We start from the raw sequence: 72089 nt of genomic DNA, 5'->3' as shown, positions 1-72089 counted from the left end.
TTTAGAAAATAATTAGATATGCAAAAGAAAATCCTGGTAATTCCAAAAAAAACCTGCAAATTATGTTGGTTTGAATGCCCAGGAAGAGTGGCGTGTAATGGCGGAATGGTAAGCATTCACACAATTATGAATGTGTCATTTAAAAATGTATTTTAAATGTGCTTTGGTCATATAACTGAGAAACAACTGTGCTTTTGTCAATTGAAGACCTTGAAGAAATTGTCACAAAACTGCAAAGCCAAGCAAGGCCAAGCAGCCAGTAGTCACGACCACCCATCATCCTTGTGTGGCCTTCAAAAAAACCGCAAGGTGGTTTTAAACGAAGGCCTCCTCATGAAAATGTCTCTAAATTACAATAAGCAATGTGGGTTTATCAACAATATACAAATTGCCAAGGCTCACTGAGTGACAATGGCTGTGAGTCTGTACAAAAATGATTAAATAGCACTAAATACAGCTGGGGTGTCAAACGTACGGCATGTGAGCCGGATCAGGCCCACGAACAGGTTTTATCCGGTTCGCGGGATGAGTTTGCTAAGTATAAAAATAAAGCTGCTGTTCTAATTGTGTCCACTAGATGTCGCAATAGCAATTCTTTGTGTCTGTAGATGTTTCTGTGGAAGTTGCCTCCGAGCAGTTCCACTGTAAATACGGCACAGAAGCCAAGTGTGCAGTTTTTAACAAGGTTTTTAATGCTCATAGATTTTACAAAAGTCTTTCTCCCGCAGGCGGTGACTGAAAAGTCACGTCCGTATCCTCTCTCCCCCCCTGCTCTCGGCCGCTCACTGTTAAAGACAACAGATGATTGGATTAACACGTACCACCTGGGAAATCTAATCACCTGTCAGCTGTGTCTCGCCGTCAGCACATGCCCCGCTCCCATCCGATGGTGCTCGTCCTCAGCACCATAGACAGAGGCGGTGACCTTTGCTCCTGCAGGCGCGCTGGCCACACCTCCCTCCCACAGTTACATATGTAAAATAAAACAAAAAAAACTTCATGTTAGTGGACCAGTCGAGGAAAAGGAGCAAACTACATAAATAACATCCTGTATATTTTGAAATTGATATTTTTTTATCATGATAAATTGAAAATTAACACCAATGAGTTGACTGATGAACATTATCACATCATTTATTCAGAAAGTATAAAGAATGGCAAATAAAGATAAAATATTATTAACCGCAACATGTAAGTGTAAAATAAAAAAACAACATTATTATGATTTGTACATTTTCAGAATGTGCTTGTTATATTTTTTTAAAAAGACAACAATCTAAAGTTGTCTTTATTTTTAAGTTATAGTGCCATGATTTTACCAGTCCGGCCCACTCAGGGGGTAGATTTTTCTCTATGTGGCCCCCGAACTAAAATGAGTTTGACCACCCTGACATACAATATGTGGGAATATGATTATTAGTCCGATTATTTTGCATTGCCATTAAAACAGCCAACATCAATCAATCAATCAATGTTTATTCATATAGCCCTAAATCACAAGTGTCTCAAAGGACTGCACACGCCACAACGACATCCTCTGTTCAGATCCCACATCAGGGCAAGGAAAAACTCAACCCAAGGATGATAATGAGAAACCTTGGAGAGGACCAACATATTATGCTACTTGATGGGTGTTTTCAATAGTTGGTGCAATGTGCTTTTCTTCTTCTTTTTGAAGTATGACGATGAGGATAAAATGACCACAAGACTTATTATTTTTGCCCTGTGCACAAATTTGTGTGTTTATATGTTTGTTTTTCCAGAAAAACTGTTTTTTGTATAAAGTTCAGATGCATCAACCTTTTCAACACAAATGTTGACAATCATATTAAATTATTATTATTTTTTAGTATTCTGTTTTTGTATGTTTAAATACATGCATTTTTGCCTCTGTCCAGACTTTATGGATGCCCTTCACACAGGTAACCTCAATCTTTTTTATAATGCCGTATTCATACTGAACTATTATTTTATTTGTATATTTATTTGCAGTGTATTGCTAAAATGGGTGACTATCTGGCTTAAAATTCACAAGTGAAAACTCATTTATTAACAAAAAGGTGGATGGCCTCCGAATCTTAATTCTGTCGCATTATAATTTCATTTTCCATTTAAAATACTTCCTTGTGGTCTTAATAACATGTAATGGTGCATAGATTATATATTACAGACACTAGTAAAGTCACTTTCTGACTCTTTAGGATGCCCTGTTCTGTGGGCGGTCTTATTTACGTGCCTCCACTTCGACTGAGTCTTCTCTACGTCAGCCATGTTGTAGTTTTAAGCACTTCCTTATGTAGTCTATTGGCAGATATAAGTTAAAACTATACGCTACTTTGTATTAGAAATGGTAGCAGTGGAGGATGCATGTGCATGTACGAGCCAGTCTGCCCCACAACAAGGTGATGGAGAAAAAGAAGGAACAAACACTGAGCAGCGTAGCCACAAAATTAAGACGCGAAGCAGAGGACAGGGCTGGCATTTAGAGCATCCTGATTGGCAACCAGGAACAGGTGTGCGCTGATTGCCAATCACAAACAGGTGAGGAAGTCAGTGCCCAGACTGAAGAATAGTGGAAAAGAGAGGCAAATGGGAAATGGAAAACAAAATAAGAGCATGGACAAAGATGAGACCTTCTGGAGGAATGCTCTGTGGTCAGATTAAACAAAAATTGAGCTGTTTGGTCACAATACCCAGCAATATGTTTGGAGGAGAAAAGGTGAGGCCTTTAATCCCAGGAACATCAGGCCAACCGTCGAACATTTTGGTGGTTGTATTATGCTGTGGGCCTGCTTTGCTGTCAATGGAACTGGTGCTTTAAATGGGACAATGAAAAAGGAGGATTACCTCCAAATTCTTCAGTCTTCAGGACAACCTGGGTCTCATGCGCAGTCGGGCGTTCCAACAGGACAATGACCCCAAAGACACGTCAAAAGTGGTAAAGAAATGACTAAATCAGGCTAGAGTTAAGGTTTTAGAATGGCCTTCCTAAAGTCCTGACTTAAACCTGTTGACAATGCTGAAGAAACAAGTCGGTGTCAGAAAACCAACACATTTTGCTGAAATGACCAATTTTGTTCAAAAATTCAACCAGAAGCTTGTGGAAGGCTACCAAAAGTGCCTTATTGCAGTGAAACCTGCCAAAGGACATGTAACCAAATATTAACATTGCTGTACTTTTGACTCAGCAGATTTGGTCACTGTGGTGGGCGTGGCCTGAGCACCTACAGCGAAGCGGGGTGTGGCAGAACGGCTTCGAGATTAGCGACAGGTGAGTGGATGACACAGCTGAGAGTGTTTGTCTAATCACCTGTCGCTCTGTTAAAGGCAGCAGTTGGTGGATGGCAGAGCACGCCGAGAGAAAGAGAGCGACATTGACGGACAGATCCAAAAGACCTTTACTGAAACGCAGAAGGAAAAACCATTTGTTTGCTCAGATGGAGAAAGAGCGAGCGACGACATGGAGATGGCTGAAATGGACAAAACAGACATTTTATTGAAAAATAAAACATTGTACAAAACCCTGAATGCAGCTGTCATGTCCGTGGTGGGTGATCGAGAGAACCCGGAAGCAAGAGACTTCCACAGTCAGGTTTTTAGTAGACCCAAAAAAAAAAATTCATCAAAGAACCAAACTCCATGAATCTTTTTGTGACCAACAAGTGCTCCAATCACAAAAACATATGAGTTGTGGAAAACTCAGGACAGCCAGGACACTATGTTCTTTACAAGTGTATGTAAACTTTTAATTGCGACTGTGTATATATATATATATATATATATATATATATATATATATATGTATATATGATAAATGCGTTGTACTTGTATAGCGCTTTTCTACCTTCAAGGTACTCAAAGCGCTTTGACACTACTTCCACATTTACCCATTCACACACACATTCACACACTGATGGAGGGAGCTGCCATGCAAGGCGCTAACCAGCACCCATCAGGAGCAAGGGTGAAGTGTCTTGCTCAGGACACAACGGACGTGATGAGGTTGGTACTAGGTGGGGATTGAACCAGGGGAACCTAGTCGGGTGGTTGACATGACAAAAAAATAGATTTTAATTAGATTCGGGCGGGTGGCGGTTGAACCATCCGGAAATATTTGATATACATGGTTCTGGGATCGGTATCCTTTACCATTCAAAGAGCCATTTAAGACCCATGTCACAAAACGAAGAAGACAAAAGGACACGCTAATATTCTCTAGAATGACTGCCGGCAGTCACCCAGTTAATAAGTATTAGGGCGTGCTATGAAGCCATTGGCTTTGTCGCCTTCTACAACATGTACGATCTGCATGTCAGTCCAGCATCATGTTGTGTGTGGCTTCCGCAGCAACATGCACACGACTGCAAGGCATACTGGGTGACACAGTACACTAATGGTTGTGATATAAACAATTTTAACACTCTTAGTAATATGCGCCGCGCTGTGAAGCCACACCAAACAAGATTGACAAACACATTTCGGGAGAACATCCCCACAGTAACACAACATAAATGCAACACAACAAATACCCAGAATCCTTTGTATCCATGATAATTCCTGACGACCCCCCCCCCCCTGTGCGTCGGTCAGGTGGGCGGGGTTGGGGGGGCGGGGGTGTAAAATATATTCAGGAATTGTCACGGATACAAAGGATTCTGGGTATTTGTTGTGTTGCGTTTATGTTGTGTTACTGTGAGGATGTTCTCCCGAAATGTGTTTGTCAATCTTGTTTGGTGTGGCTTCACAGCGTGGCGCATATTAGTAAGAGTGTTAAAGTTGTTTATATCACAACCATCAGTGTACTCTGTATCACCCAGTATGCCTTTCAATCTTGTACGTGTGATTGCGGAAACTGCACACAACATGTTTCCTGACAAACAATCGATTTGTACATGTTGTTGAAGGTGTCAAAGGCAATGGTTTTACAGCACGCCCATATTATTGTCACCAGGATGAACGCCATTGGATATTCGCGAGAACGTTAGCGGCTCCCATTGTCTTCTTTACTCTGTGAAATGGGTTTAAATAGCTCTGTGAGTGGTAAAGGTGCCCGGCGTCTGATGTATTTCAGCGGGCGGGTGGCGGGCGGGTGGCGGGCGGTTGCGGTTCTGATAAAATGTTGGTTCGGGTGAATGACGACTTTGGTGATGCGGTTGCGGATGATATAATCGCCTATCCGCGCATCTCTAATATATATATATATATATATATATATATATATATATATATGTATATATATATATGTGTATATATATATATATATATATATATATATATATATATATATATATATATATATATATATATATATATATATATCCATGGACTTCGCTGGACAAACCCAAACAGATCACACATAACCAATAATCAAAACCGGTTTTATTCCTGCACAGTGTTTTTTTTATTCAAATTAAGATTCTGTACCACCTATACAAACAGTATATACAGTATATACCCCTGCAGGCCAAAGCCAACAACCACCAACAAGCATCAGGACGTCTACCGCCTGCCAGACTGTACTCCACCATGATAAGTCACCTCGCCAACCAATATTGATTGGGGGGTCTTCAAGCTTACACAAAGGCAAGAAAGGAAGTGACTAATTGTGTTTTACAGAAAGCATTATCACTCTACTCAGCCGACAGAATTTGTTCGTCGAAGAAATAGAGATGACCACCCAGGCTGGGAGTATATAACGTGACTCCCTGAAGTGCAATTTGAAAGGCCAAATGGAAAACAAGTATTGTCAGACTTTATTTCCTTATTTTTCTATGAAGAATATTCCCTTTTTTTGTTATCAATCACACTTATCAATATGAACGTGATAACGCGTGTTAATGCATCATCATTGTTAATCAATTATTTTGTATCACGCACAATGACCCAAAAAATTCGTAAGACGTCTGTGGCTACGCATTACAGGCAGTTTGTCCAAGTGTACTGTCGCACTTGCACAAATGTAGTTGATCCTGTAGTGACAGGCAGCAGAAGCAAACAAATCGATATGGCAAAATGCGAAAAAAAACATGACGGAACAGACAACCGGCAAAATGATTTATGCACACTGCAGGAAGGAGTTTTCTCATTTTAAAATAGCACATTAATTACACAAAATAAGTAACAGGACCACATTGGTGTGGATAAATGTTTGAGTAGAAAAAAACACTTTTTGTTCAAATGAACATGATATTAAAGAAGCTTTATAAACACGTTAGGTTCATATATATATATATATATAACCAAAATGGATACATGGATGATACAGCAGAGGATTGGGAGAATGTCATGTGGTCAGATGGAACCAAAATATAACTTTTTGGTATAAACTCAACTCGTCGTGTTTGGAGGAAGAAGAATACTGAGTTGCATCCCAAGAACACCACACCTACTGTGAACCATGGGGGTGGAAACATCATGCTTTGGGGCTGTTTTTCTGCTAAGGGGACAGGGCGATTGATCCGTGTTAATGAATGGGGCCATGTATCGTGAGATTTTGAGCCAAAACCTCCTTCCATCAGTGAGAGCTTTGAGTGGTTGACCAAAAACATATTTTCCACCATAATTTACAAATAAATTCTTTAAAATTCCTACAATGTGAATTCATGGATTTTTTTTCACATTCTGTCTCTCACAGTTGAAGTGTACCTATGATGAAAATTACAGACATCTGTCATCATTTTAAGTGGGAGAACATGCACAACCGGTGGCTGACTAAATGCTTTTTTGCTCCACTGTAGATTTTAGGCCACATTGCCTTATTCCTTATCTCGGAATGTGTTTTTCCAACTTAAAAGCCTGTTACATGTGTTTTGGGGGGCTTGCATGGATGAACTTGATTTATTTGTGGGATCTGAGCTGAGGATGTCGTTGTGGCTTGTGCAACCCTTTGAGAGACTTGTGATTTAGGGATACATGAATGGACTTTAATTGATTGATTGATTGATTAACTGTATTTCAATAAAAACAATATACTTAGCATTCTAGATGATGAGTTCCAACGCCATACAAGGAAGGGGGAAAAAAAGCTACATCTGCCCCCTTTTGGTTGATTTTCTTCTCATCTTCCTCCCGCCTCTCCTGATTGTTTTCTGTCTCCATAAAGCTTGTTTTCATCCCAAGTAATCAGGCAAGAATCTGAGGATCTAATAGACTCACAAAAGCTCCCTTATCAACCAGGTGCAATCTGAGGCTGCCGCCGCTTAACAAGGACTTAAACGTGGTTCCATGTTGCTGCCAGCACTTTAATTGATTGATGCCGAAAGTTTAGAAAAGAAAAAGCCTGCTTCGTCACATTATTCCGGGCCTTGATGGGCGCCAACGGAGAAGAGGGTATAGTCTTGGATTAAAAGTGGCAGCTCGCATTTTGGGGCATGAGCCTCTGCTGTCATCTTGACCCACCATGGACGTGTGAGCGGGGTGGGTGTGTGTGTGTGTGTGTGTGTGTGTGTGTGTGTGTGTGTGTGTGTGTGTGTGTGTGTGTGTGTGTGTGTGTGTGTGTGTGTGTGTGGCTGAAAGACACATGTACTCGAAATAAGGGAATCAATAGAACACTTAATGGACAATTACGAGAACAGCTGTAGGCCTGTCAGACGTAAACAGATCTGCTGAGAGCGAGGGAGAGCCTTGCAGCTCTGAGGCTATCGCTTCAGGACATGTGCAACCCCTCCCTTTTCGTCTATCTCCATCCATCCTCCACAGCCCTGCGAGCCGGGCCTAAATTAACCAAAGCAGACCTCCATCCCTCACCTCACATACGCAGCAGAGACCGCTTAAGATATGGAAATGGCTCCGGACATCCTTCAGGCTGGAGAGCAAGGAAATCGATAAATTTGACAATCCATGGCATTTAATTAAAATGTCCGCCAGAAGCTAGGCAGTTTGTTTTTTTGTGGGGGGCCCCAGCCCGGTGTTTATTGCTCAAATGAATATGTAAGTGTATTCATAAGCATCCCATGCATTAAAATCCACCTCGGTCATCACAATGAGTCGAGGAGGACCTTTTTGTGTTCCGCACAAATTTACACCTCATCTTTTCTCCACCCTGTGACTTTCTACACATTCTTAAAAAGACGTTCTCTGACAAATGTCGCCGCTCCTGATTGGCTTGTCGGTGACGGCGGTGACCTTCTCTGCCACTCAAAGCCAAAAACAGTCAACAGAAAAGCTGAATGTTGGATAAATAATCTTCTTTTTAATGCATAGAACTGACAGCTTTTATCCAAAAACTCTGATCATTGACCTCTTTATTAAAACTTCATTTAAAGAACAACCCCGGGTGGCGACTGCCAAAAACTCTTTATCTCTCCTCCGCTACCGTAATTGATTACACGGGGATCCATTATGCATTTTGCCCAAGAAAGGAATAGGGCCCGAGACATGCTTAAAAATATATTTTTAGTACTGAAAATGAATGTGCTCACACAAGCCACTGAATCATTTTAAATGTTCTTTTTTAGTACATTAGGTATATGTGTTGAAAAGACCTATATTTCAACCAGGCTGCGAGTAATGGGCTTTTTAATTTATTCATGGCGTATTGTTTTTTTTTTCTTATGGTTTTAAACTGTATTGTTTAACTGCATGTACTATGTAATGTGCAAAACCCAAAACCAGTGAAGTTGGTACGTTGTGTAAATCGTAAATAAAAACAGAATACAATGATTAGCAAATCTTTTTCCACTTATATTCGATTGAATAGACTGCAAAGACAAGATACTTAATGTTCGAACGAGTAAACTTTTGCTATTTTTTGCAAATATTATCTCTTTGGAAGTTGATGCCTGCAAGATGTTTCAAAAAAGACTGATAAAGTTAAAGGCCTACTGAAACCCACTACTACCCACCACGCAGTCTGATAGTTTCTATATCAATGATGAAATATTAACATCGCAACACATGCCAATACGGCCTTTTTAGTTTTCTAAATTGCAATTTTAAATTTCCCGGGACTTTTTTCTTTAAAACGTTGCGTAATGATGACGTGTATGCGTGCCGTCACGGGCTGTTATGAATATGAGCGCTGCACACACACACAGCTAAAAGTCGTCTGCTTTAACGACATAATTACACAGTATTTTGGAGATATGTGTTGCTGAATCTTTTGCAATTTGTTCAATTAATATTGGATGAGGCAAATTAGAAAGAGGGAGTTGGGAAGCTTTAGCCTTTAGCCACACAAACACACGGTGATTCCTTGTTTAAAATTCACAGAGGTGAAACTTTCCTATGGATCGGAGCAAACATGGATCCCGACTACATGTCAACCAGCAGGTTTCGGTGAGAAAATTGTGGTTACAAAGTCGCTTCTTACCGGAGATCAGCTGAGCTTGTGCCTCCCGTACAGCTGCCATCGACTCCCCTGAGACACTGCGCGTCAACACCCGTCCGTGGACGTACACTTCCGACTATCAGGTACTGTTGAACTCACTAAAACACTAGCAACACAAGAGAAAGATAAAGGATTTACCAGAATTATCCTAGTAAATGTCTCTGAAAACATAAGAATCCGTCTCAATGTAACGCGATTGCATCGCGTTTTTTTTCTTTTTTTTTTCTAGTCCGTCGCTATCAATATCGTCAAACACAAATCTTTCATCCTCGCTCAAATTGGTGGGGAAATTGTCGTTTTCTCGGTCGGAATTGCTGTTTTTCTTGGAGGCTCCCATTAAAAACAATGTGAATATATGAGGAGAACATCAACATGTGACGTCATCGTCAACTGGCTTTTCTCCAGTTGCGAATTTTATCGTGGATGTTCTCTACCAAATCCTTTCAGCAGAAATATGGCAATATCGCGAAATGATCAAGTATGACACATAGAATGGGCCTGCTATCCCCGTTTAAATAAGAAAATCTCATTTCAGTAGGCCTTTAAGGAATGCTCATCAAACACTTATTTTGGAACATACCACAGGTGTGCAGGCTAATTGGGAACAGGTGGGTGCCATGATTGGGTATAAAAGCAGCTTCCATGAAATGCTCAGTCATTCACAAACAAGGATTGGGTGAGGGTCACCACTTTGTGAACAATGCGTGAGCAAATTGTCAAACAGTTCATGAACAACTTTTCTCAACGAGCTATTGCAAGGAATTTAGGGATTTCACTATCTAGTAGTTTGTAGTTTGTAGTTTAGTCTTTATTTGAAGGGACAATGCACAGAAACATTTGTCCAGGGTGTACACCGCCTTCCGCCCGATTGTAGCTTTGATAGGCACCAGCGCCCCCCGCGACCACAAAGGGAATAAGCGGTAGGAAATGGATGGATGGATGGATTAAGCTCAAAGACAGATACAAGTATGTTCTGTAGCAGATTATAGGTAAATAACTAATTTTCATCTGCAGTCCCTGGCTATCTAAATTAAAGGGATACAAAAATTATACAATAAAATTACAACAATAAAACCATACTATAGCATGTAATCAAATTAAGAAAAGTCCTAAAATGCCCTTTCATTGACACATACTTAGTATACAATACAACCACATCTCATTTACATCATCACACAAAGACAATGCATGCTCTTGTTCTCATCCGTCATCATTTGTAAAAACAACAATGATTTCAACAGACACCTTACAGTTCACAATAAAATGCTCTCATGGATAAATATAATACATATTAAGTTAATGTGTCAAACACAGTGCCCACCTTAGTGACCGTGTGAGCAGCTTTGATTGCTCTACAGCCACTTTTTAACTTCAATTGTGAATGAAGAGTAATGTGTTAAGCGTTTCAAGTTTGTTGTGATGTCATTCCATTCCATTATCGCTTTATATGAAAAGGCTGATTGTGCAAAAGATGTTTTACATCTGGGTAAGCTACACTGCCCCCTGGTGGAGGCTTTTGTGTTTCTAGTTGACACAGCAGATAGAAACTGGACAAAGTGCTTAAGTGGCGCTGGTGCAGTATTATTTAGGATTCCATGGGCCATTCGTATAGATGCTAATCTTTGAATGTTAGCTAAATTTAACAGTCTATATTTTTGGAGAACTTAACAGTGATGGTGTTGTGGTTTTCGGTCAAGGATTTTGAGCAATTGTCTGTGCAAAGTTTCTAATGGCCTTGGTGTCATTTTGCTTGCCTGGGACCAATATGTTATACAATAATAAAAACGAGACATAATCATTGCATTAAAATAAATTTTGGGCTGCCTCCATTGTTAGAGGGGAACATTATCGCCAGACCTATGTAAGCGTCAATATATACCTTGATGTTGCAGAAAAAAGACCATATGGTTTTTTTTACCGATTTCCGAACTCTAAAAGGGTGAATTTGGCGATTTAAACACCTTTCAATTGTTCGCTGTGGGAGCGATGACCTTTCACCCGTGACGTCACAACAGGAAGCAATCCACCATTTTGTCAAACAAATTACACACACAAGTCATATCAGCTCTGTTATTTTCAGTTTTTTCGACTGTTTTCCGTACCTTGGAGACATCATGTCTCGTCGGTGTGTTGTAACAACACGATCAGGGACAGATTCAAGTTGACGTACGTGGAATGTGCATCGATTAGCACGGCATGCTAATCGAGGCTAACATGCTATTTAGGCTAGCTGTATGTACATATTGCATCGTAATGCCTCATTTATAGCTATATTTGCATCCAGCCTTTCCCTCCACCCACATTTAATGCCAAACAAACACATACCAATCGACGGATTCATGTTGCACCAGTGTCAAAAGATGCAAAAGTCCCTCGTTTGTTCTGCACATTTTACCGTCGATAGCGATGTGTCAGAGATGTGTGGATATCCTGCGACACTCAAAGCAGATGCATTTCCAACGATAAAGTCAACAAAATCACAAAGGTGAGTTTTGTTGATGTTATTGACTTATGTGCTAATCAGACATATTTGCTCACGGCATGACTGCCAGCTAATCGATGCTAACATCTATTTAGGCTAGCTGTATGTACATTTGTAGCTATATTTGCATCCAGCCTTTCCCTCCATCCACATTTAATGCCAAACAAACACTTACCAATCGACGGATTTACGTTGCTCCAGTGGTCAAAAGATGCAATCGTTGGTTAGAAGGCGATCGCCGAATAGCTTCAATAGCTATAGCTATAGCTATAGCTATTGAGTGAATAGCTTCAATAGCTATTCGCTCAATAGCTTCAGTTTCTTCTTCAATTTCGTTTTCGCTATCTGCCTTCACACTCCAACCATCCGTTTCAATAATTGCGTAATCTGTTGATTCGCTTAAGCCGCTGAAATCCGAGTCTGAATCCGAGCTAATGTCGCTATATCTTTCTGTTCTATCCGCCATGTTTGTTTGTGTTGGCGTCACGCAGTGACGTCACAGGACAATGGACGGGTGGATTTACAGATAGCGAGAATCAGGCACTTTAAAGCCTTTTTTAGGGATATTCCATGATGTCTAAAATTTTGAAAAAAACTTCGATAAATAAAATAAGCCAATGGGAACTGATTTGTATTGGTTTTAACCCTTCTGAAATTGTGATAATGTTCCCCTTTAACAAATTCCTGATACATTTGAACATTTTTATGTTGTATTTAAGACTCTGGCACATCTGTTTGATATGTTGTTTAAAGCCAAGTGTTGGGTCTAAAATGATCTACGGTCTGTAATGTCATCAAAAGATTCGTAGAGTCTGAAAGGTACATACAGGTTTTGGAGCAACATATGTTGCCATCCAAGCAATGTCTTTTTGCTTATTTCAGCAACAAAATTATGTAAAGATGTGTGTTTCATAAAAAATAATAATAATAATCACAGATAAACATAAACAAACAAATTGACGAACAGGATTCAGTTTAATCTAATAAATGTAGTAGTTACATGTTTAACTAGTATAATTAGATTGTGCAGGTGTACCTAATAATGTGACTACATTTGTCTCAGACAGGGATGCTTGTCCGTCATGTTGTTCCCGAAATACAAAGGGATAAATCGATAATTTTGTCCCTCATTTCTGTGCTATGAAAAGGTTAGATTGCACCGTTACGTCGACTCTGAGCGCAGGTGCTGATTAAGTTGATTCACTGCAGCAATTACAGCCAGATCCGCTTTAATTACTGTGGGTTTTATTGCAACTGGATTATAATGGTGGTTGGTGGAGCTCTTTTCACACGTGTGACACTGACACACACTCTTATGTACACATTGAGGAAAAACTCAACTTGTTAAGTTCAGCATGAACCTCTCTCTCAACCACACTTTTAAATACTGATATGTCGGCGATGGAGGACACACACCTGAATCCGCGCCAACTTAAGAGAGGCTGACATTCACACACACACACACGAACTAAACTCGCCACCGTGATCAACGCAGGAATGCAATAAGAAACAAGTCGACAGTTACACAGCAGGCAATATCCCTCCCTTCAGCCTCAGTGCGCATTTCGGAAGTATCTGCTTAGTCAAAGCTGACAGAGGGTCGGCCATGCATGCCTCAGAGGGTTGGAGAATGAGGAAATTCAATGTACCTCTGCATCACCTCTGTGATGTACACAGTGCACGGTGTTCACACACACACACACACACACACACACACACACACACCAACGCTCCTTAGTTTCCTTGTCACCACAAATGGAAATTGAAAGCGGCGCACACATCCGTTATCCAAACGTTAACTCCAGTGGCCTTCATGTTGTCACAGCTTGCAGGTGAAGTTAGCCAACACAATGAGAGGAACTTTGGACCTCTGTTGTTCAAGCCCTAAAACCAGTGAAGTTGTGTAAATAGTAAATAAAAACAAAATACAATGATTTGCAAATCCTTTTCAACCAATTGAATAGACTGCAAAGACAAGATACTTAACATTCAAACTGGAAAACTTTCCAAATATTAGCTCATTTGGAATTTGATGCCTGCAACAAGTTTCAAAAAAGCTGCCACGAGTGGCAAAAAAGACTGAGAAAGTTGAGGAATGCTCATCAAACACTCATTTGGAACATCCCACAGGTGAACAGGCTAATTGGGAACATGTGGGTGACATTATTGAGTATAAAAGCAGCTCCAAAAAATGCTCAGTCATTCACAAACAAAGACAAATTGTCGAACAGTTGAACAACATTTCTCAACGAGCTATTGCTATTGCTCTGTGCTGCTGATCCGCCTCCGCTTGGGATGGTTTCATGCTGGCTCCACTTAGGATGGGACTCTCGCTACTATATTGGATCCACTTTGGACTTGATTCCCACAGTTACGTTGGATCAACTATGGATTGGACTCTCACAATATCATGTTAGATCCGCTCGACATCCATTGATTTCGGTCCCCTGGTTCGGGGGGGTTGCCCACATATGTGGTCCTCTCCAAGGTTTCTCATAGTCATCATGGTCGACGTCCCACTGGGGTGATTTTTTTCATTGCCCTTATGTGGGCCCTCCCGAGGATGTTGTTGTGGTTTGTGCAGCCCTTTGAGGCACTTGTGATTTAGGGCTATATAAATAAACATTGATAGATTGATATTGGAATTTAAGGATTTCGCCATCAACGCTCCGTAATATCCTCAAAAAGTTCAGAGAATCCCGACCAATCACTGCACGTAAGCGATGATATTACGGACCTTCGATCCCACATCGGTGTGTAAAGGATATCACCACATGGGCTCAGGAACACTTCAGAAAACCACTGTCAGTAACTACAGTTTGTCGCTACATCTGTAAGTGCATGTTCAAATTCTACTATGCGGCAAGATAATGCCTTAGCCACGTGTTACAACAGCGTGGCTTCATAGAAAAAAATGCGGGTACGAGACTGGCCTGCCTGTAGTCCAGACCGGTCTTCGATTGAAAATGTGTGGCGCAATATGAAACCTAAATAACACAACGGAGACCCCGGACTGTTGAACAACGTAAGCTGTACATACATTTTTCTTATGTGTTGCTACCATTAAATTCCAAGTTAATGATTATTTGCACAAAAAAATGTTTCTCAGTTCGAACATTAAATATCTTGTCTTTGCAGTCTATTCAATTGAATATAGGTTGAAAAGGATTAGCAAATCATTGTATTCTGTTTTGATTTACATATCACCCAACATGCCAACTTTACTGGTTTTGGGTTTTGTAACTTGTAATGTTGTCTTCCAGGAGTGATGTCCTTTAAATTTGGAACATACACAAACACCGTCATGAATGTTTATACAATGTTTATAGCCGTGGAAGTTAAGTAATAATGCAAATTAAGAACACCGCTCTAATAAAAATGAAAATCGGTTCGTTCCATCTGAATAGTGGCATACCTAGCATCAACACAGACGTCATAAGGTCATACAAGCTCGCCTTGAAGCATTCGCACACAGCACTAGCATTTTAGAACAAGTATGTGGATGGGTAAAAGAAGATTATTACAGTTGAATATTCGTAACATTCAGCCCACAGTCGAATACCAAAAATTGCATTATTTTTTCAGAGAGAGAAAAGAACAATTATTTATTTAAATGAGGAGTTTTGCATGTAATATACAGAGCATCGCCACAGAGACACTCATTTACAGCACATACAGTGGGGCAAAAAAGTATTTAGTCAGCCACCGGTTGTGCAAGTACTCCCACTTAAAATGATGACAGAGGTCTGTAATTGTCATCATAGGTACACTTCAACTGTGAGAGACAGAATGTGAAAAAAAAATCCAGGAATTAATATTGTAGGAATTTTAAAGTATTTATTTGTAAATTATGGTGGAATATAAGTATTTGGTCAATTTCAAACAAGGAAGATCGCTGGCTCTCACAGACCTGTAACTTCTTTTTTAAGAAGCTCTTCTGTCCTCCAATCTTTACCTGTATTAATGGCACTTGTTTGAACTCGTTATCTGTGTAAAAGACACCTGTCCACAGCCTCAAATAGTCAGACTCCAAACTCCACTATGACCAAGACTAAAGAGCTGTCAAAGGACACCAGGAAAAGAATTGTAGACCTGCACCAGACTGGGAAGAGTGAATCTACAATAGGAAAGCAGCTTGGTGTGAAAAAATCTACTGTGGGAGCAATTATCCACTGATAACCTCCCTCGATTTGGGGCTCCACGCAAGATCTCATCCCGTGGGGTCAAAATGATCATGAGAACGGTGAGCAAAAATCCCAGAACCACACGGGGGGACCTGGTGAATGACCTGCAGAGAGCTGGGACCAAAGTAACAAAGGTTACCATCAGTAACACACTACGCTGACAGGGAATCAAATCCAGCATTGCCAGACGTGTCCCCCTGCTTAAGCCAGTGCATGTCCAGGCCCGTCTGAAGTTTGCCAGAGATACAGCAGAAGATTGGGAGAAAGTCATGTGGTCAGATGAAACCAAAATAGAACTTTTTAGTATAAACTCAACTCGTCGTGTTTGGAGGAAGAAAAATACTGAGTGGCATGCCAAGAACACCGTACCTACTGTGCAGCATGGGGGTGGAAACATCATGCTTTGGGGCCGTTTTTCTGCTAAGGGGACAGGACGATTGATCCGTGTTAAGGAAAGAGTGAATGGGGCCGTGTATCGTAAGATTTTTAGCCAAAACCTCCTTCCATCAGTGAGAGCTTTGAATGGTTGACCAAATACATATTTTCCACCATAATTTACAAATAAATTCTTTAAAATTCCTACAATGTGAATTCCTGGATTTTTTTTTTTACATTGTCTCTCACAGTTGAAGTGTACCTATGATGAAAAGTACAGACCTCTGTCATCATTTTAAGTGGGAGAACTTGCACAATACTTTTTTGCCCCACTGTACATGTTATCATGCCTCTACCTCTGGCAGCCATTTACCACTTTTTATGGGCATTTTAGAAGCAGTTGTGTAGTGCATATACTTTGATACAATTTATTTTACCTTTTCTTTTTTTAATCGCTGAAGGTGCATCAGAGAGAGGCCGCACTTACTCTGCTCAATACGCAAAAATGCATGCTTCATTTGAGAAATATTTTAATGTTTAATGTTTTAATGAGAATTGTTGTCTGTCTATTGTGTCTGTGCAGCATGAGTATTGATCCTGCAGCCGTGTGTGAAAGTGTCAGTTTGCAAAAATTCTAAATCAAACTCAAAACGGTGATGATTGTTAAGTCACATTGCGCGTGACAAATAATTATATTTGCATTTTCTCCTGCAGGATTTTGGCTGTTTTGACGATCAGCATATAGTTTGCTTGTTAGTTCAGACATAGACACAAACTGGGTTCCACGCCTTATTCTGTTCACTTCACAAACACAATCCACTTTGTACACGTTTTGTGGATCAGCTTTTTGTGTGCTATCAAGTTTGTACGTGTTTTAGAAGATGCAAACCTTTAGTAAACCAGGACCTCCAGTATGTGTCCAACTCCAACCTGGAGAAGAGGATTTGACTGTCAGCCCTCTACCTTCACACCTGTGCAACTTGGGTGTCCCACCTGAAGACTAAGTTAACCACTATAAGGCATACTTGCCAACCTTGAGAACTGCGATTTCAGGAGGTGGGGGGTGGGGCGGAGGCATGGTTGGGGGTGTGGTTGGGGCGGGGGGCGGGGTTAAGACATGTAGCGTATAATTCACCAACTCGAGTATTTCATATATACATATATATATATATATATATATATATATATATATATATATATATATATATATATGTATGAAATACTTGACTTTCCGTCAATTCTAGCTATATATATTTATTTGATTATATATATAAATAAACACAGAGGCACCTATCAAATACACAGTATTAAAAGCACAGTTGTTCTACTAACTGTACTGTGCTTGCTGGTTACTAAAAAAAAAAAAACACATAACTTTCACTATTTGAGGAACCTTTCTTCTGCCATTTGCGTATTGGCGAGCGATCTCCGAATCCGGGAACATCCTTCACGGATTTGTTGTAGACATCCGCAAATGAGAAAAGATGTTGCTTTCAGCTATCAGCATAGCCATCTTTGTCTCAGCATAAGTTACACCATCGGGTCTCCATTTTGCGAGGTGGGTTGGTGAACGATGCTGCGCTGCGGACGCTTTGTGCTTCGCTGACTGACCGTTCATGGCTGAGTATATCCGTTCGGCCGCCGTGTTCAATGGAGAAGTCTGTTCTACAAAATTTACAGGCAACATACCCCTTCCCCTTCGAACTTTCCTGGATAAACTGAAATTCTTGTTTCCAATCGATCTGGAACTTTCAAGCGTATTTCTTCATTTTGCTCATCGACGGTGTAATATATTGTGTTGGAGTCAATAACCAGGCGATGTGATGAAGTTACGTCTCTTTACTGTGGGCTTCAGAAAAGACTCCCATATTTTTAACAGTGTTAAAGTTGTTTATACGGCCACCCTCAGTGTGACCTGTATGGCTGTTGACCAAGTACGCTTTGCATTCAGTTGTGTGTGTGAAAAGCTGTAGATATTATGTGAGTGGGCCGGCACACAAAGGCAGTGCCTTTAAGGTTTATTGGCGCTCTGTACTTCTCCCTACCTCCGTATACACAGCGGCGTTTTAAAAAGTCATACATTTTACTTTTTGCAACCGATACTGATAACTTCCGATACTACATTTTAGAGCATTTATCAGCCGATAATAACGGCAGTCCAATATTACCGAACATCTCTATTGTATGTATTATATAAAAAGTATAATATAAAAATATAATACATCAGTATATATTATATACTGTATATAAAATATGTAAATATTACATATATGTTATATTTGATATTGCTACTATGGTATATTTTTAGTCTACTTAATACCTGCATTATCCTTTCCATCCTTACCCTTTCCATCCTTTCTAACTGAGCTACTGTGTGAAACAATTTCTCTTGTGGATCAATAAAGTTTGCCTAAGTCTTAGTCTATTTACAAAACAAAAATGTTTTTCTCAAACTAGTGTGTCGTCAGGTCAGCTGCACATTGCCTCAAAGTGTCTGCATTCTCCACCTATTTACACAGAGAAACTCAACAAAACTGCCTACATTCAAGACCAGGGGTGCCCATTACGTCCATCGCGAGCTACCGGTCGATCGCGGAGGGTGTGTCAGTCGACCATCAGCCAAGCATTAAAAAAATAGACCCTAAAAATTGGTGATCATAAATCTTCACTACGACGTCACTTTCGTCACTTGATTGACATTCAAGTAACCGGGGGATCTTGTGAAATGATGCTGGCCGCTGCCAGCTCAGTGTGAAGGAAAAAAAGACCGTCAGGAAGGTGAGAAACAGTTTTTATATCAACCGTACCTCCCGTCAAAAGCCTAAAGACTGACTGCACAGTTCCTGTCTTCACAATAGAAGTGCTGCTCCATCCTGCCTGCGCTAACAAAATAGGAGTCTCTGAAAGGTAGCGCAAGCACGTTAGCAAGCCACGTCAATGTATTTCTTGTAAAGTGTATAAAAAAAGAGTATGGAAGTTGGACAAACAAGATGCCAAAACCAACCACTTCAGTGTGGTATTGGCTAAAGAGTGTGATTCCACAAGAATTGGAACACACCCTCCGGTTCCCCTTCTTAAAGAGAGGAACCACAACCCCGCTACCACCAGTAGTGGGGGTGGATAATGTAGCCCGGAAGAGTTAGGGATGCATGGGATTTGGGGTATTTGTTCTGTTGTGTTTATGTTGTGTTACAGTGCGGATGTTCTCCCGAAATGTGTTTGTCATTCTTGTTTGGTGTGGGTTCAGAGTGTGGCGCATATTAGTAAGAGTGTTAAAGTTGTTTATATCACAACCCTCAGTGTAACCTGTATGGCTGTTGAACAAGTATGCCTTGCAGTCGCTTGAGCATTGAGTCAGCAGCCGCACACTAGATGTGGCCGGCTGGCACTCAGATAGCATAGTATTAAAAAGCGGATGCGACGACCTGGTCGAGAGGACGATTAAGGCATTGCCATCACGGCAAGCCCTCAATATTGTTGTCCGGGTGAAAATCTGAGAATGTTATCCTCGGGAGATTTCTGGGAGAGACACTGAAATCCGGAAAACCTCCCGGAAAAATGGGGGGGTCGGCAAGTATGCAGCTGAGCCACATCAGAGTGATCCAAGAGCCGCATGTGGCTCCATAGCCGCGTGTTGCCGACCCCTGGTATATACAATATAGGCCAAAAGTTTGGACATGTCAAGACGTGGACTATGGTGCGGTTTGTTTTCCCGTGGTGCAAAGCGACTGGATCAGACATGGCGGGAAGGTAAAAACATGATTTTAATCTTAACTCGAACAAAAGGAACAAACGAAAGGCGCTCTCAGCAGAGGTTCAAAACTTGGCTAAGAAAACAAAACAACCACAAAGGCAAAACTATGGACATAAAACAAAACATGCAAACTATGGCATAAATAAAGAAAACGTACTTGGAACGAGAAAAGAGCATGAAAAAGAGCAGCATGGATCATCAGCATGAATAACAAGGGTGTGTAGAGGGTGATGTCTACAGGCCTAGATAGAGGTGACATGATTAACAACAGGTGTGCGAGTCCAAATGACTCAGGTGCTTAACATGAGGACATGTGAAAACTAATGGGTTGTCATGGAAACAAAGCAGGGAGTGAAAAAAAACGTGCATAAACAAAACTAAACATGATCACCAAGAAATGACAGGACAAACCTTGTCCTCATTCAATGCATTTTCTTTATTTTCATGACTATTGTAGATTGTCACTGAAGGCATCAAAACTATGAATGAAATGTGGAGTTATGTACTGAACACAAATAATGGGAAATAACTGAAAACATGTTTTATATTCTAGTTTCTTCAAAATAGCCACCCTTTGCTCTTATTACTGCTTTGTACACTCTTGGCATTCTCTCGACGAGCTTCAAGCACACCTATGAAGTGAAAACAATTTCAGATGACTACCTTTTGAAGGTCTATTCAATTGAATAGACCTTACGGGGAAGGCTAAAATGTGTGATCCCACAAGAGTTGGAACACACCCTCCGGTTCCCCTTCTTAAAGAGAGGAACCACAACGCCGGTCTGCCAATCCAGAGGCACCTCTCCTGATGTCCACGCAATGCTGCAGAGTCTTGTCAACCAAGACAGCTCCACAGCATCCAGAGCCTTAAAGAACTCCGGGCGGATCTCGTCCACCCCCGGTACCCTGCCACCAAGGAGTTCTTTAACTACCTCATCACCAGAAACAGGAGAGTCCACCAAAGATTCCCCAGGCACTGCTTCCTCATAGGAAGACTTGTAAGTGGGATTGAGGAGGTCTTCGAAGTATTCCATCCACCGATCCACAACGTCCTGAGTCGAGGTCATCAGCACACCATCAACTAACCAGTAAGACAAATAAGAAATCCAAACAAAAGGAGTGTAGTGCTCCATTCAGATATAGTTATGATGTTGTCTAAGACTTACGCCAAGTGAATAGGAATGCAAATTGCAGCCCAGGTGTTCGTGATTAATTATTGGTCTTTTATTCCAGTGGACATGGTTTGATTCCCAGCCAGGACATACAAGGTAAACATTAAGCTAAATCATAAAGCAATCTTGAAAAAACATATTAAAGTTATTTATTTCATTCTGTTGACTAGGTTATTTTGTAGAAAACATAAATCATTGAACAATTTGGTTTCCATTCATATAATTCCAATAATCCAATCCAATCCAATCCACTTTATTTATATAGCACATTTAAACAACAATAATGTTTCCAAAGTGCTGCACAGCCATGTTAAAGACAATATTACAAGAACAATATTATTCTCCACCAATGACTGAATTAAAACAAAAATAAATAAATATAAAACCAATATAAAAAAAACAATATAAAAAAAAAATATGATTTAAAAACTATTTTAAAGGGTAAAATCAATTAAAACAGTAAAATAGAAATCAAAGTGTATAAAAAACACAGAGGACAACAGAGAACAGAGGACCACACAACTCACATAGTGTTAAAAGCCAAAGAATAAAAGTGGGTCTTAAGACGAGACTTAAAACACTCCACTGTGGAAGCAGTTTGAACATGGAGGGGCAGAGTGTTCCAGAGTTTAGGGCCGACCACAGAGAAGGCCCTGTCTCCCCTGGTCTTAAGTCTGGTCTTGGGCACCACGAGCTGGAGCTGGCTCTCGGACCTCAGAGCGCCCGCAGGAATGTAAATTTGGATGAGATCCGAGATATATTGAGGTGCCAGTCCATGTAAAGATTTAAAAACAAACAGCAGTGTTTTAAAATCAATTCTAAAATAACAGGGAGCCAGTGCAAACTCTCAAGGATTGGGTTTATATGCTGGCGTTTCCTGGCCCCTGTTAAAAGTGGTGCTGCCGCGTTCTGGACTAACTGCAACCGGGAGAGAGCTTTTTGGCTAATGCCAGCATAAAGTGCATTGCAGTAGTCCAGGCGACTTGAAATAAAAGCATGCACGATTTGTTCAAAAAGGTTAAAAGATAAAAACGGTTTAACCTTTACTAAAAGACGAAGGTGATGAAAACACAATCTTAAAACGCCATTGACTTGTTTGTCTAGTTTAAAATCGCTGTCTATAGTGACGCCAAGGCTGGTGACTTTGGGACGCACATCATTTTGAAATGGTCCCAAGTCAGTGAGGGCCGGACCATATACATGCATCTAATTCCCTCAAGCCACTCCCACTGTACGCAAGACAGTTGAGTCGGTGTCCCACTCCATCCATCTATTCATTTTCTACTGCTTGTCCCTTTCGAGGTCGCGGGGGGTGCTGAAGCCTATCTCAGCTGCCTTCGGGCGAAAGGCGGGTTACAGCCTGGAAAAGTCGCCACCTCATCACACTCCTGAAATCCAAATGTCGATCCCTAATGGCAACCCTGCTCCTGACATTCAGCATTGTACTGTGCATAGACCACCCAAGTGGTCATCCAGATACAGACCAGTTGTTTATCCCATTGAGGCAATCAACCAATCATTGATAGAAACATTTTATAATCAAATTTTAAGATGACTTCACACATAAAAAACAATTATTAAGTTGAAAAAAAATTAAAAATTCTATAATTGCGTTTGAATTCTTCCAAATATGTTGCCTTGATGTTCTAAAACTCATTCAAATGATAAATTGATGAATGCAGGGCAGTAAAAGTTTGCCCCATCTACTTAATGTTTTTTTTTTTTTTAAAGTTGAAGAACGTGACCTCATGTGTGTTTTTGAGCATGTTCACCTAGTCAAACACATTGCAATGTTCTTGCCCTGCACGGTGCTGAATAATCACAGCTTGATGACATTTGTCTGGCTTCAACCCAGAAGAGATGTGTGTGGCATGCAATGCCTCAGCACTTCTCCAGAAGCGCCTGCGAGCAGCATAGACGGGCGGAGACAGTTGCGTGGACAGACTTGAGACTCTGAATGCAGTCTAATGCACTACAGCCGGTATTTACGCTCTCCGGCGGCCGGATATATTTAGCAGCCTAGAGATATCACGCTGAGATGAGATTTCAAAGTACCTGTTTGAAGATGCATGGCATTCCACAAGGGTGGGCAAAGGCTACTGAGTATAAATCTAGCGCCCCTGCACCTGGTGTGAAGACAGAGAAGGAGTGTGACACCTTTTGATTTAGAATGACTTACACACAATTCATACTAATATAAACTACACACTCTGTATAAATCTACACACTGCTTTCAGAATGAATGGAAAAGACCACTTTTACTTTCAGCCCTGAAAACACACATATAAAGTCTGATCTATTAATGGTTCACGTGCAATAAAACAAATGCAAATTTGATAGCGCACGCAAATCTGATCTGAATTCAGTTTGTGTACAGGATTGTGTCTTTTAAATGAGCAAAATAGAGAAGGCAATCTGTTTAGTCCGTCTTTATGTACCGATATATATATATATATATATATATATATATATATATATATATATATACATACATATATATATACACATATATACAGTACATACATACAGTATGTATGTATGTATGTATATTCAGTCGTGAAATTTCCTCGCTCCTAAATATTCCAAACTCAACTTTATTATAGCAAAAGTGAAGAGTTTGGGAACAACAGCAAGTCAGCCACCAAGTGGTAGGCCATGTAAACTGACAGAGAGGGGTCAGCGGATGTTGAAGCGTATAGTGCAAAGATGTTCTACACAGTCATTAGCTACACAGCTTTAAACGTCATGTGACCTTCCAATTAGCCCACGTACAGTAGGCAGATAGCTTTTTGGAATGGGTTTTCATGGCCGAGCAGCTGCATCTAAGCCATACATCACCAAGTCCAATGCAAAGCGTGGGATGCAGTGGTGTAAAGCACGTTGTCACTGGACTCAAGAGCAGTGGAGACACATTGTCTGGAGTGATAAATCACACTTTTCCATGGACGAGTCTGGCTTTGGAGGTTGCCAGGAGAATGTTACATTTCGGACTGCATTGTGCTGAGTGTGAAATATGGTGGAGGAGGAATTATGGTGTAGGTTTGTTTCTCAGGAGTTGGGCTTGGCCCCTTAGTTCCAATTAAAGGAATTTTGAATGCTCCAGGATACCAAAACATTTTGGACATTTCCATGGGATGGCACCTAAGTTCATATGTGAGTAAAGGCAGGTGACAACATAGTGTATCGTCACTCTTTCAAAAAGCTAATGTAGGCTTCAAGTGAGCCACAAATGTCAAGTATTGTAAATGTATACACTTTCAATCACAGCGTTCAAGTGTTGCATTCTAAGAAAGTCACATTTGCTTGGTTTAGAGCAGAGGTCACCAACGCGGTGCCCGCAGGTAGCCCGTAAGGACCAGATGAGTAGCCCGCTGGCCTGTTCTAAAAATAGCTCAAATAGCAGCACTTACCAGTGAGCTGCCTCTATTCTTTAAACTTTGTTTATTTACTAGCAAGCTGGTCTCGCTTTGCTCGACATTTTTAATTCCAAGAGAGACAAAACTCAAACAGAAATTGAAAATCCAAGAAAATATTTTAAAGACTTGGTCTTCACTTCTTTAAATAAATTCATTTATTTTTTTTACTTTGATTCTTATAACTTTCAGAAAGACAATTTTAGAGAAAAAATACAACCCTAAAAATGATTTTAGGATTTTTAAACACATATACCTTTTTACCTTTTAAATTCCTTCCTCTTCTTTCCTGACAATTTAAATCAATGTTCAAGTAAATGTATATTTTTTTATTGTAAAGATTAATGAATACATTTATATTTAATTCTTGATTTTAGCTTCTGTTTTTTCGACGAAGAATATTTGTGAAATATTTCTTCAAACCTATTATGATTAAAAACTTTTTTTAAAATTCTGGCAAATCTGTAGAATCAAATTTGATACTTATTTCAAAGTCTTTTGAATTTCTTTTAAAATTGTTGTTCTGGAAAATCTAGAAGAAATAATGATTTGTCTTTGTTAGAAATATAGCTTGGTCCAATTTGTTATATATTCTAACAAAGTGCAGATTGGATTTTAATCTATTTAAAAAATGTCATCAAAAATATATATTTATTGTGAGAAATCATTAAGATGATCAGTGTTTCCACAAAGATAAATATCATTAATTATTAATAATAACATAGAGTTAAAGGTAAATTGAGCAAATTGGCTATTTCTGGCAATTTATTTAAGTGTGTATCAAACTGGTAGCCCTTCGCATTAATCAGTACCCAAGAAGTAGCTCTTGGTTTCAAAAAGGTTGGTGACCCCTGGTTTAGAGGGAGTAGACGGGCCTCGGCAATAATAAGTACTGGATCATCAATTCATTCTGTGCAGGATCATAAGATCATCCTTTCATTTTTTTACATTAGGACATTAAGTACTTTTCACAGTTCAAAAAGGTACACAGCAAGTTTCTACAGGACATCTCAGTTCCTCCTGAGAGCACTGACAGACCAGGACTGACATGAGCATGTCTCTTTGTTGCCTTCTTCTTGTGATTGTGTTCCTCTTTTTGTGCTGGCTGCAAAACAGTTTTTAACGGAGTCGGGACCCATTAACTCAGTGCTTTTCAATTATTGTCTGTTGCGGGCCCCACCCAGGAAGAAGAGAACATTTTGCGCCCCCCCCCCACTACGCCTATAAATAGTATACTTTGTCAAAAAAGTTGTTATAAGTACACCTCTGCATAACATAGCATCCCTATTAACATTGTTTTTTAGTCTGAAACAGAAAAAATTTAAAGTACATCAATTTGCCTGATTTAAACTATTTTTAGACCAACGTGAATCATTTGATACTGAAAAATAGACTCAATAAATAATAATACTTTCAAATTGATCAGCAACATTAACTCATAACCACAATATATAAAACACTCTAACCTACTAAACAAAAATTAATAAGACAATTTTTAATCATCAAAATGAGGAAGTTAGAATTAATGTCTTTTTCTTTGTGGCACTCATCGAGGGTGGACGCTCCCCTTTCCTCTCCCTTATGTCTCCTGCTTGCTTCTTTGTCTTGTCTTGTCGTAACTTTTTTGTTACCTCATTTTTGCACTGCTCTCCAAATCAACTTTGGAACTATTTAACTGGCCTCAACAAAATTGACAAGATCTTGGGTTTAGGGAAACGTACTTGTCAGGACGGAGCGGTTGTTACTGGACACACGATGGACTCTTGGGAGAAGAAGAAGTGCCGCGTGCCTGGCAAACTTTTTCTGTCGAGGACGTGCAGATATCTACCTATTCGGAATTATGACACCAGGACATCTGCTGTTTGGAGTAAGTGTTTCTATTGTTTATCGACAAATTGGAAGTTGCTGGCAGTCTTCAAAGTACCCCAAAGCTTCCACAAATGATTGGAGGATGCGGGAAGAACTGTGGACACTCTTGTGATTTGCATCACATCGGACTGTCTGCCCTGCAGGTTTGAGGATCAGTCATAGACAATTTAGAGTGAAAAGCAAATTGTATTTTCACCCATATACAAAACATTCTAATTTGAATTGTTTCCCTGGCTTTGAGACTCTCCCGAAGGACAGTGCAGCGAAGACACAACAAACTCCCTTCTTGTCTCTCATGGACACACACCTGTTGTTGTTGACTTTGGACTAGCGACTGCATAATACATCAAGGCCGTGTAACAGAGACACACTGCAGGCTTACACACAAGCATGCATCCACAAAAATATACGCCACACACATGCAGCCCCCCACCCCCAATCCAATGCCCTCGACGCAAATCCCCTAGGGGTGATGAAAGGATGGTCGGTGCCTGAGAGCTGCGGCCTAGCACCATGACCCCGCACTCCCTTACCTCTGTTGCTAGATATCACGAGATGCATGCTGTAATATGTATATGTGCTTTGTTATGGAGGTTTTTTCCCACTCCAGATTGGGCCCCCTTAGGAGCCCAGTCTAGGTTGTATTTTTCTTACTCATCCTTCCCCAGCGTTAACCTTTTTCCCATCGTTTACGGGGCGCTTTGTGGCAACCCATCAGAGTTCCTGTTCTGTAACTTTGTACACTGTTTGTCTAATCTTAAACGGGTTTCTGCTGAAAACAAAGTTTTGTTATACTTGTGCAATGACAATAAAGACCTATCCTATCCTACAATGAGTATGTTTGATGGTGCACAGCTTATTAAAGCGGGTTTGAAGCATGATACTGAGAAAGCATGGTGCACTGGGTCACATTCGTGCCCTCTGCATTGCAAGACAACCCCCAGGGGGCGCCAACCACACTAACTATAAGTTTAATAAATGACATGACATGAAAATGAAATGTAAAACCAGTAAGTACTTCTAAGTTACATGGTTGTAACCCAGCAATTCCCGCTAAATTTGGCGTCCCACTGGGTTTGAGTTCTCCTTGCCCACTGGGTGTGAGTTTTCCTTGCCCTTATGTGGGTTCTTCCGAGGATGTTGTAGTCGTAGTGGTTTGTACAGTCCTTTGAGACATTTGTGATTTAGGGCTTTATAAATAAACATTGATTGATTGATTGAAATTTGGGTACAAAATAAACTACACCGGGATGGTGTGTCAAACTTTAGTGTAAGTGCAGCCCGCAAATTAGGGCAATGTTTTCATCTAAAATTAAGTATTTAGGTCGTATTGGTATTTCTCGACTCCTAGTTTATGATTCCTGTGCTAAGTGGTTATCTTAGCTTCCCGTGCGATCGGCACCTTTTGCTTGTTTTCTGTTTTTTGGTACGTTTGATTGACAAAGATTTAAATCATGTTCCTACCTGCAAGTCCTGTCCAGAGTCGTCCGTTGGCATCCCAGGGGAACGAATCTTGCAGTAAGCTGCAACCCCGCCGTAACAACCATTACAATTACATTAAGTTTAAACACCTAATTTATCATTTTACAAGACAATTGTTGCAAGGCATTCTGGGAAATGCAATGGGGGTAATGCCGATGTTCTGGCAAGACATGCTCCCCATTTGTGCATGTGTGTGATTTAAAGGAATTGTGCAAGTGAGTACAATTGTTAAACTAAACTATATTCTTTTTCTTTTGTAATTTAATATACATGTTTCACATTAGAAACGATCAAATGCATAGTTTATTAGGTTATCCTTTTTTTTGCTGGAATGTTGAAAGTGCTCTCACCGTACCTTGTTTTACTAGTTTGTAGTATAAAACCTCTACCGTATTCTGGGGACTATAAGGTGCACTTAAAATCCTTTAATGTTCTCAAAAATCCTGAGTGTGCCTTATAACCCGGTGCGCCTAATGTATGGAATTATTCTGGTTGTGCTTACCGGCCTCGAAGCAATTTTATTTTGTACATGAAGTTGATAAGTGTGACCAGTAGGTGGTGGACACACAAAAGAGATGTGTGTAGACTGCAATATGATGCCAGTAAACAACAACAAAACGTTAAATGTACCATTGAAAATAAAGAATATTACACACGGCAGTCAAAAATCTGGCAAAATGTTATAGTATGACTTTGAAACCGCACCGTTTGATGGATTGTTGGCGCATTAAACATACGAGTGTTATCATGGAGTGTGTATAAGGACCGCAAAATGGCACCCATTAGCAGACATATTTCCTTGTGTTTTGTTTCACAGTATTATGCAAAACCAACTTTTCTTACCCTCCGGTACCTGCTGATCCTGAACAATTTGCCCACTTCTGCCACTGTAGTCCATGACGATCCCGTAGTCGATTAGCTACTACTTTTTCACTATTTTCTTGTTACAGGGCATTCATCCTTCGCTGTTGCCATTTCTAATATAGATTAGTGTAAGGTTCAAACTTATATTTCGCTATGGAAGTGCTAAAAATTACCAGTGTAGTGGGTTTACATTATTCACCCACGGAACTTCAGTTTCTAGAGATTTCCGGATGATGCCACGGATGAGGAGATGCTGCTCCGTTGTTGATTTGAGTAAAGTCTGAATGTCTTTAAAACAGTTAGCTCCATCTTTTGACACTCCTTGCACGCTACACCGCTACAACAAAGATGACCGGGAGAACACGCTGTCGAAGGTGAGCCACGTAAATAAGACCGCCCACAAAACGGCGTATTCTGAAGCGACTGTCAGAAAGTGGCTTGAAGATGATCTGTAAGAAATCTATGCAACATTTTTGACCAAATAACCACCGTTACATTTTATGTAGACCACAAGGAAATATTTAAATTTAGAAAAGAATCATGATATGACCCCTTTGATGTGCCTTATAATCCAGTGCACCTTTTGTATGAAAAAAGACCTGAATACACCCACTGATTGGCAGTGCGCCTTATAATCCGATGCGCCCTATGGTCCAGAAAATATAGTATATTTAATGACAAAATAAATTGAGTTGTTTAGAACTACGCATGTACTCATGTGAAAGAGTCATTTCTTGATTACAGTCCGGCGCGCGCTCTGAGGTCCGAGAGCCAGCTCCAGCTCGTGGTGCCCAAGACCAGACTTAAAACCAGGGGAGACAGGGCCTTCTCTGTGGTCGGCCCTAAGCTCTGGAACACTCTGCCCCTCCATGTTCAAACTGCTTCCACAGTGGAATGTTTTAAGTCTCGTCTAAAAGACCCACTTTTATTCTTTGGCTTTTAACACTACGTGAGTTGTGTGGTCCTCTGTCCTCTGTTGTCCTCTGTGTTTTTTATACATTTTGATTTCTATTTTACTGTTTTAATTGCTTTTACCCTTTAAAATTGTTTTTAATCCTATTTATTTTTGTATTGTTTTTATATTGGTTTTATACTTATTTATTTTTTGTTTTTATTCCTAAAGTCCAAAAAAAGTCTGCGGGCTATAGAGCGTTTTCCGTTCGGGCTCCAGTACTCTGGAATGCCCTCCCGGTAACAGTTCGAGATGCTACCTCAGGAGAAGCATTTAAGTCTCACCTTAAAACTTGTTTGTATACTTTGTTTACCTTTTTAGACAAGTTGATCTGACGCTTCTTTTCTTTTTCTCCTCTGTCCCCCCCTCCCTTGTGGAGGGGGTCCGGTCCGATGACCATGGATGAAGTACTGGCTGTCCAGAGTCGGGACCCAGGATGGACCGCTCGCCTGTGTATCGGTTGGGGACATCTCTACGCTGCTGATCCGACTCCGCTTGGGATGGTTTCCTCTGGACGGGACTCTCGCTGCTGTCTTGGATCCGCTTAGAACTGAACTCTCGCGGCTGTGTTGGATTGAACTTTCACAGTATCATGTTAGACCCGCTCGACATCCATTGCTTTCGGTGCCCCTAGAGGGGGGTGGTCCTCTCCAAGGTTTTTCATAGTCATCATTGTCACTGGCGTCCCACTAAGTGTGAGTTTTCTTTGCCCTTATGTGGGTTCTTCCGAGGATGTCGTAGTGGTTTGTACAGTCCTTTGAGACATTTGTGATTTAGGGCTATATAAATAAACATTGATTGATTGATTGATTGATTGATATTCAGTGATTAGTGGAGCATAATATTGTTTTTAACATGGCTGTGCAGCACTTTGGAAACGTTCTTGTTGTTTAAATGTGCTATATAAATAAAGTGGATTGGATTGGATTGATTCATATACATGCACACATACAGGGGGTGCATGAATTTCTTTAGGGAGCACATCCCACCAGAACAGCGGCTCCCAACATGCCTTGTGACACTTTTTTCTAAATAGATGCTCAAAGTACATGTATAGGGTTAAGGTAGTTGTTGTTTATAATCTTTCACTAATTACAGTGCAACAGCTGGGATAGGCTCCAGCAGGGACAAGCGGTAGAACATGGATGTACAATTACAGTGCTTCTCAATATTTTTCTGTTACACCTCACAAGGAAAAAGAAAAGTATTTGCAACCCAATCCCCACCGCTACTATACATAGTATATTTTGTCTATAACATTTCTATAAGTAACTCTGGGTTATCCGTGACATTACCCTCCCGCTATAGTCACAGTGATGCCAGGCGCTACATATGCAACATGCACATCTTTTCCTGGGCATTTTAGAAGCAGTTCTGCAGTGTGATATACAATGGAACCCACTTTTTGAGAAGCGCTCTGGGAAACACTGGCACTAACTATGCAAGGAAATGCATATTGGAAGATTTGTATGTTATTTTACGATACATTTCCTGTATGGAAAAATTAAGGCCAACAAAAAACACCAGCAGACACCAAAATACATTAAGTTAATTTTAGCAGTTTTAAAATTATAAAATGATATTGCTGAAGAGACAATGTTCATAGGGCTGGGCGATATATCGATATACTCGATATATCGCGGGTTTGTCTCTGTGCGATACTGTAAATGACTACAGTATATCTTGATATTTGGGTATACGTTCTCACGCAGTTGCTTTTAGCTGCGGGCATTACACAACAGGCTCTTCTCACTCTCTGTTGGCTCTCCTTCTCACAGACAACAAGCGCACCTTTTTACATACGTCACATACGTATACGCCCTCGCGGAGCAGAGAGGTAGCAGCATGGGTAACGTTAGCTGTGGTGTGAGAAAAAGAAGGTGCAAATCTGGTAACAAATGAAGGAAGAATTAATTTCCAAGAAAAACAGCACAAGGTAATCGTCTGGCATTGGTTTAGCTTCAAATGAGAATATGTTGAACAAACCACCATAATTTGTCAAGTGTGGGGCAAAAGCATTGCTACAAAAAGTAACATTATTGCTAATATGTAGCATCATTTGAAAAGTCACCTGCTAGGGAATAAAGAGTGATTACTCTGCATGTCAACAACTGCATTCGGTGACACACAAACAAAATGCAGAGGCAACCATTTCCACATCAACACCGTATAATAAAAATAGTCAAAAACCGTAAGGAGATAATGTCCACAGTAACCTACCACATAGCGATTTGATTTCCTATTAAGCGGCTCATTTTTATTTGACAGTTATTGAAATATCTTGTGTGACATCATGCACAAAAGTTCACTTTATTTGTTTTAAACTATTGTAGTGGCGTTCTGTACAAAAAGTGCACTTTAATTTAGTGTTCTTTTGATATGTCATCTTAGTGACATCATGCACAAAAGTGCACCAATAGCTTGTTTTAAAATGTCTCTAACAGTCTTGCACTTTCTGTTTTGGAAATGACATGAATGTTTGTGCCACTGCTTAATAACTGTTTAATAAATACAGTTTTGGTCAATTGACTTAGTTGTGATTTCCCTCCCTGCATGAAAGTTTAAAATGAGCATATATTATTAATGCAGTATGAACAAGAATGTTTTAATGTAGACACATAGAATCATCATACTGCTGTAATTATATGCATCAAGTGTTCATTCAAGGCTAAGGCAAAATATCGAGATATATATTGTGTAACGTGATATGGCCTAAAAATATTGAGATATTAAAAAAAAGGCCATATCGCCCAGCCCTAAATGTTTGTATTATTATTAATTTCTGGCAGTGGAAATATGTTGATACACACGCAGTATAGAAGGTTCTCTGCCCATTTTTTGTCTTTGTGGCGCAATCACCTCCTTTCTCACAGCCGCATAACTGCCATTTTGCATGTAGATTTTAAATGTGCTAAATTTAGATAATAATTCCAAGTACATCCTTAATGTATTAGAAGAATTCTCTTTTTAATTTTGTGCGGACGGCTTTATTTGGTGTCTTGTCCTTGGCAGACAGACTCCCTATGTGACTGTAGAACATGGTGATGACTCTCTGGGAGTTCCTACTTGGGAGGAATTTCCTTGGCTGCAGATTAGATTTTCAGGAATCTGCGATGTCAATGACATGTTAGGCAGCAGCTTTGAATAGCCCGATCTGTGTGTCTGTGATGGGATGCTTTGTGAAGCCATATTCCATTTCCCTTGTGACTCATTAATCAAATATTCATACATCCCCTGTAAATACATGGAGAACACAGCCGACCCTCACAGTGTTCCGTGCCCCCCAGCACAAGTGCTCTTTCATGTTTCTGTCAGAAATCCCATAATGTCTCATCCCCTCCTGACACCACCCTGCTTTCAACCCGTGCTCTTTATGTCTATCTGCAAAAAGAATGTTCTCTGGCTCCTGCATACTTGATGTTCTGGCCCGGTCCACGCAGCCGGACGGTCGTCGGCTAAAAACAACCGGGGAGGAACACACAAGATCTGACGGGCGGTTTAAATGATGCCTTTATGTGCTGTGGTAAAGCGGAGGACAGATGAGGGATTCTACTGTTCCTCCATCCTCACCCTTGCCCTGGCGTTCCGCGCTTAAGGGGCATTTCCCGCCTTTTAAAAAGCAAGCCTCATCACAATACAAGAATTGGTATTGTACAGCAAAACAGTCTGGCATAGCTCAAACAGAGAGGGCAACAGACAATACCGGCCATAGTAACAGAACACAAGGATATTTTCTTTTCCTCCAAAGAGGAACACAGTTGCTGTCGGTGTCAGCGGGTCACATATTTTCCGGTCCCTGGTTAATGGCCTGGAGAGATGGTTAGCACATACGATTAGTTTTAATCTACTACATTTGACTTGCTGAGAAAGAGATTGAATGGACCTTGGCAAAAATACAGGCCAGTACCGAATGAAGTAAACAGTTTATATTCCAGCAGCTTCTTTAAAGGCCTACTGAAACCCACTACTACCGACCACGCAGTCTGATAGTTTATATATCAATGATGAAATATTAACATTGCAACACATGCCAATACGGCCTTTTTAGTTGACTAAATTACAATTTTAAATTTCCCGCGGAGTTTCTTGCTGAAAACGTCGCGGAATGATGACGCGTATGATGACGCCTGCGCGTGACGTCTCGAGTTGGAGGGGACATATTAGCGCAGCACCACTAGCGGCTAAATGTCGTCTCTTTTCATCGCGCAATTACACAGTATTCTGGACATCTGTGTTGCTGAATCTTTTGCAATTTGTTCAATTAATAATAGAGAAGTCAAAGTAGAAAGATGGAGGTGGGAAGCTTTAGCCTTTCGCCACACAAACACACGGTGTTTCCTTGTTTAAAATTCCCGGAGGTGAAGCTTTACTCTGGATCAGAGCGGTCAAGCGAACATGGATCCCGACCACTTGTCAACCGGCAAAAAATATATGATAATACGTGCAAACCAATGAAAAAATAAGATTATGCACGAAAGGCACATGCAAAGGGAAACATTCATTGTACTGCTCACAGTATATATAGTGCATACACCAGGGGTCACCAACCTTTTTGAAACCAAGAGCTACTTTTTGGGTACTGATTAATGCAAAGGGGTACCAGTTTGATACACACTTAAATACATTGCCAGAAATAGCCAATTTGCTCAATTTACCTTTAACTCTATGTTATTATTAATAATTAATGATATTTATCTTTGTGGAAACACTGACCATCTTAATGATTTCTCACAATAAATATATATTTTTGATGACATGGTTTAAATAGGTTAAAATCCAATCCGCACTTTGTTAGAATATATAACAAATTGGACCAAGCTATATTTCTAACAAAGACGAATCATTATTTCTTCTAGATTTTCCAGAACAAAATTATTTTAAGAAATTCAAAAGACTTTGAAATAAGATTTAAATTTGTTTCTACAGAATTTCTAGATTTGCCAAAATAATTTTTATGAATTTTAATCACAGTAAGTTAGAAGAAATATTTAACAAATATTTTTCGTCGAAAAAACAGGAGCTAAAATGAAGAATTTATTATTCCTTACAATAAAAAAAATCAATTTACTTGAACATTGATTTAAATTGTCAGGAAAGAAGAGGAAGGAATGTAAAAGTCCAAAAGGTATGTGTTTAAAAATCCTAAAATAATTTTTAAGGTTGTATTTTTTCTCTAAAATTGTCTTTCTGAAAGTTATAAGAATCTAAGTAAAAATAATAATAAATGAATTTATTTAAACAAGTGAAAACCAAGTCTTTAAAAGATTTTCTTGGATTTTCAAATTCTATTCGAGTTTTGTCTCTCTTAGAATTAAAAATGTCGAGCAAAGCGAGACCAGCTTGCTAGTAAATAAATTAAAAAAAATAAAAATAGAGGCAGCTCACTGGTAAATGCTGCTATATGAGCTATTTTTACAACAGGCCAGCGGGCAACTCATCTGGTCCTTACGGGCTACGTGGTGCCCGCGGGCACCGCGTTGATGACCCCTGGCATACACTATATTGCCAAAAGTATTTGGCCACCTGCCTTGACTCACATATGAACCTGAAGCCATCCCATTCTTAACCCATAGGGTTCAATATGATGTCGGTCCACCTTTTGCAGCTATTACAGCTTCAACTCTTCTGACAGGCTGTCCACAATGTTGCAAAATGTGTTTATAGGAATTTTCGACCATTTTTCCAAAAGCACATTGGTGAGGTCACACACTGTCGTTGGTCAAGAAGGCCTGGCTCTCAGTCTCCGTTCTAATTCATCCCAAAGGTATTCTACCGGGTTCAGGTCAGGACTCTGTGCAAGCCAGTCAAGTTTATTCCCACCAGACTCTGTCATCCATGTCTTTAAGGACCTTGCTTTGTGCACTGGTGCACAGTCATGTTGGAAGAGGAAGGGGCCCGCTCCAGACTGTTCCCACAAGGTTGGGAGCATGGAAGTGTTCAAAATGTTTATGTTTCCTGGAGCATTTAAAGTTCCTTCCACTGGAACTAAGCGGCCAAGCCCAACTCCTGAAAAACAACCACACACCATAATTCCTCCTCCACCAAATTTCACACTCGGCACAATGCAGTCCGAAATGTGCCGTTCTCCTGGCAACCTCCAAACTCAGACTCGTCCATCAGATTACCAGATGGAAAAGCATGATTCATCACTCCAGACAACGCCTCTCCACTGCTCTAGAGTCCAGTGGCGACGTGCTTTACGCCACTGCATCCCACACTTCGCATTGGACTTGTTGATGTATGGCTTAGATGCAGCTGGTCGGCCATGGAAACCCATTCCATGAAGCTCTCTGCGTACTGAAAGGGGGCTAATTGTAAGGTCAAATGAAGGTTAGACCTCTGTAGCAACTGACTGTGCAGAAAGTCTTAGCACTATGCGCTTCAGCATCCACTGACCCCTCTTTGTCAGTTTACATGGCCTACCACTTCGTGGCTGAGTTGATTTTTTCCCAAACACTTCTGGATTTGTTGCACAGGTGGCATCCTATGAAAGTTCCACTCTGGAAATCAATGAGCTCCTGAGAGCGGCCCATTCTTTCATAAATGTTTGTAAAAACAGTCTCCATGCCTAAGTGTTGCGCCAGAAAACAATATTAAAATATCTAAACGGCAAACATTTACAGTATGCATGAAAACATGGAAAAGCTGCTGATGGTGTGTTTGAAAGAGAAGCAGCTAGAAGGAGACACTGTCAATGTCTACTCTTCAAGGTAAATGTACATTATTATTACTGCATTGCTTCATAAAACTACTGAAATTGTCGAGTGTGAAGCGGCAGGAATGAGAATCAGCACCTCCATGGTTCTCTCCCGGAAAAGGGTGGAGTGCCATCTTCGGGTTGGGGAAGAGACCCTGCCAAGTACGTAGAGGTGTCTTGTTCACGAGTGAGGGAAGAGTGGATCGTGAGATCGACAGGCGGATCGGTGCGGCGTCTTCAGTAATGCCGACGTTGTACCGATCCGTTGTGGTGAAGAAGGAGCTGAGCCGGAAGGCAAAGCTCTCAATTTACCGGTCCATCTATGTTCCCATCCTCACCTATGGTCATGAGCTTTGGGTCATGACCGAAAGGATAAGATCACGGGTACAAGCGGCCGAAATGAGTTTCCTCCGCCGTGTGGCGGGGCTCTCCCTTAGAGATAGGGTGAGAAGCTCTGTCATCCGGGAGGAACTCCAAGTAAAGCCGCTGCTCCTCCACATCGAGAGGAGCCAGATGAGGTGGTTCGGGCATCTGGTCAGGATGCCACCCGAACGCCTCCCTAGGGAGGTGTTTAGGGCACGTCCAACCGGTAGGAGGCCACGGGGAAGACCCAGGCCACGTTGGGAAGACTATGTCACCCGGCTGGCCTGGGAACACCTCGGGATCTCCCGGGAAGAGCTAGACGAAGTGGCTGGGGAGAGGGAAGTCTGGGCTTCCCTGCTTAGGCTGCTACCCCCGCGACCCGACCTCGGATAAGCGGAAGAAGATGGATGGATGGATGGAGTGGTAGAAAATGGATGGATATTACATGTTAAAATTGTCCTGGTTTGGGGCAACCAAACACACATTAAATTCATTTAAATGTATTTCAATGTGAGACACTGATATGAGATACAAATGTTTTGAGTTAAGAGCTCCGTCATAGAGTCAATTAAGGTAAGTAGGCAGGGGCTTCTGATCAAGCCTCTCCTCCTGAAAACTGTATGGCGGCAACCTGGTGCCTGATTCGGGTTGCTGTTGATTGGGAATAATAACTACATCCACCTTAGGTTGTCGACTAATCTTCTCGCTGTGCAGCCGAAGGGAAGGGGAACATGGAAGGGGACAGTGTCGACACCGCTGTGGATACTAAATGAATGTTCCAAACCGCACATTATTTGTCTATTGCTTTCTTTGGACTCATATTGGGCTAGCAAAACGAGAAAAATGCAGTAAAAAGGGTGGAAACACAGAGTAGCACTTACCACAGTAGATAACGAAAGACGCAGCATTGGACATCAATCAGCCCACCCACAATGCATGCGCTGCCTGGCACACAAGGGGTGAATGAAACGTTCGTACACGGAGACAAGGATCGTTAGCTGAAGCATAATTTTAGCCAATCTGTGGTTTTTAAATCAAAAAAGTTTGTGCAATAGGCGGGTCCAAAGAATTTGGACAGTTTACTGGTGCAGGGCGTGGAAGGACTGATTTGCATCTCAAAAGACAGACCCTCCAAAACTTAGTCTTAGACCTAGACTTAGGAAAACGTTAATGATCCACAAGAGAAATTGTGCCACACAGTAGCTCTGTTACAAAGGATGGAAAGTGTAAGGATGAAAAGGATAAAGCAGGTAAAGTACACTAAAAATGTACCGTAGTAACAATATAAAATATAACATATATGTAAAATAGACATTATAAACAAAGAGAGGTAGCAAACATACAAACCCCGTTTCCATATGAATTGGGAAATTGTGTTAGATGTAAATATAAACGGAATACAAAGATTTGCAAATACTTTTTCTTTTGCAAGTAATAATTAACTTAGAATTTCATGGCTGAAACACGTGCCAAAGTAGTTGGGTAAGGGCATCTTCACCACTGAGTTACATCACATTTTCTTTTAACAACACTCAATAAATATTTGGGAACTGAGGAAACTAATTGTTGAAGCTTTGAAAGTGGAATTCTTTACCATTCTTGCTTGAAAAACAGCTTAAGTTGTTCAACATTCCGGGGTCTTTTTGTCGTATTTTAGGCTTCATAATGCGCCACACATTTTCGAAGGGAGACAGGTCTGAACTGCAGGCGGGCCAGGAAAGTACCCGCACTATTTTACTACGATGCTATGTTGTTGTAACACGTGCCTTGACATTGTTTTGCTGAAGTAAGCAGGGGCATCCATGATAACGTTGCTTGGATGACAACATATGTTGCTCCAAAACCTGTATGTACCATTCAGCATTAATGGTGCCTTCATAAATGTGTAAGTTACCCATGCCTTGGGCACTAATACACCCCCATACCATCACAGATGCTGGCTTTTGAACTTTGCGCCTATAACAATCCGGATGCTTATTTTCCTCTTTGTTCCGGAGGACACCACGTCCATAGTTTCCAAATATAATTTGAAATGTGGACTCGTCAGACCACAGAACACTTTTCCACTTTGCATCATTCCATCTTAGATGAGCTCGGGCCCAGCGAAGCCGGCGGCGTTCCTTGGTGTTGTTGATAAATGGCTTTCACTTTGCATAGTAGAGTTTTAACTTGCACTTACAGATGTAGCTACCAACAAAAGTTACTGACAGTGGTTTTATGAAGTGTTCCTGAGCCCATGTGGTGATATCCTTTACACACTGATGTCGGTTTTTGATGCAGTACCGCCTGAGGGATCAAAGGTCCGTAATATCATCGCTTATGTGCAGTAATTTCTCCAGATTCTCTGAACCTTTTGATGATTTTACGGACTGTAGATGATAAAATCCCTAAATTCCTTGCAATAGCTCATTGAGAAATGTTGTTCTAGAACTGTTCGACAATTTGCTTACAAAGTGGCGACCCTCGCCCCATCCTTGTTTGTGAATTACTTAGCATTTCATGGAAGCTGCTTTTATACCCACTCATGGCACCCACCTGTTCCCAATTAGCCTGCACACCTGTGGCATGTTCCATATAAGTGTTTGATGAGCATTCCTCAACATTATCAGTATTTATTGCCACCTTTCCCAACTTCTTTGTCACGTGTTGCTGGCATCATATTCTAAAGTTAATTATTATTTGCACAAAAAAAATGTTCATCAGTTTGAACATCAAATATGTTGTCTTTGTAGCATATTCAACTGAATATGGGTTGAAAATAATTTGCAAATCATTGTATTACCAATGATTTGCAAATTCAAAATCCAACTCATAAGGAAACGGGGTTTGTAGGTGTCAGGTAATAGACACATATCATCTATTGCTGTATGGTGAGTGATTATACAGCTGGATCAATCAATCAATCAATGTTTACATATATAGCCCTAAACCACTAGTGTCTCAAAGGGCTGCACAAACCACAACACAAACCATTACGACATCCTCGGTAGGCCCACATAAGGGCAAGGAAAACTCACACCCAGTGGGACGTCGGTGACAAGGTGACAATGATGATTATGAGAACCTTGGAGAGGAAAGCAATGGAATGCAATGGATTGTGGAATGAAGGAGTTTTTGAATCGAACACTGTAGGAACGAAGCTGAAGGATCCTTTTGGAGTATGAGCTCTGCTGTCCTTCAATTGTCTGATGAAGTAGGTGGGCAGCGTTGTCCATGATGGCCAGCAGTTTTTCCAGTGTCCTCCTGTCCGTCACTGACACAAATGCCTCCAACTGCATGCCAATAGTTTGGCCGGCTTTCTCTATCAATTTGTCAATCTGGTTTAAGTCCCTTTCGCTGGTGCTGCTCCCCCAACAAACTACTGCAAAGTACAAGGCACCGGCCACAACAGACTGATAAAAATCTCCAACATTTTGCTGCACACATTAAAGGACCTAAGCTTCTTCAGGAAAAAGAGTCTGCTCATGCCCTTCTTGTATACAGATTTGCTGTTGTCCTTCCAGTCCAGTCTGCTGTTCAAGTGGATTAAACAAACCATTTGCAGGCATACTCAGAAAAGAGGTTAATAAAATGCGACTGTGCTAAGATATTCCTATACAAACGCTTAAACATAAACTACTTGCTGAGAATGGGATTTTGGCCAACCACGGTGAATCAGACAGAGCTTGTGGTGTGTCGTCCTCATTGTAGGGACGGGTGCCCTGCTTGTTGCTGAATGTGTGCACTGCTGACTGAAAAAAACTCTTCTGCCTCCATTTATCGTTGTATCATGAGTTGGATCAATGTTTATATGTATTTAGAGACATCAAAATATATTTCTAAAACGTAGAATCAACCAAAAATTTCATGACCCCTCCCGAACAGTACCTCAGTGGACCACCCAAGGGTGCCGGACCCCCCTGTTGAAGACCTCAAATCTGGACCTCATCATACGTGCCCTTTAAATTAGTGTCGAAACTTTGTATTACAAAAACAAAAGAAAAAACAAGATGTCGGTGCCTCATTTTGATGCTAAATTAATGAACACAACAAGTGCTTGAAGGGGATATCGTACGAGTAACTTTAGCATCCCGACAGAGCCACACAGTCGGAAGCTTTTTTTCATTTTTATTGCCAATCTTATCATGCCTACAGCAGTGCTCAGTTCCAACACTGCACACAAATTTCATACAACATCAAAACACTTCCTTATTATGCACCAATCACGGCGAGCGAGGTGCATTCATGAACGGAATTCTGAACATCAACATTACAACACAAGCTGTTAAGGTTGTTTTTTTTGTACATTATTTGTGTTCTGTATTGCTGCTAGTTTTTCCTGCGACAATTGGGGCCATAATTGGGATTTTATTTCAAATGTTTAGATTTTTAAAAATTTTATAAAATGTTAAAGGGGAACATTATCACAATTTCAAAAGGGTTAAAACCAATAAAAATCAGTTACCAGTGGCTTATTTAATTTTTTGAAGTTTTTTTCAAAATTTTACCCATCCCGGAACATCCCTAAAAAAAGCTTTAAAGTGCCCTTTTTTCGCTCTCTCGAAGCCATTGTTCATTTTCCTGTGACGTCATACAGTGCTGCCAATACAAACAAACAATGGCGAATACCACAGCAAGATATAGCGAAATTAGCTCGGATTCAGACTCGGATTTCAGCGGTTTAAGCGATTCAACAGATTACGCATGTATTGAAACGGATGGTTGGAGTATGGAGGCAGATAGCGAAAACTAAATTGAAGAAGAAACTGAAGCTATTGAGCGAATAGCTATTGACGCTATTCGGCCATGTCTGCGTTAGCATCGCCGGTAAAATGTGCAGATCAACGATCGGAAGTTTCGCATCTTGTGACACTGGATCAACTTAAATCCGTCGAATGGTAAGTGTTTGTTTGGCATTAAATGTGGGTGGAAGGAAACGCTGGATGTAAATATAGTTTCAAATGTACATACAGCTAGCCTAAATAGCATGTTAGCATCGATTAGCTGGCAGTCATGCCGCGACCAAAAATGTCTCATTAGCACATAAGTCAACAATATCAACAAAACTCACCTTTGTGATTTAGTTGACTTTATCGTTGCAAATGCATCTGCAGGTTATCCATACATCTCTCTGTGCCATGTCTGCCTTTGCATCGCCGGTAAAATCTGCAGACACTCCGGCACATTCAATGGGGGTCTGGCGGCAGATTTCTTTGACTTTATCGTTGGAAATGCATCTGCTTTGAGTTTCGCAGGATATCCACACAATCTTGCCATCTCTGTAGTAGCATAGCTTTCGTCGGTAAAGTGTGCGGAACAAACGACTGACCATTTTGTCGGCTTTCCTCACACCCTCATATTTTGAACAAATTTCGTCCAATTTCTTGCCACTTTTGCATCTTTGGGCAACTTGTATCCCTCCCTGTCAGTGTTGTTACACCCTCCGACAACACACCGACGAGGCATGATGTCTCCAAGGTTCCAGAAAATAGTCGAAAAATGGAAAATAACAGAGCTGAGAGACGATGTTTGTAATATGTTTGAGTAAATGGCAGCTTTATTACCTAGGTGACGTCACGTTCTGACGTCATCGTTCCGAGAGCGATAAACAGAAAGACGTTTAATTTGTCAAAATTCACCCATTTAGAGTTCGGAAATCGAGTTAAAATAATATATGGTCTTTTTTCTGCAACATCAAGGTATATATTGACGTTTACATAGGTCTGGTGATAATGTTCCCCTTTAACAATATAACACCTAGAATCACACTACTTATACATTATAGAGAACCAACTGACATTAATTATCATTTTATTTATACTATTCAAGTACTTAAATCACTATTACTTTTTTTAATAGTTTTGTATGTTGCAAAAGTTTGTAAAAATGTAAAAGTTTTTAATAAAATCCCCATTTTCAATTTTTTTAAATGACAAGCAATATTTAAGCACAAGCATTCTTTCAAAAGTAATGCTTTGGCAGCTGTAACAGACGATATGTGAACAATACCAATTCTATTTAGACACGTATATTCTGACCTTATGTGCTTCTGTATCTTTCTTTCCCCTCCATCCTTGCGGCGCCCCCTAAAGAACAGGTATGTGCCGAGGTGACCCACACCTAAAAACCACCACTGAGTGTCCTAAATATCAGTTGTGTTAGTTGCAACGCAGAAAGACATGGAAGACGTCCATGCACAATAGAGTTTTGAGTGCGCGTGTTCAAGTTTTACAGCGAGTTATTCAAGCATTCTTTAAAATGTCAAAAGGGTGGCTTTTGTATGAGTTTGCTCTGTGAAGCATGCAAGGAATGAATTCACTAATTTACAACGTGCATTGATATGAAAGGCCAGTATTGTTAATATTACAAGACAGGTTACCCGAAATTATTCAATACAAACACATTTTCCAATTGCTGTTGATGTCTGTATGATATTATTATTTACTGCATAATAATAAAACTTATTTAAATGCCATTAACAATACAAGAGGTATTCTTAACTTTAGGCATCTTCAGTAAAGATATTGTTGCGGTGCAGTACATGTAAACACCAGTTTTTGGATAAAATCGAAATAAATACTAATTCAAAACATGCCAATTAAAACTCACATTCACAACAATTGAAAATTCAGAATTTCCATCTATCAAACATGAATCGTTTTGGGATGTGGAAATGCAAACTCACTGTTTCAAAATATGCAAATGCAAGCTCCTGTGCAACAGTGAATTATTCAAGCCTGTGTATCGTTTCCCTGTGTTATTGATGCAAGTAAAACACAGGTGTATTTTTATTGAGATATGTTTCATAATACATGATAAAAAATGGTTTAAAGGATTGCATCTGAAGTTTTAACTAGGGATGTGCCAATCGATTGCTCAGTATCGGTTGATTGTCGTGAAAAAAATAAGTGATCGCCATTGCAGATTAATGCCTTTTAATGCCAGTCACAAATTATTCTTAGTCCCTCGGCTGACAAACAGCTAGCAACTAATTATGTGTTTTCACACACAGTGTGGAGAAGCTGCCGTAAATGAATGATAATCCTCTCCATTACGGAAAAATAACTGCATTTGGTAGTATTTTAAGTATCTTTGGAAGACAAAGCTAAAGATGTTACAAACACAGAGAACAAGCCAGGAGCAGGCATGGTAATAGCTAAGATAGATTTGAACAACACCAAAAACAGGGACCTAATACACTTTAAGAAATGCAAATTGAACAACATGAGAGCAGAAAGTAAGTAGATATAACATGAAATTAATAAGTAGATTTATAAGAATCTAGTTAAAGGATAATATAACAGTTAATGTTGGCATGTCGACATTGTCAGTCAGTACACGACACGTAAGAGAAGGGCGGATGGATACATGAATCAGTGGTGTCAATACCAAAGGTAGTAACAGTGTATCGACTTTAAGAGCAAAAACCAAATGATTTAAATTAGTTATTGTGAACTATTGACTTTGTTTTGATCAAACATTTGTAATTTAATAAAAGAGAATAATTAACTCAGTCAAATATTGTGTTGATATTGTTAAACAGTCAATATCACTTACCATAAATACATTGAACAATTTAAAGTTGATATAAGTGATCAGTACTGATATCTCATCGCACTCATGGATGATTGGCTGCATAAAACCCTGATTGGAACATTTCTGGTCTTTTTTGCCCTTTAAAAATCTTCCCAAACGCAGTTAGTTTAATGTAGAAAAGTGTAACTAAAATAATACTTTTAGAGTTATTTCAACAAACAGAACCCGTCAATATTTTACAAGTGAGTGTACGTGTAGTGGTACTGGACTTACAGTATATTACTCTGCACTAACAGTGAAATGTGTTTGGAAAGAAAAATATAGCGGCACCTCCACGGCATTCCTCCTCTTATGTTAGTATAAAAATAAGCAGAGCTCTAAAAAGTCCCAATACTGTGCGAAAACAACAGGATTGAACTAACTCCTATTGTTGCGTTACAGAAGTTCACCAAAAAGTGAACAAATAGGTTTTGTTCTAGAAGGTTCAATGTTACGTCTGTCTCAGACACAGACTTTTTTAGGCATCACACAATGAAAAAAAATTCCATGTTCGCAGTTCCAAACCGTTTTGTTAAAGTAGTACAAAGTCCCCAGCAGTGGTGATTGTCCTTCTCGGGTCACGGATGAAGGGCCACTCTCTCTTTTCCGGGGTCAGACCTGCTGACAGGTCGTAATCTCTGCCATGACCTTGCACGATAGTGAACGCTGGGTATTTGTCGCTCGCCGATGGCTGCAGCACCTAAAACCACAACGTGTTTAAAAGGTGCAGAATATTGCACACTTCTGTCCTTTAGTTTTATTTTGTGTCTTTTGATAACATTGAATCAAATGATTTTTTTTACCATAGATGTAGAGAATGTCTCATAATTAATGGAGGAAAGGCTGTTTTGAAGTGGCGCTACAATTTAAGATACATGGCTAAATGCTGACACCTAGTGGCTATTTGTCGCAACTGAAAAGAAGATTGTGCAAATATTTATACCGTACCTATGATTATTTTCTAAAAATCAAATTAATCACACTTTTGAATTTTGACTATTAAAATTAAATCGAAGTCAATTACTTGCTTGCAAAATTTATATCAACTTTTAAAATACCCACATATTTTAACACAAATGCAATTTTAATGTCAGAATGTCATACACTAAAATTTTGTAAATGCTTTACTTAAGGGGTGTCATAATACTTGTATCCAATCTCTTTTATTCTTGGGAGATTTACAGCAATTTAGTAATGTGTTTTTAAAGAACCAAAATACATTTTATTCTATACGCATCATAACAAACACAATATACTGAAACAGATTAATCAATGTTGAAAGTCCAACTCATGACTGATATCCACAAGATTAAAAAAAAAATGCATTTACATTAGATGATAAATGCAAGTGTAAGCAACTGTTAAAGTTTTTTTTTTTTGTTAATGGCTGTGATGGTGATGGAAATAAAAAGTGATAATGATGAAATATTGTTGTATAAATATAATAATAATGTTATTGTAATTGATTTTGTTTGTTGTTGTTTCATGTTTTAATCACCATTATATTTGTATTGTTTATACTTCAATTTTTGTTTGTATTTAATTTATTTAATGTCAAATAAAAAATAATTCATACAACATTAATATAAATCATGAATGAAAAGAAGCATAAAGAAGTATACATTTATAATATTGGCCTCTTATTCACGCAATTACAACATTCTCTATTCAACTCAGAAGATACTTAGCTATATTTCTATTTCATAACATGCAACAACAAAAATAAATAAAACGTAAAAACACATAAGCTGACTCAAAGTTATATTTTTTCATCGTCAGGATTTTTAAAGTTTTTTTTTAAATACAGAAAAATATTTACATTGTTTTGTTCCACTGTCAAGTTTCTACAATAAACTAACACCTTTATTATAAGTATTATTATTATTATTGATATTATTGCTATTTTTTGTAGTATTGTATTTAATAAGTATTTTATATGCATGTCTTCTAAATCGCTTTGTACATTATCCTAAGTGGCTTTATTTTCTTTTATTAGGCTATAATAAAAGAAATAAAAAATAAAAAAACATTTTCAATAAGGGTGTTTAACAACACATCATGTAATATTGGTGCAACATATAATAATGCAATGAATATTCGCCTCCTTGTATAATTATCCACCTCATTTTGTAATAACATTATTGAAAGCATTTTGAAATATCTTATTACATATAGCACAAGTCATTGCAAAATGCGGGTGCTCTACTTTTTTGTACATATGCAATATAACAATTTGATGCATTAAATACCAAATGTGAGTTGAGTTGAGTTGAGTTTGAGTTTATTTCGAACGTGCAAGCATACAACATGATACGTCACAATTTACAGTTTCTCTTTTCAACATGTTCGAAAAGGAGTAAAAAGAAGCAGATCTTATTTAATCCCACCCCTTTTCTTTTACATAACAGTTGCTTTAACTTTTGTTCACTTCCTGTTCTCAATTTATTCACAATATACTACATAAGTAATCACAATAAATAAAAATAAATAAATACATAAATAATAAATGGTGAAGTAAGTTATATTTCATATGATGAGATGAGTAAGATTATTTTGAGAATGAAAGACTGGATGGATGAAATACATTAAAGGATGTTTATCATGGTTCTTCTTCTTTGTAATTTGTAAACACTTTAAGTTTGAAGAGTTTCTTGAAGTGGATCATATTGGTACATTGTTTGATTGCTTTGCTTAATCCATTCCATAATTTAATTCCACATACAGATATGGTCTTAAGTGTTGTACGTGCGTACAAATGTTTTAAATTACATTTTTCTCTTAAATTATATTTCTCCTCTTTTTTTGAGAAGAATTGTTATATAGTTATATATACTAGAGTAGCAGGTTATAGTTTGCTTTGTGTATAATTTTAGCTGTTTGCAAATTCATTATGTCGTGGAATTTCAGTATCTTTGACTCAATAAATAAAGGATTTGTTTGTTCTAACTGATCTTATTTGTAACACCGTTAGTGAAATAAGTGTACTTTTGTAATTATTTCCCAATATGATGCCTTAATTAGAAAAGTTGTCACAGGAACAGGGAACATGTCATCCTTTTTACAATAAATTTAAAGAATCTAATTCAATTTTTCTTTGGTCAAACCTAAATTAAATGTAAATGAGTCAAAATGTTTGACAAAATGCTGCAGATTATTACAAAATGTGGCATAATTGCATAAAGAGGTGAACATTTATTTCATTAGGAAATATTGCACTACTGTTACTGTACTGTGCTAGATTACAGTTATGGGTGCCATTATAGGGCTGCTTGTAACATTTTTTTTGTTTCTACAAATACAAATTATATTAGTTTAGATTTAGCAATATCAGATAATGTTAAAGTTAAAAATATACCCAATTTAAAGCAGTAGCTAAATTATTTTCCATCAAAATGGCAAAAATGAATGACCCCAAAAGGGAATAAGCGGTAGAAAATGGATGGATGGATGGAATGTATTTAGTTAGAAATTTGAAGTGCTTTAATGACACACATTATTTTTCAGGCTTTGTGAGCCACTTTAAATAATGTGGCTAATCCCGCAATACGATGTGGCAGACCACGTGAAATCATACAATATTGTTTGGTGAATAATTACATGCGTTAAAACTTTGACGGCCCTAATTTATTTGCAACATAATTGTGAAACAGTGATATAGTGATTGCAATTCTCACCCGAGACAGCTCTTGGCTGATTTTCTCATAGTCTTGGACACTTCTGGAGTAAAAACCAATGGTGCAGCTTGGATCCATTTTAGTAAACTGCATCTTCTTGGGTGAGGGACAATGATAGGACTAGACAGAAGAATACAAAGTACATCTTTCAGACATTCCTCAAGATGAAGGGTGTATAGTATACGTACTATGGAATCCTATTCATCTGCTGTCACAGCGTCGATAAACTTACAGCACTGGTATGTTGTCACATTTTAGGCTACTGCATAGAAACGCATAAAACAATGTTGGTATATTGAGATGTGTGCTAAACTTTTATGCATTGGTTTGTTGCAAAAACCCACAAATCATTCTCACTTTTTTTACACTTGTCTTTCTAATTTTTGGAGTTTCCCCTGTACTATGTATGTATGTAGGCATATACTGTATTTCCTTGAATTGCCGCAGGGCATATAGTATGCGCCTGCCTTGAATTACTGCCGGGTCAAACTCGCTTCCCAAAATAATTAGCGCATGCTTAGTATTACTGGCTGGTCAAACTCGTGACGTCACGAGTGACACTTCCCCTGTAACCATTTTCAAAATGGAAGAGGCTGATTTCAATACAGGTAATTTGAAATCGCATAAAGGGAAGAAGATTAAGAACTATTCAGTAGAGTTTTAAGGTCCAAGCTTACATCACACTCAAATTTATACTGCATACCTTTGGTAAGTGCCGGAGTGAGAAGAGGTTTTAAAATAATTAGCGCATGCTTATTTTTACCGCATGCCTTTGGTAAGCGCAGGAGTGAGAAGATGGTTTAAATTAATTAGTGCCCCGGCGGCAATTCAAGGAAATACGGTATATACATATATATATATATATATATATATATGTATAGTGAAGTGAAGTGAATTATATTTATATAGCGCTTTTCTCTACTGACTCAAAGCGCGTTTCATAGTGAAACCCAATATCTAAGTTAGATTTTTTTTAAACCAGTGTGGTTGCAGTGGGAGCAGGTGGGTAAAGTGTCTTGCCCAAGGACACAACGGCAGTGACCGGGTTGGCAGAAGCTGGGCTCGAACCTGGGACCCTCGAGTTGCTGGCACAGCCACTCTACCAACCGAGCTATACCGTCCCATATGTATAGATATGTGTATATATATATATATATATATATATATATATATATATATATATATATATATATATATATATATATATATATATATACATATATATATAAATAGATATAATATAATATCAATACTACTTTTTTTTGCTCCACTGGCCTCTCAACGAAATTGGCCAGATCTTCTTGATGGGAAGCTCAGATTCGGGGGAACCTGCCTGTCTTGATGAATGTGTGTGGCTGGACAAACAATGGACTCTTGGGTGGAAGTGAAGTGTCCTGTGCGTGGTAATTCTTTTAGTCGAGGACGTTGCTGACATCTACCTCTTCAGAATTACGATAACAGGACATCTGCTGATTGAAATAAGTGTTGCCCTGGTGTACCGACAAATTTGGAAGATGCTGGCAGCCATTCAAGGTAAATGGTAAATGGGTTGTACTTGTATAGCGCTTTTCTACCCCTTTTTAAGGAGCCCAAAGCGCTTTGACAGTATTTCCACATTCACCCATTCACACACACATTCACACACTGACAGCAGGAGCTGCCATGCAAGGTGCTCACCAGGACCCATCAGGAGAAAGGGTGAAGTCTCTTACCCAAGGACACAACGGACGTGACTAGGATGGTAGAAGGTGGGGATTGAACCAGTAACCCTCAGATTGCTGGCACAGCCACTCCACCAACTTCGACACGCCGTCCCCAAGGTGCCCTAAAGCACATATGGTTTATGGGATGGGCAGAGCTGTGGGCACCCAGACTTTTGTGTGCCGTAATATGATCATATGTGTTTTGTTCAGGGTTTTTTTCTCGTCTCAAACTTAACTCCACCCCATTGGAGCTTAGTTCGGGATTTGCATTTTTTTCCCTCCTCCTGCTGCCCCTATGTTAACCTTTTTCGCCCTACCTTTTTGCAGGGTGCCACCGTTGTGGCAAATGATCAGTGAATTAGTGAAGTGAATTATATTTATACAGCGCTTTTTCTCTAGTAACTCAAAGCGCTTTACACAGTGAAACCCAATATCTAATTTTTACATTTAAACCAGTGTGGGTGGCACTGGGAGCAGGTGGGTGAAGTGTCTTGCCCAAGGAGACAACGGCAGTGACTAGGATGGCGGAAGCGGGGATCTAACCTGCAACCCTCAAGTTGCTGGCACGGCCGCTCTACCAACTGAGCTATACCGCCCCAAGTCAGTCTTACTGTTCTATCTACTCTGTCTGTGATGCTGTTCTTGGACGGGTTGTACTGAAGACAAATTTTGATGACAATTGATGACAATGTTCCATTCCATTCCATTTACTACACTAGTATTGGCCACTGAGTATGTGTCTTATTTTCTATCGTTATGTCTGCTATATTGCGTTAAACGAGGGTAAAGGTGACTATTTGGGGGCTATTTCATGTCTATGGGACTCCCATACTGTTAAAACAGTATTTAGAAGGTGCTGAACAGGTTGTTATGTTCTCGCTGTGAAAATATTAAATTCCTAATTCCTACTTGGCGGATATTAGTTTGCCACGGTCAGGCCCGGAACCAATTAACAGCGATAAGGCTTCATACATACCATTAAGTATGAACAAAAATGATTACGTTCACACATTAGCGACTATAGGCCCTGTGATGAGGTGGCGACTTGTCCAGGGTGTACCCTGCCTTCCGCCCGATTGTAGCTGAGATAGGCGCCAGCGCCCCCCGCGACCCCGAAAGGGAATAAGCGGTAGAAAATGGATGGATGGATTAGCGACTATAGTCAGCTCCTTTGTGTAGTTTTCATTACCTGCAGAGGGAAATCGCTGGTGCTGACGTCCACAAAAGACTGACAGTAATGAGGGTCCAGGTAAATCAAGCTGTCATCTGCAAGGACAAAACACAAGACAAGTTATTCAAAAACAGTGATCATTACAAAAATGTGCCTCCTACCAATTTCTATGTAGAGTAGTTTAAAGTTATCCACATGCTCGGCTGTTGCTCGCATCAACTATGCCTCCCAGTCGGTTGCTGCTTTTTAATATCCACTGCGGGAGGATTAAATTATGCATAATCGGATGCTTTTGTACAGCACATTTTTAACACAATTTAATTTGTGCACGTGTCAGCTGGGGGAGGATCACTTTAACAAACATGCAATTATATGCAAGCATTTGCATGTGCTGAATGCGGAGCTGAACTGCGCTTTGGCAGAGACAACGCATCGCTTGTCATTCACACATCAGCCAATGCCGTAGATCACGTTGGTCAAATGTAAATGAGCTAATATTGACTGCCAAGATGTACAACTGAAGGTTCCTCCCAGCATCTGAAGGTGATGAAAAGTGGCTCACTTTGGAGCCTGGAAGAAATTGAATGCATGCCTCTTATGGAAATCAATTACAGCCCCACAACTTGGGAGGTTTACTTGTGATAAATGGGCAAGTCTTTGATGGGTCAGAGAGAATAAAGTAAGCCCTGCTTCACTTCCTTTCATCTGCTCTGCGTTTTCCATGTGCAAAAAAAAATACATTAACTTGCTTTAAAAGAAAAGGCATTTTATGCAAATAAAACTGCTGTTCACAGTTCACACTAACCTCTCTCTCTCTCTCTTTCTCTCTCTCTGTTGTCTTCTTCTTATCTATTGGGTAAAATACTCACCTTGAAATCCTACAAAGTAGCAGGCCTGCTTGGGCTTCCCTCCAATGATGCCGAGACAGTACTCCAGACTTAGCATTTTCTATGTTCAGTGAAAAATAGATATTGCATTAGTTTGTTTCCCTCTTCTGCCTTATTGTCAATACAATCGTGATGTGTCGTTCGCAAATGATCCGGCTCTTTTAAGTGAACAAGCCGTAGTTTTTTTCTCTAATGAAGAGCATACTTACAGAAGTGAGGGCATTCAACATAGGACATAGGTGTCCAAACTGCTGCCAGGGACCATTTGCGGCCCACAACTAATTTTTTAACCGCCCGTAGCACAATCGTTAGCATTCTAATATTAGCATGCTAGCTTTTTTGTTTACTAATTTTGCAGGTATACACCCTAGAGTCAAATATTTTGTTACCTGTCTAATTACCTGATACCATGCTAATGTTGATATGCTATCTTATTTTTAGCAAATTTTGTAGGTACATAACCCAGTCATTTTTTGGTACTTAATGCTAACGTAAGCAAGATAGCAGATACACACCTTAGAATTATATATTTTGGAATTTGACGCATGTTACAGTTAGCATTCTAGCATGCAAAAATAAGCTTGTTAGATTATTTTTAGGTTATTTCTTAGGTATACACCTCTGTAGCATATATTTTGGCCTTTCACTAATGCTAACTCTAACCATGTTTTTGTTAACATGTTAACATAATGCTGTTAGCATGCTAGCATCTTTTACCTCTATTATTTTGTTACTTGAAGCTATCTGACCAGTGTGCTAACTGTAAGCAATTCAGTTCAGCTTTGGCTTTTCAGCATTCACACAAAATGTCTACCGAAATTGCATTTTCTAGTTCTTTGACGAAAATCGATATATTGTGCTGGATTTACAGGTGAAAACTACCAAAATGGCCACCACATCTTTCGATTTGATAGTCTGTGTCCCTCAGTGGAAAACGTTTGGGCACCCATGACGTAGGACAATGAACAATGGTGTACAAAGGGCAGGAGGGGTTGTGCGCGTTATCAGCAGATGAATACGGAAAATAAATGAAAAGTTGGATGTATCCCTCCGTTCATTTTTTACTGTTTGTCCCTCATACACTGACAAAAACTATTAGACACAAAAAACCCAAGCTAGCCATAAAAACAGTCATCATGCTTGTCATGTAGTTTTTCTATTGTTTTAATATTAGAGCTGTCAAATATAACGGGTTGTTTGCATCTTTTAATGTATAAATGAAGTTGTGTATTGCTCAGTTTTTTCACAAAACACACAACCAGATTGGACCTTTTTGTCTGCATTAAGATAAGTCTTGTTTGTTTTATCGTTTGCTGCGATGAGGTGGCGACTTCTCCAGGGTGTACCTGCCTTCCGCCCGACTGTAGCTGAGATAGGCTCCGGCGCCCCCCGCGACCCCGAAGGGAATAAGCGGTAGAAAAATCTTAGCGCTGCTTTCGATACCGTCGATCATAATATTTTATTAGAACGTATCAAAACACGAATTGGTATGTCAGACTTAGCCCTGTCTTGGTTTAACTCTTATCTTAGTGACAGGGGGCAGTGCGTCTCCAATAACAGTGTTAAGGTAACGTGTGGAGTTCCCCAAGGTTCGGTCCTTGGCCCTGCACTCTTCAGCATCTACATGGTGACGTCATACGCAAATACGGTGTTAGCTTTCACTGTTATGCTGATGACACCCAACTCTACATGCCCCTAAAGCTGACCAACACGCCAGACTCTAGTCAGCTGGAGGCGTGTCTTAATGAAATGAAACAATGGATGTCCGCAAATTTTTTGCAACAATGCCAAAAAAACGGAAATGCTGATTATCGGTCCTGCTAGACACCGACCTCTATTTAATAATACAACTGTAACATTTGACAACCAAATAATTAAACAAGGTGACTCGGTAAAAAATCTGAGTATTATCTTCGACCTAACTCTCTCCTTTGAGTCACACATTAAAAGTATTACTAAAACGGCCTTCTTTCATCTCCGTAATATCGCTAAAATTCGCTCCATTTTGTCCACTAAAGACGTTGAGATCATTATCCATGCGTTTGTTACATCTCGTCTCAATTACTGTAACGTATTATTTTTGGGTCTCCCCATGTCTAGCATTAAACGATTACAGTTGGTACAAAATGCGGCTGCTAGACTTTTGACAAGAACGTTTGATCATATTACGCCTATACTGGCTCACCTGCACTGGCTTCCTGTGCACTTAAGATGTGACTTTAAGGTTTTACTACTTACGTATAAAATACTACACGGTCTAGCTCCATTCTATCTTGGCGATTGTATTGTACCATATGTCCCGGCAAGAAATCTGCGTTCAAAAGACTCCGGCTTATTAGTGATTCCTAAAGCCCCAAAAAAGTCTGCGGGCTATAGAGCGTTTTCCGTTCGGGCTCCAGTACTCTGGAATGCCCTCCCGGTAACAGTTCGAGATGCTACCTCAGTAGAAGCATTTAAGTCTCACCTTAAAACTCATTTGTATACTCTAGCCTTCAAATAGACCTCCTTTTTAGACCAGTTGATCTGCCGCTTCTTTTCTTTTTCTCCTATGTCCTCCCCTCCCTTGTGGAGGGAGTCCGGTCCGATGACCATGGATGAAGTACTGGCTGTCCAGAGTCGGGACCCAGGATGGACCGCTCGTCGGGACCCAGGATGGACCGCTCGCCTGTTTATCGGTTGGGGATATCTCTACGATGCTGATCCAACTCCGCTTGGGATGGTTTCCTGTGGACGGGACTCTCGCTGCTGTCTTGGATCCGCTTTGAACTGAACTCTCGCGGCTGTGTTGGAGCCACTATGGATTGAACTTTCACAGTATCATGTTAGACCCGCTCGACATCCATTGCTTTTGGTCCCCTAGAGGGGAGGGGTTGCCCACATTTGAGGTCCTCTCCAAGGTTTCTCATAGTCATCATTGTCACTGGCGTCCTACTGGGTGTGAGTTTTCCTTGCCCTTATGTGGGTTCTCCTGAGGATGTCGTAGTCGTAGTGGTTTGTACAGCCCTTTGAGACATTTGTGATTTAGGGCTATATAAATAAACATTGATTGATTGAAAAATGGATGGATGTTTTATCGTTTGTTTTTTTGTAGCAATTTGTTCCATGTTGACCACACGCATTAACAAGTAGAAACAACTGATATAATTATGATTTTACATAAAAAATATTTTTACACTTATTTTGATAATAAATAAATTCAAGCAACAAAAGCAATCTGAGGAGTCTTGGGAGCCGAAAGAACCATCTCTTTTAAAAGAGCTGAAATTCCCTTCACTTAAAACCAACAAGTATTTTGATTTCATTCGTCCACACAGGGGTCTCTACACACTTTTATCATTGCATTTACCAGCTACACTAAGATATGAAAAGCATATTTGTTGTATGCATTTCTCACCTTTGCAAAGTTAAAGTAGTCAGGGTTGGTTTTCTCTCCTCCCAGTCGCACAGGGATGAGAATAATAACAGCTTGACTGTCTGGCAAGGTGAATGCAGATGCTGATTGGTTGTTTTGTGGAGGGGGCGGGGCATGTGCCGCACCAGCAGACGGGTGCCCTGCTCGGGGTGCCTTGTGGCTATCGACCACATCAGCGCTGTACACTGGGGAAGATCAATAATCGCATGTTATAATTTGAGGTGTAATTTATTCTCACCTTACTTGTTGCTTCACAAAATATATGCATAATGAAGTACAGTTACCAACAAATACAATAATAAATCTACAGTATTGTTAAAATCATCGCTTCCTAAAAAGCAATGTATTGATTTTCAATATATTTTATCTAAAAGTGTGTTTTTGTTTTAAAAGGCATATTACATTGGGGGGGACAAGCACCAATTAAAATGTATCTAAATTAATTTCAATTGGCGATGTTGATTTGATTATATATTTTCAACAGTTGGATCGCATTGACATCACAGTGTGGCAGACATATTTATGTGGGCTCTACTACAGTGGGACCTCAACTTACAGAAATAAATCGATAAAAAAATGACCGAGCGGAAAGAATTTGAACGTCGTACTGCTAGCCTGCACCATACTACAACAGAATGAGTAACGCCAGCCAAGAATATTATAATAATACGGCAAACATTTATGCATGAAAACATAGAAACTCTGTTGATGTTGTGTTTGCCAGAGAAACAGCTAGAAGAAGATACAAAAGAAGACTACTTTCCAAGGTAAATTCTGTACATTATTATTACATTACTTCATAAACAACTGTAGCGGTACATTCTATTGTATTCATTTTATACAGTACTATTTATTTAGAAGAGTTTTTTTTGGGGGGGGGGGTTTTAAAAGGCATGACACTGTTTTTTGGGGCGGGGCGAGCACCAATTAAATTGATATAAATCCATTTCAATTGGCGGCGATGATTAGAGTGAAGAGCTGGGTCACAGAACCATCTAAGCTTATAAGTTGCGGTATTACTGTTTTTGGCATTTTGTTGTTTCTAGTAAATATTAAACCTACACTGTTGTGCAAAAAGTACGCTGACTCCTCCAAAGTGTGTCATAGTTGAATTTCTATAGCATCGTCTCTTGAGAAGATACTGTACACAGTACTTAACTTGTTTCTCTAATGTGAAGGATGTACTGACTTCTGTTGGTATTGTATTCTGTGAGACTATTTGGGTAGTTAACAGTTTTAGTTATAATGTGTTTTTTTGGAAAACAGACACAATGAGACTTTAATTACACTCAGCAGCTTTACAGCATCTCTGAAGGTAATTTTGACATGGTATAGAAAGTATAAACTAGCAGCAATGTCAGCATTTTGTACAAACCCTGTTTCCATTTGAGTTGGGAAATTGTGTTAGATGTAAATATACACGGAATATAATGATTGGCAAATCATTTTCAACCCATATTCAGTTGAATATGCTACAAAGACAACATATTTAATGTTCAAACTGATAAAAAAAACTTTTTTTTGCAGATAATCATTAACTTTAGAATTTGATGCCAGCAACTCGAAACAAAGAAGTTGGGATAGGTGGCAATAAATACTGATAAAGTTGAGAAATGCTCATCAAACACTTATTTTGGACATCCCACAGGTGTGCAGGCTAATTGGGAACAGGTGGGTGCCATAATTGGGTATAAAAAACGCTTTCATGAAATTGTAAGTAATTCACAAGAAAGGATGGGGCGTGGGTCACCAATTTGTAAGCAAATTGTTGAACAGTTTTAGAACAACATTTCTCAACGAGCTATTGCAAGGAATTTAGGGATTTCACCATTTACGGTCCGTAAACTCATCAAAAGTTTCGGAGAATCTGGAGAAATCACTGCACGTAAGCGATATTATAGACCTTTGATCCCTCAGGCCGTACTGCATCAAAAACCGACATCAGTGTGTAAAGGATATCACCACATGGGCTCAGGAACACTTCATAAAACCACCGTCAGTAACTACAGTTGGTTGCTACATCTGTAAGTGCAAGTTAAAACTCTACTATGCAAAGCAAAACCCATTTATCAACAATACCAAGGAACGCCGCTGGATGGACTGATGCAAAGTGGAAAAGTGTTCTGTGGTCTGACGAGTCCACATTTCAAATTATATTTGGAAACTGTGGACGTGGTGTCCTCTGGAACAAAGAGGAAAATAACCATCCGGATTGTTATAGGCGCAAAGTTCAAAAGTCAGCATATGTGATAGTATGGGGGTGTATTAGTACCCGAGGCATGGGTAACTTACACATCTGCGAAAGCACCATTAATGCTGAATGGTCCATACAGGTTTTGGAGCAACATATGTTGTCATCCAAAAACGTTATCATGGACGCCCCTGCTTATTTCAGCAAGACAATGCCAAGCCACGTGTTACAACAGCGTGGTTTCGAAGTAAAAGAGTACGGGTACTTTCCTGGCCCGCCTGCAGTCCAGACCTGTATCCCATTGAAAATGTGTGGCGCATTATTAAGCGTAAAATACGACAGCGGAGACCCCGGACTGTTGAACGACTGAAGCTCTACATAAAACAAGAATGAGAAAGAATTCCACTTTCAAAGCTTCAACAATTAGTTTCCTAGGTTCCCAAACGTTTATTGAGTGTTGTTAAAAGAAAAGGTCATGTAACACAGCGGTGAACATACCCTTTCCCAACTACTTTGGCACATGTTGCAGCCATGAAATTCTAAGTTAATCATTATTTGCAAAAAAAAATAATGTTTTTGAGTTTGAACATCAAATATCTTGTCTTTGTAGTGCATTCAACTGAATATGGGTTGAAAATGATTTGCAAATCATTGTATTACGTTTATATTTACATCTAACACAATTTCCCAACTCATATGGAAACGAGGTTTGTATATCAATAGGTAATTTTCTACGGAGGTTAATTTGTGTCTTCTTTATTACTAAAACTTTTATTAGGGCTGTCAAAGTTAACGCGATAATAACGCGTTGACTATAAATTTCAATAAAGGCACTCATTTTTTTAACGGTCAATTAATACGAACACTTCCTTTTTGACCCTTGAGCCATGCCGTCTCGAGGGTAACTTGGCTGCAGTTCCCTTGTCACTGATAAGCCACAAGCGAGCAGAAATGGACAAAGGAAAGTCTATCTTATGAAGATATCAAAGCCATGGCAAGTTGTTCTCCTGACAAGAAAGGACTATTTTTCGCCGTGAGAAGAGGTAACATCCTTGCAGCAAACACCTGGTGCGCGCGTCAAAAGAGGTGGGTGGTGCTTCACTTCCCTGTTTAGATTACATTTAAGGTGCAGTGATAACATAACATTTAGATTGTTACTGTGACTGCTTTGATAAGTAAGATGACATAAAAGTACCTGGCCGGCTGAAATAGTGTGTAAATTGTTTTATTTTATTGCTCACACTTTTTTATTCAATAAAATTGTGAGCCTAATTTGATATTAAAAAAAATATGTTCAGAAAATTCTAAACACACAAAAAGCTTTGGTAATAATGACACAAATGAATTTCCATAACTTTCATACCTGTACAATCCTGAGAGACATAAGCAGATATACCCGCCAGGGCAGGGTCCATTGCTTCCTCTATGGCTTTCCTGAAAGAGTGGCGGGAGACAGACAGTTTGAGAATGCCCAAAGTTTACACGTGAAACGTAACAGTTAGCTGTTAACTTCGCAGTTGGTCTTCAGGGTAGATATGTACATGTGCTGCTAGTATATTATTTATTCAACATTGTGCAGCTAAACCTACACCCCTTTAAAGCGTGCATAAAAAATGGTGAGCTATATATATATATATGTGTATATATATACACACACGCACACACACACACACACACATATATATATATATACATATATAGGTATATATATACGTATACATATATACACACACATTTATATACATATATATACATACACACACTTATATATGTATATATACACATATATGTAAATTATATATATATATACACATATATGTATATATACACACACATATATATGTATTTATATATATACAATGAGGTGACGACTTGTCCCGGGTATACCCCGTTTTCCGCCTGATTGTAGCTGAGATAGGCACCAGCGCCCCCCGCGACCCAAAAGGGAATAAGCGGTAGAAAATGGATGGATATATATACATATACACATACATATATACATATATATGTATATATGTATATGTGTATATATACATATATATATATATACATATATATATATGTATATATACATATAGGGACGGCGTGGCGCAGTGGGAGAGTTGCCGTGCGCAACCCGAGGGTCCCTGGTTCAAATCCCACCTAGTACCAACCTCGTCACGTCCGTTGTGTCCTGAGCAAGACAATTCACCCTTGCTCCTGATGGGTGCTGGTTTGCGCCTTGCATGGCAGCTCCCTCCATCAGTGTGTGAATGTGTGTGTGAATGGGTAAATGTGGAAGTAGTGTCAAAGCGCTTTGAGTACCTTGAAGGTAGAAAAGCGCTATACAAGTACAACCCATTTAAATATACACATGTACAGTATGTGTGTATATACACATATACGTATATATGTATATAAATACAAACAGATATATATATGTATACTGTATATATATATATATATATATGTATATATATCCATACATTTTCTACCGCTTGTCCATACACATACATATATACAAATATACGTATGTATATATATATATATATTTATATATATATATATATATATATATATATATATATATATATATATATATATATATATATATATATATATATATATATAATTGAATAATTATTTCAAACAAACAATATATATATATACATACATACATGTATTTATATATGTATATACAGACACACATATACGTATTTATATTTACATATTATATCCAATTCACTTTAAGGACTTACTTAAGAATGTGTGCTACCACAGCAGGACCATACCAGTCTCCTGCCTGCTTCCCCATTGTTAAGCCTAAGTGCACCAGTCTGTGCAGGCCCAGTTGGGCAGATGGGTTGTCTCCAAACCATGAAACCAGTGTCCTGTGATACATTTCTTTTAAATGGGCATCTGCTTCCTCTGCAGACCGTGCAGCCTGAGCCTGAGGTACGGCCGGTAAGCCAGGATTAGAGGATGGCTTGCTCTGGGTGCCATGTAGGGAGGCTTCGAGGGATGCTACCATGCGCTTTGCAGCAGTAGTGGTCCACGTCTCGGTGTCTAAAGGCTGAAGCTGCAGTGCTTCTGACCAGGTCCATTCTGGAAAGATATAATCAAATAAGTTATATCATACTGTATGTAAAAAATCTCTGTCCGACTTTTCGAAAAAAGAAAAAGTGTGACTACTGTGTCATACTGTCAATATTAATAGTTACATTAGTATGTTTGTAGGGAGTTATGGATTTTTTAAAATAGAAAATCACATAGCCTGAAAGGAAAATACATACATCCATAAATAAAACTCAGGGTGTTCTTTGCTTCACGTTTACTATATAGGTATTAGTTATTACAGGGGTGTCAAAAATTGCTCTCATTGAGGGCCAGTTATGGGTGCATTCTTCGAGCCACTTGTAACAGCGAATAATTAATATAAATATAAAAATATTATAATAATAAACAAAAATAAGCATTCATCTCATTAAATTATGACACAATGGCCTGTGCATTTGATTATATATTATATATATATATATATATATATATATATATATATATATATATATATATATATATATATATATATATATATATATATATATATATATATATATATATATATATATGTATATATATATATATATATATATATATATATATATATATATATATATATTTATTTATTTATTTATTTTACCTACACAAAAAATGTGTAGATTTTGTGGTAAAAACTAGCAGTTGAATTGCCAAAATTTTACAGTAAAATGTATTTTTTCTTACATCATATTACTGAACATCGTAAATCCGTACCACTGTTTTACGGTGAAATTCTGGCGATTGAGCTGCAATTATGTTTTTATTGTAAAATCTATTTATCCATTTTCTACAGTGTACAATTGGAAGGATAATTTTCTTTAAAATCATAGGCAGATAATTGAATAATTATTTCAAACAAACAAAAATGTTTGGAATGTATGAAAATATAATATTTGTTGCAATATTGGATAATATCAAAGTCTAAAATATATGCAACTGCACTCATCACATGTATTTTTGTCAAAATGGGGATTGAAAAATAAAATACTTTATTGATGTTTATTAATTCCTGGCTTCAGGGGACCATATCAAATGATGTGGAGGGCCAGATCTGGCCCCCAGGCCTTGAGTTTAACACCCCTGAATTATGGGAAGTAATCCATCCATCCATCCATTTTCTACCGCTTATTCCCTTTCGGGGTCGCGGGGGGCGCTGGCGCCTATCTCAGCTACAATCGGGCGGAAGGCAGGGTACACCCTGGACAAGTCGCCACCTCATCGCAGGGCCAACACAGATAGACAGACAACATTCACACTCACATTCACACACTAGGGCCAATTTAGTGTTGCCAATTAACCTATCCCCAGGTGCATGTCTTTGGAAGTGGGAGGAAGCCGGAGTACCCGGAGGGAACCCACGCATTCACGGGGAGAACATGCAAACTCCACACAGAAAGATCCCGAGCCTGGATTTGAATCCAGGACTGCAGGAACTTCGTATTGTGAGGCAGACGCACTAACCCCTCTCCCACCGTAATGTTAGGTAATAATTTCACCAGGTCTTTGAGAGCGCTTTCTGGGTCTGATCTTTCAAGCCGCCCACCCTCCACAAGCTTTAAAGAGACAGGATCTTGAGCACTTCAGAGAACCAAAAATGTGTAATTTTATCAAATTACAAATATTAACGACACAGTATTCCCCTTTAATTGCACCTTCTCCTTTCAAACAGGGAGGGAGCTAAAAACGAAGGGAAGGGAAGTGTCTCTGGCTATAAAAAACAAGGACTAAGTCAAATCGAAAGCATTAACAATACGACCTTGATTCAAAAAGAGTCCAAATGAAATTGATCAATAAATATCCTTAACCGGCAATTACTCATTTTATTGAGAAATATTTCATTAATGGCATACTTTACAATAGACAGAAAGGCATGTTTTAAATATTGTTTTCGAAATGATCACATTAAAATGGCATGCCATCCGATTATGGGGACGCATAAAACCGAGTACGCGTCAGAAGGCCAGAGGTAAGCAGGAGATCTTAGTGGGAAACTTTCTGTTTCTGGGTGAAAATACCTTAAAATACCTTTTCAATAGCTGATTTATGTACAAGAGGTTGAGTACATCGTGGACTTACTGCCTCTTAATCTTAATCGCAGCTTTGACACACTTTCATGTTCAAGTGTTAGCATTTAGTGTCTTCAGTTATGTAATTACAATTTCAACCAGTGCAACAAGACAACCCAATATGCAATAAATGGGACAGTCCAGGACTGACCACCTTTAGTGTTATCAATACCAAAAAAATATTCGTAGTTAACAACAGACCTGTATCTACAGTGAAGTCTCCCTTTCTCTCTCTCATGTGTACCGTTAATGCAAAGGTAAAAAAAATACTTTATTTACTGTGCTGAAATTTTAACCGCTGTCAAAACGCTGGGACACTGTGCTTAATAAAAATTTATTTTGCAGGTAATTTTATTGGGATTTTAAGGACTTTATTTTCCGGCTGAAACGATTAATTGATTAAATCCAGGGATGCACGGAAATTCAAATTCTTAGCCAAAAATGAGAAAACCAATGAAGCAAACTGAAACACAGAAATGCATTTTTATGCCAATCCTGATTACAATTGCTGCATTTATGGCTATCACTGTGTAATAACCCCACTAAAATCAAGGCTCAGCAACTGCAAACATTAATATTTAACCTTCAAAGAATAAAACAATCATAAAGGTTTGAATATATCATTCCAATAATATTTACCACATTGACACTTTGGCCGTGACTCTTTCCCATTGGAGGTTCCCAAAAAGTTCAAATACTAAACTAGGTATTTAAATAAAATCAAATAAAAATAATATAAGATTTATGTATATATTTTATAATAATAATGACAAAATAATAGTTGAAAAGCCAAATACTGAGCGCAGGCTCCCAAAATTATTTATACCTTTTACATCTTGGCACCAACTTAGTGGAAGGACCCTTAAATCCTTAAATCTCTATAGCAGGGGTGTCCAATCAATCAATTTCAATCAAAGTTGGATTTAATTTGATACATGTTTGTACTAAAACAAATGTATGGGAAATAAATTGTTCAGTTTTATTTAAGTGCAAAAGAAAAACACAACATATTTAAAACAAAAACGTGCAAAACTTCCTGACACCAGGATAAAAAGGGCAGTTTCCCTTTCAGCTTTGCATACTACAAGTCCTTGCAGTGCTCGGTCAGGTCATAGATTCACATGAGGAATGTGCGATAAAAACACTCACCTCTGCCCAAAAAGTGCAGAATTAGCGCTTGGGCCAGCAGCATCTGTCCAGCCCGCAGCATGCAGCCCCAACCACAGTCAGACGTCAGTGCAGAGCCAGACAGAGGGGGAAACTCTTCCCGATATGTTAGCCACACACGAGATCCAAAATCCTTTCGGAAATCCTCAACATTTCCCATGACAAAGTCTTCATTGGATGCTTCCAAACAGTCTTCTGACACGTCGTCATCGTCTGGGGAAAATGTAACCGATTCATTCGGAAAGCCAAATAGTTTTTGTCTTGGGGTGCTAATCTTAGATATGAAAAAGATCCCATAGAAGTTGGTGAAATAAAAATAAAAACTTGAATCAAACTAACAAAAGAAAAAATGAGAATAGTAAAATAATGGAGAAGTTGCTAAAATGCACTGCATACCTTCCGCCTTAAAGTGGTAACATTTTCCCAGAAGAAACACAGGAGAATTTCTGCTGAATGAGGTCTTTGACTTCAGAGCCCAACCTAAAAAAATTAAAATATGTTTTAATTGTTTGGTTTACAGTTAAAGACAACAAGTTGAATGGATCTAAATATATAGAAGTGCCCTGTTACAACAGTTTCACTTTCTACAGTACCGATATTGAAGCATAGAGTGTTGGCCAATATCAATATTGATCTGATAATATATACTGGTATTGTTTTGTAGAGTGGAATGTTCAAAAAGGTTTGATCTAGTCAAATTACTCAAGAGAATAATGGCAGATATGGAAAACACTAACCTATTCATAACTAACCGTCTATAATGGACTTATGCCGTCTTTAGATTTGACTTTTAAATTTAAGTGGAGTGGTATTGTTATTTTAGCAACCTCTAGCGGTCACAATAATTTAGTAGGTTGAAATCATGACGCAGTAAATTGAATGATGCGGACTTGTGTCTTACTGGATACTTTCTAATATGCTTCTGTTTGGAGACTTTGTATCTGTAAGTAATACGCAACTATAATTATTTGAAAATGCTGTGTTTATGACTGCAATATTGTTCAGCTTAGGGACACTTATTACATATCTCTAGCTTGTGCGCTATTGTGTGCTTAACTGTTGTGTAGATGCTATCTCTTAGGTAGGCTATAACCTAACATGTTTACCTTTTGTAAATGACTATTAAAATACAAGAAAATACCAACTTTGTGTGCTTATTGGTGGACATTATATGTTAACTGGCTGTCCAGCTTAGGACAAGTAAACATGCAACATAACTGCTTCTATCGTAGCTTCTTGTATCGGAGCTTTTGGATAAAAGTAAACACTCATTTTGTTACAGATTGGACCAATATTCAGTATCAAAAATTGGATTGGATACCCCAATAAATGTATATATCAAGCTGAAAAGCCACACCTACAGTACAACAGCCATCATCCTGTACAGTGGCTCAGACTTGAAATAGACCTGACTACAAAACAGTTCCTTGTTTCTGTTTGCGGTTCTATAAACTGCACTGTAAAACCATTCGACGTTTTAAAAACAGACAGTAACACAACAGATGCTTGTCAGTGAGTGAGGAAAACATCACACACAAGTCAGTGTGAGCCATTTCGCAGTGACTCAAGCACAGTATGGTGTACTATAACAGCACTATCAAAAATGATCATAAAGCAATAATAATAATAGTTTTGTACTGACACTAATGCATCAATATTGAATGAATTCAATTAAAAATAACATTTTAGATCAAGACTGAGGAGGATCCGTTTCTGATTAGAGCACAAAACAGCAGTTTACAATATCGAACTATCTAACTTTTTAAACATGTTATGACATACTGAGTTTTGAGTTTGTATTATAAGGTAAAACTAGGTACAATCACAAAAAAATATTAAAAAATTAAACACAAAATATCGATAAAGATTTTATAAATAATTCACTCTATGTGTAGTGACTATGTGTAGTGACTCTATAGAGAACTGACTCTTAAACTGTGGTATGTGTACCACTAGTGGTACGCGGGCTCCATCTAGTGGTACTTTAACTTACAATTGTGCAAACAATTTATTTGATTCAATATTTAAGTACACTTTTCTTATATTCTAACACTGTGTTACGGTTCAAACTGTGTGTAATGTTACAGTGGCCAAAAAATTTAATATACTAGTTAAATAAAACTTCTACCTTGTTCATAATGAAAACTTAGAGGCCTACTGAAACCCACTACTACCGACCACGCGGTCTGATAGTTTATATATCATTGATGAAATATTAACGTTGCAACACATGCCAATACGGCCTTTTTAGTTTACTAAATTGCAATTTTAAATTTCCCTGGAATTTTTTTCTTGAAAACGTTGTGTAATGATGACGTGTACGCTTGACGTCATTGGCTGTTAGGAAATATGAGCGCTGCGTACACACACAGCTAAAAGTCGTCTGCTTTAACGGCATAATTCCACGGTATTTTGGACATCTGTGTTGCTGAATCCTTTGCAATTTGTTCAATTAATATTGGAGAAGTCAAAGTAGAAAAATGGACTTGGGAAGCTTTAGCCTTTAGGCACAGAAAACACACTGTGATTCCTTGTTTGAAATTCACGGAGGTGAAACTTTACTATGGATCACAGCGAACATGGATCCCAACCGAATGTCAACCAGCAGGATTCGGTGAGAAAATTGTGGTAAAAAGTCGCTTCTTACTGGATATCAGATGAGCTTCTGCCGCTCATACAGCTGCCGTCGACTTCCCTGAGACACTAGCTGCGTCAAGACACCCGTGTACACACCCCTCCGACTATCGGGTACTGTTAAACTCACTAAAACACTAGCAACACAATAGAAAGATAAGGGATTTCCCAGAATTATCCTAGTAAATGTGTCTGAAAACATCGGAATCCGTCCCAATGCAATCGCGTTTTTTTTGTTGTTTTTTTTTTCCTAGTCCGCCGCTATCAATACCCTCAAACATGAGTCTTTCATCCTCGCTTAAATTAATGTGGAAATTGTCATTTTCTCGGTCCGAATAGCTGTTTTTGTTGGAGGCTCCCATTAAAATCAATGTGAATATGTGAGGAACCATCAACATGTGACGTCATCGTCTGCGACTTCCAGTAGAGGCAGGGCTTTTCTCTTAGCAACGAAAGTTCCAAACTTTATCATGGATGTTCTCTACTAAATCCTTTCAACAAAAATATGGCAATATCGCAAAATGATCAAGTATGACACATAGAATGGACCTGCTATCCCCGTTTAAATAAGAAAATCTCATTTCAGTACTTACTACAAAAACAAGAAAGTTTGATCATATTACGCCTATACTGGCTCACCTGCACTGGCTTCCTGTGCACTTAAGATGTGACTTTAAGGTTGTACAACTTACGTATAAAATACTAAATGGTCTGGCTCCATTCTATTTTGCTTATTGTATTGTTCCATATTTCTTGGCAAGAAATCTGCATTCTAAGAACTCTGGCTTATTAGTGATTCCCAGAGCCCAAAATAAGAGCGTTTTCAATTCAGAATCCAGTACTCTGGAATGCCCTCCCGCTAACGGTTAGAGATGCTACCTCGGTAGAAGCATTTAAGTACTATCTTAAAACTAATTTGTATATGCTAGCCTTTAAATAAACCCCCGTTTAAGACCAGTTGATCTGCCATTTCTTTTCTGCTCTGCCCCCCTCTCCTGCGTGAAGAAATTATTAGGTGACCACAGATGAGTCGCTAGCTGTTCAAAGTCGAGACCCGGGGTGGACCACACATCTGTGCATAAGTTGGGGACATCTCTGACCTGTATCCACTCAAGATGATCCCCTGCTAGGGGGGAGGGGAGGGTGACCCACATTTGCGGTCCCCTCCAAGGTTTCCCATTGTAATCCATTGGGTTGAGTTTTTTCTTGCCCTGATGTGGGATCTGAGCCGAGGATGTCGTTGTGGCTTCTGCAGCCCTTTGAGACACTTGTGATTAAGGGGACGGCGTGGTTGGGAGTGGCCGTGCCAGCAACCTGAGGATTCCTGGTTCGATCCCCACCTTCTACCAACCTTGTCACATCCGTTGTGTCCTTGAGCAAGACACTTCACCCTTGCTCCTGATGGGGCGTGTTTAGGGCCTTGCATGGCAGCTCCCGCCATCAGTGTGTGAATGAGTGAATGTGGAAATAGTGTCAAAGCGCTTTGAGTACCTTGAAGGTAGAAAAGCTCTATACAAGTACAAACCCCGTTTTCCATATGAATTTGGAAATTGTCTTAGATGTAAATATAAACGGAATACAATGATTTACAAATAATTTTCAACCCATATTCAATTGAATTTGCTACAAAGACAACATATTTCATGTTCAAACTCAAACATTGTTTTTTTGCAAATAATCATTAACTTTATAATTTGATGCCAGCAACATGTGACAAAGAAGTTGGGGAAAGGTGGCAATAAATACTGATAAAGTTGAGGAATGCTCATCAAACATTAATTTGGAACATCCCACAGGTGTGCAGGCTAATTGGGAACAGGTGGGTGCCATGAATGGCTATAAAAACCGTTTCCCAAAAAATGCTCAGTCTTTCACAAGAAAGGATGGGGCGAGGTACACCCCTTTGTCCACAACTGCGTGATCAAATAGTCAAACAGTTTAGGAACAAAGTTTCTCAAAGTGAAATTGCAAGAAATTTTGGGATTTCAACATCTACGGTCCATAATATCATCAAAAGGTTCAGAGAATCTGGAGAAATCACCCCACGTAAGCGGCATGGCCGGAAACCAAAATTGAATGACCGTGACCTTCGATCCCTCAGACGGCACTGTATTAAAAACCGACATCAATCTCTAAAGGATATCACCACATGGGCTCAGGAACACTTCAGAAAACCACTGTCACCAATTACAGTTCGTCGCTACATATGTAAGTGCAAATTAAAGCTCTACTATGCAAAGCGAAAGCCATTTATCAACAACATCCAGAAACGCCGCCGGCTTCTCTGGGCCCGAGATCATCTAAGATGGACTGATGCAAAGTGGAAAAATGTTCTGTGGTCTGACGAGTCCACATTTCAAATTGTTTTTGGAAATATTCGACAGGGGAAGCGAACCATCCGGACTGTTATCGATGCAAAGTTCAAAAGCCAGCATCTGTGATGGTATGGTGGTGCATTAGTGCTGAAGGCATAGGAAACTTACACATCTGTGAAGGCACCATTAATGCTGAAAGGTACATACAGGTTTTGGAACAACATATGCTGCCATCCAAGCGCCGTCTTCTTCATGGACGCCCCTGCTTATTTCAGCAAGACAATGCCAAGCCACATTCAGCACGTCTAACAACAGTGTGGCTTAGTAAAAAAAAGACTGCGGGTACTTTCCTGGCCCGCCTGCAGTCCAAATCTGTCTCCCATCGAAAATGTGTGGCGCATTATGAAACGTAAAATACGACAGCGGAAACCCCGGACTATTAAAGGACTGAAGCTCTACATAAAACAAGAATGACAAAGAATTCCACTTTCTAAGTTTCAAATATTTGTTTCCTTGGTTCCCAAACGTTTGAGTGTTGTTAAAAGAAAAGGTGATGTAACATAGTGGTGAACATGCCCTTTCCCAACTACTTTGGCACGTGTTGCAGCCATGAAATTTTAAGTTAATTATTATTTGCAAAAAAAAATAAAGTATATAAGTTTGAACATCAAATATGTTGTCTTTGTAGTGCATTCAATTGAATATGGGTTGAAAATGATTTGCAAATCATTGTATTCCGTTTATATTTACATCTAACACAATTTCCCAACTCATATGGAAACGGGGTTTGTATAACCCATTTACCATTTGTCTAAATAAACTTTGATTGATTGATGATACTACGCTACTGTATTTTAATGTGAGTCATTATGGTGGTACTTTGAGAGCCAAGTGTTTTTTGATGTGGTTCTTGGTAAAGCTAAATTTAGAACCACTGCTATAGCTATGGAAAACAACTTTATACATTTAATTACTGAAGCTGTATGTACAGTAGTATGTACATTCAGTGTTAGTAGCACAATTTTACAGTACATATTTCACACAGCTTTTTTTTATTAGCCCTTGGCACCTCATACAAATTAAATGAATTCTTTATCTGATTAGTGCTATGATTAATGAGTCACATGTTTATTAGAGTCACATTATTTGTCAACTATAACACAAAGCTAGGATAGGATATATTGAGCTACACGTTTACATTATTTTAAGCATCTTAAATGCAAAAACGTATCAACATTTAAAGGCCTACTGAAATGACATGTTCTTATTCAATTGGGGATAGCAGGTCCATTCTACAGTATGTGTCATACTTGATCATTTCGCGATATTGCCATATTTTTGCTGAAAGGATTTAGTAGAGAACATCGACGATAAACTTTGCAACTTTTGGTCGCTAATAAAAAAGCCTTGCCTGTACCAGAAGTAGCAGACAATGTGCGTGTGACGTCATGGGTTGTAGAGCTCCTCTCATCCTCACATTTTTTACAATCATGGCCACCAGCAGCGAGAGCGATTCGGACCGAGAAGGCGACGATTTCCCCATTCATTTGAGCGAGGATGTAAGATTCGTGGATGAGGATAGTGAGAGTGAAGTACTAAAAAAAAAAGCAGTGGGATCGATTCAGATGTTATTAGACACATTTACTAGGATAATTCTGGAAAATCCCTTCTCTGCTTATTGTGTTACTAGTGTTGTAGTGAGATTATACTGTCGTACCTGAAAGTCGGAGGTGTGTGGCCACGGTTGTGGTGACCGCCAGCGTCTCTGAGGAAAGCCACGTTTCTCGACGAGGCGAAGCGAAGGCAGACTGTCGGGCCGGGCTGAGCTTTTTTCCCCCCTCCTCCACGGTGGAAACATTCCACGTTCGGGGGCGGCCGGTCGGAGGAGGCAAGAGAGTCCGCAGCTGCCTCTTTGACAGGTGCACGATGAACGATGCAAGCTCCGCTCATGTCTACGGTAAGAGCCGACTTATTACCACAATTTTCTCACCGAAACCTGCCGGTTGACATGTGGTCGGAAACCATGTTCGCTTGACCGCTCTGTTCCATAGTAAAGCTTCACCTTCGGGAATGTAAACAAAGAAACACCGGCTGTGTTTGGGTTGCTAGAGGCAGCTGCAATGCACCGCTTCCCACCTACATTTTTCTTCTTTGACGTCTCCATTATTAATTGAACAAATTGCAAAAGATTCAGCAACACAGATGTCCAGAATACTGTGTAATTATGCGGTTAAAGCAGACGACTAATAGCTGGGATCGGGCTGGAACAAAATGTCCGCTACAATCCGTGACGTCACGCGTCCTCATACGCGTCATCATACAGACGTTTTCAACAGGATACTTAGCGCGAAATTTTAAATTGCAATTCAGTAAACTAAAAAGGCCGTACTAGCATGTGTTGCAATGTTAAGATTTCATCATTGATATATAAACTATCAGACTTCGTGGTCGGTAGTAGTGGGTTTCAGTAGGCGTTTAATTTTTATCTGTACAAAAGTTTGGGCACCCCTGAATAATACAGCGTGTGTGTGTGTGTGTGTGTGTGTGTGTGTGTGTGTGTGTGTGTGTGTGTGTGTGTGTGTGTGTGTGTGTGTGTGTTCAAGCTTACTTACTGTATTTCACATTGTGCCACACAGACAAGAACTTTGTCTTCATTTTTTCCACCTCGTCGCTCCCTTGGTTCTCCATTTGGACCCAGGAGGGGTGTTACCCATTCCAGCACTACAGCGAAATTCCGCTACGACTGTATATATATACATATACATATATATACATGCATGTACAGTCAACTGCAGGCAACCGACTGTTTAATGGTGTCAAAATTACATTGAAAATGATATTACCTTAAAATTATGTAACGGTGGGCTTTCAGTCGAAATCACTTCGAGGTAATGTCACATTCCGACGACCAAAATAATGTCACCCTTTCTACGTCTCCTCTGCCGTGCAGTGGAACATAACACTGAACTTCGACTAGCAAAACTGCAATGTTTACATTTTGAGGAAGCAGGTCATCAGATCTCGCGATATTTCCGCCAAACAAAAAGGAGACGGAAGTCTGCGGAGGTTTGATTCAAAGTACGGGGTTTACTCCAGTGGGCGGTGCTTAAACCTTCTGAAACCCAATCAAACACATCTCAAGTGTTTTTGTCATAATGAAACCATATTATTTTGTCTCTTATTAATCTCAAAGGTTGTGGGTTGAACACAGGTTACAATTAAGTTGGCTAGAGAATATTAGTTTGTTGCCCATCCATCCATTATTTGCGTACCGGTTACCGTATTTCCTTGAATTGTCGCAA

General features: G+C 39.4%; 1 protein-coding gene across 1 annotated transcript; it reads right to left on the bottom strand.

The window, feature by feature from the left end:
* Nucleotides 1-41025: 41025 nt before the first annotated feature.
* On the bottom strand, nt 41026-71828 carry atg4c (autophagy related 4C, cysteine peptidase). The gene is made up of 11 exons (XM_061883688.1): nt 71631-71828; nt 71400-71530; nt 64235-64318; nt 63821-64051; nt 60266-60611; nt 58891-58961; nt 55319-55521; nt 51907-51985; nt 51056-51132; nt 48164-48283; nt 41026-45189 (listed from the first exon to the last, which is right to left on the bottom strand). The coding sequence occupies exons 2-11, from the start codon at nt 71473-71475 to the stop codon at nt 45022-45024; spliced, it is 1455 nt and encodes a 484-aa protein (XP_061739672.1). The 5' UTR covers nt 71476-71530; nt 71631-71828; the 3' UTR covers nt 41026-45021.
* Between the last annotated feature and the right edge of the window lie 261 nt (nt 71829-72089).

Source organism: Nerophis ophidion, linkage group LG22 (assembly GCF_033978795.1).
Source record: "Nerophis ophidion isolate RoL-2023_Sa linkage group LG22, RoL_Noph_v1.0, whole genome shotgun sequence".
In the NCBI taxonomy this organism is placed as follows: Eukaryota; Metazoa; Chordata; class Actinopteri; order Syngnathiformes; family Syngnathidae; genus Nerophis; species Nerophis ophidion.
Note: the sequence above shows the minus strand (reverse complement) of the source record. Positions and strands in the feature narration are given on the sequence as shown.

What these genes read in the sequence shown, in the direction of transcription:
- atg4c (XM_061883688.1), bottom strand. Translation starts at nt 71,475, where the DNA reads ATGGAGAACCAAGGGAGCGACGAGGTGGAAAAAATGAAGACAAAGTTC. An exon ending in TGTCTCTCAGGATTGTACAG is followed by an intron (nt 55,522 to 58,890) that starts GTATGAAAGTTA and finishes GATCTTCCCCAG; the next exon opens with TGTACAGCGCTGATGTGGTC. An exon ending in CTACTTTGTAGGATTTCAAG is followed by an intron (nt 51,133 to 51,906) that starts GTGAGTATTTTA and finishes TTGTCCTTGCAG; the next exon opens with ATGACAGCTTGATTTACCTG.